Below are 60,245 nucleotides of genomic sequence, written 5' to 3' on the forward strand. Positions count from 1 at the left end.
CCTGTTTGAATGGGCCATCACCTTGGTAAATCTTTTTCAACCCAAGCCAATGGTTGTTTCGGTCATTGTGGGAGAGGGTGCTATTGTTAGTGATTGGAGAGGGGTAGGAAGAATGGGAGTAATGTGTAAAGTCTCTATGATAGAATACTCAGTGAGTGGTTAGTATGGAGGAGAAGGGACAAGAGGGAGAACATGAAGAGAGGATAGGAAAAGATGAAAAAAAAAAAAAAGGATGTCAGGGGTAAGGAAAAAAATGAAACAGGAGAGGAGGCTAAGGAAATTAAAATTTCAAAAGAATGGAAAAAGGAGGTTTAAGTATTAGATTTTTTTTAATAATTAAATATTACATATACATCTATATTCATATAGAAATCTTAATTGTCCAAGTTTCTTTTTTTATGGGGGGGAAGTGGGTTGTTTCTCTGAGTTTAATGATTACACTGGGTGCTTCAGTCTGATTTCTAATGAGAGTTCTCCCATTTTAAGATTGATAGGTTGGGCTGTGTGGCATTTGATGGTGCCCTTCTCTATTAGACAGCATTCTTTTTTGGGAGGGGGGGGTTCACTCAGGGTTTTTAATCTCAGGCTCTTCTTGGAGTTCAGCAGTCATGGTCAGCTTGTTTGATTAGCCACGTTCTCTAAAGAAGTTCCTAGAGGAGCTGATGTGTTAGCAATGGCTGGTCCCTTCTAACCCGCAGGCCAACCACAGGAGCTGGAATTGAGCTGTTTGATGGGTCACTTTTCTTTAGGAAGCTTGTTAGTTTCAGCTTACTATCAGAGTTTTCAAGGTGGTAGAATGTGGTTTTTTTTTACTGAGGATGTGACTGGGCCACACCTCACTCCCACAGGGAATGGCAGTGGAGTTGTGGATGATGTAATGTGACCTACACATCATTTTACCTGAGTTTGGGACTCTTGGTATCTAATAAGTCATGCTTGGCCTGTACATTGGTAGGAGAAACCCAGGGACCTCACCTTGATTAATAAGTGTCAGCAGGCTTTTCATTTATTTGGCTTGCTCTTTAATCTGCTCATGTTTATACAGTTGCCTGCTACAATGTGCCAGTTTATTTGGTTGAGGTGAGGTCTAGCAATATTTTGCTCAGGGTGTCCTTGAACTGTGATCTTCCCAACATCTGCGTTTTGGTTAGGTGAAAGGTGTGAGCCCATGGACTGGACTTGTTTTTGAGGAGACTTTTGCCCTGTAGGCTGGCCTGGAACTTGGGATCCTCATGCCTCAGAGCCTCTGAAGAACTGGGATTATAGGTGTGCTCCATCACACCTGGCTGTAAGTGTACTTCTTATTCTGAGTTGTGTGGAGATTACTAGAAGACATGGTTAAACCTGTTTTAGAAGCAGTTAACTCATGTAATAAATATTTCTTGAGTGCCATACAGCAGTCATTATTTTACTTTTCTGTTAATAGATAGTCATTGTGGCCCTAGAGTTCTATGGTAGTAAATCCTTTCTCTAGAATGCAACACTTTTGTGACTCATATATTTTACATGCTAGGTGTTTTTGCATTATGTAAATGACCAGGTAATAGTCCCCGCTCTTTAACTTTATTTACAATGAATTTTATGATGATACATCTTTTTTATCTCCTTCAATAAATCTAGGATCTGCTTTACCTTACTGTGGCAAGCGAGGGTTCTTACAGAATTTAGCATATAGTTTTTCATACTAAAGATAGGGACAGGATTTTAAAATTTAATGGAGGTTAGAAACATTACTTCTTTAATTTTCAAAAATTATATAGAGTATATTAGGTGTAAGATATATGTAAGGCACAGACTTCTTCTAAGTCATAAGTTGAAATAGTATATATCTTGCTTTTTAACTTGTTTTTTTCTGTTAACATTACATACTTCCCAGCTGTGTTGTGTTACCAGCCATTTGAGGCACCCAGTCTTGAAAAGACTGCATATTATTTTATAATGAGAGTGTTCTATAAATTAACTGCGTTCTTACAGTTTCTTGGTGTTTGATACAGATACCTATTGCAATTAATGGTCCTTGAGAAGACATCTTTGTGCCGGAAGAAATACTGTCAAGGATTGGAATTCTAGAATTAAAAGGTAAAAGATAAACATGTTTACCTGTTTATAGTTTTTATAGTATCTGATAAATTGTTCTTCTCAAAGCCTACTGACTGCTTTATTACTATCAATTCTGTATGAGTGCCTGTTTTCCTAAGTCTTGCCAGTGTAGTTGCTTGCAGTCTGTTTAATTTTCATTTATTTCATTGATGAGTAAAACAGATGGCATTTGTCTTTAATTGGTACCGATACTATTCATTATCTTTGTAAATTACTTGTGTATGTGTTTTACTCATTTTCTGTCAGATTATTTGTATCCTGTCAATACACAGGGTGGCCTTTCTTTGTGAAGGACAAAAAGAAGATGTAGAATTTTGTCCCTAATAGTTTGTTGAGGCAGCTATGTAGCTAAGGCTGGCCTTGAACTCACTCTGTAACCCAGACCACCCTGGATGTTTTGATCCTCTTGCCTCAGCTTCCCCAGTGATGAGCTTGCAGGGATAAGAGGGATTGCTAGTGCAGACCAGCACAGCTAGCTCTAATTTTAAATATTTTCATTTCCTTTATTGAGTGTTAGAGAAACAGAATATCTGGAGCGTAGTATAATAACCCATCAGGAGAGAGAGGCTAGATGGATCAGCTTCAAGTTATATGCACGTTTGGCAAGAGCAGCATAGATGACGGAGGCTGTATTCTTAGACTCAGAGGTGTAAAATGTTGAATTATCCTGTTACTCATCATGTTTACTTTGAACACTTAATTTCTATACTTTTCACAGCCTCTCCTTGTCATTAATAAGTATTTGGGGGAGGTTAATCTGAGGTGATAGGACTAGCCTGCTGCTCAACAAAATTTAGTTGATTATTTATATTGGTATGGACTCAAAATTTCCTGTCTTACTTAATGGATTTTAATAAATAACTATCATTCCTGATTATGGGAGGCTCTTGAAGTTGGCTCTGAATCCTTTTCACACATCCCCATGCTTCTCTGAGAAGTTCTTTCTTTTTTTGAAAATTCATTTTTACTTTCTCTGCCTTAGTTGTGGAATCAGCCACTTCTTCAAAGAGCCCCAATTCCTCTTGGTGAAAAGTAGTTTTTAGGAGCAATGTTCTCTGCTCATTTTTACTGGAGTTTTGCTGTTTTCTAGTGAGTGTATATGTAAGTACTCACATACCCGCACATATTTGTAGTTCTGTTTCTATATTCATTTATGTTGAAAATTATACTACCAGTTCTTGTCTGTCATCCAGGGTTCATTCTACTTTTCCTCCTCTGTATATCCTACAGCAGCGAGTAACTTGGTTCTCATTATCCTTAATTTACTTCTTTAATTGATTAACTCTCCTCCCCTACACACTGTATGGGCCACCTCCATTGTATATGCTCTTCTTATCCTGCTTCCACTTCTGCTCCCAAACAAACACTCCTCAGAATGCCTGGAAGCTCTTGCTTACCCGTGTCAGGTGTAATGTCTTCCTTCTTGGTTCTGACTGATATTCTGCACTTGCCACCTTCCCATAGAAGCGCTTTTCACTTAGGGTCTCAGTCTTCTCAGGCTCCAAGAAATTGAGATTGATTTCTTCTCATCACTTTCAGCCCTGCTGTAAATTCCCTTCTTCCTCTCAATCTCCAGTAACCTTGCACCTTGTCTCTTTCCTAAAACTATACCCTGTTCATCTCACTCTGGCTTTGAGACCCTGAGGTGCTGTCTGTCCTCCATAAACCTTCACACAAGCGGATACTTAATTTACTCTTATCAGGCTCTGACATCCAACTCCAGGCTACTAAGATGTTTGTTCCTCTCTACCTCACATACAAATGCCTGCTCCTTCCAGCTTCACCTTTTAGCTTTTTGGTTGAACTGCTCAGGAAGGGTAGAAGAAAAGGAAACAACCGATTTCCTTTTTTTTTTTTTTTTTTAATGCTCCATCATTTTCCCTGTGAAGATTTTGCAGTAGATTCTATTTTGTTGTTCTTGAGACAGGATCTCACTGTGTAGTCCAAGCTGACCTTTGAACTAGGGATTCTCCTGCCTCAGCATTCTGGGTAATGGGATGATAGGCATGACCCACCAAGCCTGAGTAAGATAGTTATTTCTTATTAGATTTAAGAGTAAAGTAATCACATTGTAAGAATGTTTGTAAATGCCACAATATACCCCCAGCCAGCACAACAATAAAGGAAAGAAACAGAGAGGAAAAACAAGTACTCAGAAAAGAAAGGCAGCTTTCGGTATTTCCAAGTCTAAGAAAGCTAAGTATGAGCTTATAAGATTATTAAAAAGAGTAGAGTAATCATGTAAACCTAAGTAACTTAACCTTAGTCACTACTCACATTAAAATGATGAAACCAGGACATTACAAATACCCATTCTGTTACATTTTATTTTGAAATTGAGTTTATTTAGTTGCATTTTTACCTTTTTTCTTTCAAGGAAACAACTTGATGTAATAAAGCTCATTTATTCAATAAATTCCCCCCCCATGGTTCCTCTTGTAATTTTATGAATTGCTCATTCTATACTTAACCATTGGCATATTTTAGCTCTTCAGATGCTGAACTAGAAAAACATCCAGTAATGGATCAAAGGAAGCCTGACAACATTGTCCCCAAATCACTCAATTCCAGTGTTGGGTGGCTCCTTGTTGGTAAGTAGAATATGTTCTCTTGTACTTTGTTGTATATTTCATATGGATTAACAACTGTGAGATTTTAAGCAGTGATTTACCAAACTTGGAATGCTTTTAATGGCATTTATTTATTTTTAGGAAAGACTTTAATGTATCTGTTTCTTGAATATTGACTCTGGAGACTGCTCCGGAATGCTCTTTACATTTTCTTAATCACCTCCTTATTTGACTTCGGAAAGATGGGAAGAGAAAAAAACATGGCAGTTCGGTTACTTTTCTTGTTTCAGATCACCTTCCCACTCCAACCCCAGCATACACACGAACAGTTTTGTTTTCTTAAAAATGTAATGAATTGTCATGATAAGTTTATTTTTACATTAAATAGAATGAAATAGTTCAAAATACAGTATTGTAGAGAGGGGAGAGGGAGGGAGGTGCAAAGAGTGAATGATTGAATATGAAAGGGAAGAAGAAATACAATAGTAATACTGGGGAAAGAAGATAGTACTTCGCTAGTATTTTTGTACACTATTATTTTTTGTAACAAAAATAATAGTAAAGTTTATTAGGAAAGAAATTTAGTATAACAGGATAAATGTGAGGTGAAATGGGTAAAAAAGAAGAGAAACATTTCCTGTCCCCATGCAGGAAGTGGGAGTAGAGACTCATCATAGGCTCTCATTGTATAGAAAGTGTTAATGAATGAATGGTGTTTGATCTGAATTTTGGCAGAGGAACTTGAAATGTGCAGAGGAAAATGGGACAGGTAAGAAAGGAAAAAGAGTAGCAGTACTTCCTGAACATCTCTGTGTAGTAGATACCATATAAAGACATTTTGTGTATATGTTGTCACAAGGCTCAGCGAGAGGCTAGGCTTTATTTTTTTCCTCTTAGCATGTTGCACAGTTGAGGCCCACAGTAAAATAAGCTGCAAATGTGATTTTCTTCTGAGTTCAGGACACAGTAGTATACAGGGGAGAAGTAATATGGGTACAGGTGAAGTGTACACACCAGGAATATGATGCTTTATGATTTGCAGAAGAAAAACTTTGAAGAAGTTTTATTTCACTACACTGGGATGACTTCCTTCATCAGGCATGGATCTGCTCTAAGGTGAGGTGGGGACGGTGGGGATCTCCTGGAGTGTAGCATGGAGGTGCTGGGAGCAAAGAGGAGGAGAGGATTGGACAATGTCCAGGGAGTGTAGGGGACCTTGGAAAGAATGAGTGGTGCAATTTTGAAAACTTAGGGGAGACCTACGCATTGGGGGAGGAGGGCAGGGCTGAGCAGGTTCCTTGGCTGGTGGGTTCCAGTGAGCTGAGGCAGGTGCCCTGGCCCTGCTCTGTGAAGTGCTGTGTTTGTGCACAGCAGACAGAGGCAGTTTTGGGCAAAGGATCCCACCAAGCCTCCCTCCCTGCCTCCTGGGCTGGCCCTGGCTGCTGAGGGAGGGCGGGTGGGGGTGGGGCAGGGGAGTGGATGGCAGGTGGAGGGAGGTGGGCCCTGCAGAGCTGGGGTGGGGGGGGGTGTGTGTGTGGAGGGGGGTCGGAGCTGGGCTCCAGGTCCCTGCAGGCCACCCAAGCCTGGGGGACTCCTGGAGAAATGCAGAGAAGAGGAGGGCTCCTGGTGCTCTTGCTCTGGGAGAGAGGCAGAGGGTCCTTCTGGGCAGGCCAAGTCTGGTGTTTGGGACGTTTACCGACCCCCGCCCACCCCCCCCCCCCCCGCCGTGCGCCGTGCAGCTGGGCTCTGGGCAGCGCTTGAAGCTGTCTTCTGACAGGCTTGTCTTTTTTAGGCTGCGTGCCGGCCTCCTGCGGGAGTCCCCCCTGGGGCCTTTGCCGCCCTGAGTGGCCAGGCATCGCGGGCGCGCAAGCGCGCGCACACGGAGGACCCGAGAACCGACCAGCCTCGCGCGGGTGAGTGAGCAAGGGGACCCGGCCGGATGGGCTGCAGCAGCCAGGGCTTGGGGCCTCGGCGCTGTGGAGTGGGCCACTGGTGGGGGGAGGACGTTCGGGCAGCAGCTCGGTGCGGCAGCGCCACCGCCGCTGGGAGACCCGTGCTGGCGGGAAGGCGCCTGCACCCGCCTGGGCGGTGGCGCAGCTCCCTAGCGGCCGGCCCCGGACGGGGGGGGCGGCGGCGGCGGCTAGGCAGGCGCTTCAAGGCGGCGGCTTGCCTCAGGCCAGGGGTTTGTGTCAAGTCCCCCCGTATTCGGTATTCGGAAGCCTGTCAACCTCCAGGTGAGTTTCCTCTCCTAGCTTGCTTGTTTGTCTGCTTGCTGGCTTTCCTGGCTTGCCTTGGCTTGGCTTGTGATGGGTGCCTGGGCTCCCTGGGCTCTTGTTCCAAAGGGCAGGAGGCTTTGGTCTTGTTCGCCTTGCTCTGTAGTCTGTCCATGTTTCTAAGGGGCTTGGCAAGCTGGGGGAATGGTGAAACTGGCTTGACTTTGCTTCCTGGCACACTTGTGCCTTTGGATGAGATGTGTTGGTTTGTGTGAGGGGCAGAGAAATGGGTTTGCGATCAGGGCCAGGCATTTTGTAGCTTGGCTGTGTATTCTTGCAGGGGAAGCCCTTAGACCTTTTAGGGTCGTGTTAATTTCTCCCGGACAACCTTCTTTCTTTCTTTATGCGTTTGGGTCTTTGTGTATTTCTGTAACTCGGTACGTAGTTGTAAACATGTCTGTTTTTGTTTTGATTGCTATGTCTCTGAAGTATAGTTTGAAGTTGGGTATTGTGATCTCTAGTGTTGGCTCTTAATGGTCTTTTGGGCTTTCAAATGAACTTTTTGTGATTTTTCATTCTCTCTGATGAATGTCTTTTGAATTTTGATGCGGATTGCGTTGAACATGTAGATTGCTTTTGGTAATGTAGCCGTTTCACACTATTGACTCTGCCAGTCATGAGCATAGGAGACCTTTCTATCAGTTTTAGCTGACTTTGATTTTTTTCAGTGGTTTATAGTTTTCACTTCACTTCCTTTGTTAAGTTTATTTTGGAAGCTATCATAAATGGAATTGTTTTCCTGTATTCTTTCTCCGTCTGCTCTTGGTTGGTATATACAAAGGCCAGTGATTTTTGTGAATTGATTTTGTGTCCTTCTACATTTCTGAAGGTGGAGTTTTTTTTGGCCGAGTTTTCTGGTCTAAGATCATGTGATCTGCAAATAGGATAGTTTCATCCTTCTTTTCGTACTCGAATTTCTTTCACTTCTTCTTCCTATCTTACTGCTGTAGCTAGAAATTACAAGGCTATGTTGGACATTAATGGAGAAAGTGGAACCCTTGTCTTGTTCCTGACTTTAGAAGAAATTGTTTGAATTTTTCCTCCACTTAGTATGACGTTGACTGTAGGCTTGTTATATATAGCCTTTATTGTATGACTCACTTTCCTTCTGTTCCTAGTTTCATCAACAGTTTTGTCATGAAAGAATGTTGAATTTGTTGAAGGGTTTTTTCTGCATTTATTGAGATCATGTTTTTTTCTTTGTTTTTATTAAAATGCTAGATTACGTTTAGTGATTTGCATATATTGAAGCATCCCTGTATCCCTGGGATGAAACTGACTTGGTCATGATAATATGACCTTTTGATACGTTATCGAATTCAGTTCACCAGTATTTTATAGAGGATTTCTGCATCTAATTTCATAAAGTGATTGGCCTATAATTCATTTCTTTTTGTGCCTTTGTCCAGTTTGGGGATGAGGGTAATATTGGCTTCATAGAATGCCATTGGCACCATTCCTGCCCTTTCTGTTTCTTGGCAAAGATTGAGGAGTGTTGGTATTATTTCTTTAAACGTCTGGTAGAATTCAGCAGTGAATCCTGGATATTTCTTTTTGGGAGCCTCTATTGCTCCTTCAATTTCATTGCTTGTTACAGATACATTTAGGTGATTTGTGTCCTCTTGGTTCAATTTTGGCTGATTATACACATCTAGAAATTTGACCAGTCTTTTATTTTCCAATTTATTTGAATATAGGTTTTCAAAATACTCCAAAACGAGTCACTGGATTTTCTTGGTGCTTGTTGTGCTTTCCCCTTTTTCACTTCTAATTTTATTAATTTGGGTCTTTTCCCTCATTTTAGTCAGATTTGCTAGGGGTTTATCAATGTTGTTTATCATAGGAAACAACTAGATTTTTCTTTCAGCCGTTTTTTTGTTCTCTATTTCGTCAATTTTGGCCCTTATTTTTATTGATCCTCTCTTTCTAGTTGTGGGTTTAGTTTGTTGTTTTTCTAGAAGTTTGAGATACAGCGTTAGGTCATTTATTTGAGATTTGCGTTTTTAATATATGCATTCATGACTGTGAACCTTCTCCCTTAGCACACTGAGTTTGCTGTGTCCTATAGGCTCTGGTAGATTGTGCTTTCATTTTCTTTTCTTTTGTTGTGCTTTCACTTTCATTAAATTCCAGGAGCATTTGATTTGCTGGCTCATTTCTTCAATGATCCACTGATCATGGAGCAGTGTGTTGTTCAGTGTCCGGGTGGTTGAATATATTCTGTTTTTTTGTTTTTTCTTGTGAGTTCAGATTATTTTGTTACGGTCAGACATTTAAATTTTTTATTCCTTAGGACTTGCTTTGTGAGCTAAAATACTTATTTTGGAGAACGTTCCATGGGTTGTTGAGAAGAATGTACCTTGTTGCTGTTGCAGAATTGAATACTTTGTACACCTCTGTCAGGTCCATTTGCTCTGTGGTGTCAATGACTTCTAAAGTTTTTATATTGCCTTTTGTCTGAATGACCTATGTATTGGTGTGAGAAGAGTATTGAAGTCTTCCACTATCACTGTGCAGAGTGCCCGTGATATCAGGTATAGTTGTGTATGTTAAATGAAGTTGGGTACACTGACTTTGGGTGCATTCAAGTAAACAATTGTTACTTCATGTTGATGTATTGCTCTTTATTAGCATGAAGTTTCTACTTTGTGTTGTTTTCTGACTAACTTAAGCTTGAAGTCTACTTTATTTGTTATAAGTATAGCTATTCCTGCCTGTTTGAATGGGCCATCACCTTGGTAAATCTTTTTCAACCCAAGCCAATGGTTGTTTCGGTCATTGTGGGAGAGGGTGCTATTGTTAGTGATTGGAGAGGGGTAGGAAGAATGGGAGTAATGTGTAAAGTCTCTATGATAGAATACTCAGTGAGTGGTTAGTATGGAGGAGAAGGGACAAGAGGGAGAACATGAAGAGAGGATAGGAAAAGATGAAAAAAAAAAAAAAGGATGTCAGGGGTAAGGAAAAAAATGAAACAGGAGAGGAGGCTAAGGAAATTAAAATTTCAAAAGAATGGAAAAAGGAGGTTTAAGTATTAGATTTTTTTTAATAATTAAATATTACATATACATCTATATTCATATAGAAATCTTAATTGTCCAAGTTTCTTTTTTTATGGGGGGGAAGTGGGTTGTTTCTCTGAGTTTAATGATTACACTGGGTGCTTCAGTCTGATTTCTAATGAGAGTTCTCCCATTTTAAGATTGATAGGTTGGGCTGTGTGGCATTTGATGGTGCCCTTCTCTATTAGACAGCATTCTTTTTTGGGAGGGGGGGTTCACTCAGGGTTTTTAATCTCAGGCTCTTCTTGGAGTTCAGCAGTCATGGTCAGCTTGTTTGATTAGCCACGTTCTCTAAAGAAGTTCCTAGAGGAGCTGATGTGTTAGCAATGGCTGGTCCCTTCTAACCCGCAGGCCAACCACAGGAGCTGGAATTGAGCTGTTTGATGGGTCACTTTTCTTTAGGAAGCTTGTTAGTTTCAGCTTACTATCAGAGTTTTCAAGGTGGTAGAATGTGGTTTTTTTTTACTGAGGATGTGACTGGGCCACACCTCACTCCCACAGGGAATGGCAGTGGAGTTGTGGATGATGTAATGTGACCTACACATCATTTTACCTGAGTTTGGGACTCTTGGTATCTAATAAGTCATGCTTGGCCTGTACATTGGTAGGAGAAACCCAGGGACCTCACCTTGATTAATAAGTGTCAGCAGGCTTTTCATTTATTTGGCTTGCTCTTTAATCTGCTCATGTTTATACAGTTGCCTGCTACAATGTGCCAGTTTATTTGGTTGAGGTGAGGTCTAGCAATATTTTGCTCAGGGTGTCCTTGAACTGTGATCTTCCCAACATCTGCGTTTTGGTTAGGTGAAAGGTGTGAGCCCATGGACTGGACTTGTTTTTGAGGAGACTTTTGCCCTGTAGGCTGGCCTGGAACTTGGGATCCTCATGCCTCAGAGCCTCTGAAGAACTGGGATTATAGGTGTGCTCCATCACACCTGGCTGTAAGTGTACTTTTTATTCTGAGTTGTGTGGAGATTACTAGAAGACATGGTTAAACCTGTTTTAGAAGCAGTTAACTCATGTAATAAATATTTCTTGAGTGCCATACAGCAGTCATTATTTTACTTTTCTGTTAATAGATAGTCATTGTGGCCCTAGAGTTCTATGGTAGTAAATCCTTTCTCTAGAATGCAACACTTTTGTGACTCATATATTTTACATGCTAGGTGTTTTTGCATTATGTAAATGACCAGGTAATAGTCCCCGCTCTTTAACTTTATTTACAATGAATTTTATGATGATACATCTTTTTTATCTCCTTCAATAAATCTAGGATCTGCTTTACCTTACTGTGGCAAGCGAGGGTTCTTACAGAATTTAGCATATAGTTTTTCATACTAAAGATAGGGACAGGATTTTAAAATTTAATGGAGGTTAGAAACATTACTTCTTTAATTTTCAAAAATTATATAGAGTATATTAGGTGTAAGATATATGTAAGGCACAGACTTCTTCTAAGTCATAAGTTGAAATAGTATATATCTTGCTTTTTAACTTGTTTTTTTCTGTTAACATTACATACTTCCCAGCTGTGTTGTGTTACCAGCCATTTGAGGCACCCAGTCTTGAAAAGACTGCATATTATTTTATAATGAGAGTGTTCTATAAATTAACTGCGTTCTTACAGTTTCTTGGTGTTTGATACAGATACCTATTGCAATTAATGGTCCTTGAGAAGACATCTTTGTGCCGGAAGAAATACTGTCAAGGATTGGAATTCTAGAATTAAAAGGTAAAAGATAAACATGTTTACCTGTTTATAGTTTTTATAGTATCTGATAAATTGTTCTTCTCAAAGCCTACTGACTGCTTTATTACTATCAATTCTGTATGAGTGCCTGTTTTCCTAAGTCTTGCCAGTGTAGTTGCTTGCAGTCTGTTTAATTTTCATTTATTTCATTGATGAGTAAAACAGATGGCATTTGTCTTTAATTGGTACCGATACTATTCATTATCTTTGTAAATTACTTGTGTATGTGTTTTACTCATTTTCTGTCAGATTATTTGTATCCTGTCAATACACAGGGTGGCCTTTCTTTGTGAAGGACAAAAAGAAGATGTAGAATTTTGTCCCTAATAGTTTGTTGAGGCAGCTATGTAGCTAAGGCTGGCCTTGAACTCACTCTGTAACCCAGACCACCCTGGATGTTTTGATCCTCTTGCCTCAGCTTCCCCAGTGATGAGCTTGCAGGGATAAGAGGGATTGCTAGTGCAGACCAGCACAGCTAGCTCTAATTTTAAATATTTTCATTTCCTTTATTGAGTGTTAGAGAAACAGAATATCTGGAGCGTAGTATAATAACCCATCAGGAGAGAGAGGCTAGATGGATCAGCTTCAAGTTATATGCACGTTTGGCAAGAGCAGCATAGATGACGGAGGCTGTATTCTTAGACTCAGAGGTGTAAAATGTTGAATTATCCTGTTACTCATCATGTTTACTTTGAACACTTAATTTCTATACTTTTCACAGCCTCTCCTTGTCATTAATAAGTATTTGGGGGAGGTTAATCTGAGGTGATAGGACTAGCCTGCTGCTCAACAAAATTTAGTTGATTATTTATATTGGTATGGACTCAAAATTTCCTGTCTTACTTAATGGATTTTAATAAATAACTATCATTCCTGATTATGGGAGGCTCTTGAAGTTGGCTCTGAATCCTTTTCACACATCCCCATGCTTCTCTGAGAAGTTCTTTCTTTTTTTGAAAATTCATTTTTACTTTCTCTGCCTTAGTTGTGGAATCAGCCACTTCTTCAAAGAGCCCCAATTCCTCTTGGTGAAAAGTAGTTTTTAGGAGCAATGTTCTCTGCTCATTTTTACTGGAGTTTTGCTGTTTTCTAGTGAGTGTATATGTAAGTACTCACATACCCGCACATATTTGTAGTTCTGTTTCTATATTCATTTATGTTGAAAATTATACTACCAGTTCTTGTCTGTCATCCAGGGTTCATTCTACTTTTCCTCCTCTGTATATCCTACAGCAGCGAGTAACTTGGTTCTCATTATCCTTAATTTACTTCTTTAATTGATTAACTCTCCTCCCCTACACACTGTATGGGCCACCTCCATTGTATATGCTCTTCTTATCCTGCTTCCACTTCTGCTCCCAAACAAACACTCCTCAGAATGCCTGGAAGCTCTTGCTTACCCGTGTCAGGTGTAATGTCTTCCTTCTTGGTTCTGACTGATATTCTGCACTTGCCACCTTCCCATAGAAGCGCTTTTCACTTAGGGTCTCAGTCTTCTCAGGCTCCAAGAAATTGAGATTGATTTCTTCTCATCACTTTCAGCCCTGCTGTAAATTCCCTTCTTCCTCTCAATCTCCAGTACCTTGCACCTTGTCTCTTTCCTAAAACTATACCCTGTTCATCTCACTCTGGCTTTGAGACCCTGAGGTGCTGTCTGTCCTCCATAAACCTTCACACAAGCGGATACTTAATTTACTCTTATCAGGCTCTGACATCCAACTCCAGGCTACTAAGATGTTTGTTCCTCTCTACCTCACATACAAATGCCTGCTCCTTCCAGCTTCACCTTTTAGCTTTTTGGTTGAACTGCTCAGGAAGGGTAGAAGAAAAGGAAACAACCGATTTCCTTTTTTTTTTTTTTTTTTTTAATGCTCCATCATTTTCCCTGTGAAGATTTTGCAGTAGATTCTATTTTGTTGTTCTTGAGACAGGATCTCACTGTGTAGTCCAAGCTGACCTTTGAACTAGGGATTCTCCTGCCTCAGCATTCTGGGTAATGGGATGATAGGCATGACCCACCAAGCCTGAGTAAGATAGTTATTTCTTATTAGATTTAAGAGTAAAGTAATCACATTGTAAGAATGTTTGTAAATGCCACAATATACCCCCAGCCAGCACAACAATAAAGGAAAGAAACAGAGAGGAAAAACAAGTACTCAGAAAAGAAAGGCAGCTTTCGGTATTTCCAAGTCTAAGAAAGCTAAGTATGAGCTTATAAGATTATTAAAAAGAGTAGAGTAATCATGTAAACCTAAGTAACTTAACCTTAGTCACTACTCACATTAAAATGATGAAACCAGGACATTACAAATACCCATTCTGTTACATTTTATTTTGAAATTGAGTTTATTTAGTTGCATTTTTACCTTTTTTCTTTCAAGGAAACAACTTGATGTAATAAAGCTCATTTATTCAATAAATTCCCCCCCCATGGTTCCTCTTGTAATTTTATGAATTGCTCATTCTATACTTAACCATTGGCATATTTTAGCTCTTCAGATGCTGAACTAGAAAAACATCCAGTAATGGATCAAAGGAAGCCTGACAACATTGTCCCCAAATCACTCAATTCCAGTGTTGGGTGGCTCCTTGTTGGTAAGTAGAATATGTTCTCTTGTACTTTGTTGTATATTTCATATGGATTAACAACTGTGAGATTTTAAGCAGTGATTTACCAAACTTGGAATGCTTTTAATGGCATTTATTTATTTTTAGGAAAGACTTTAATGTATCTGTTTCTTGAATATTGACTCTGGAGACTGCTCCGGAATGCTCTTTACATTTTCTTAATCACCTCCTTATTTGACTTCGGAAAGATGGGAAGAGAAAAAAACATGGCAGTTCGGTTACTTTTCTTGTTTCAGATCACCTTCCCACTCCAACCCCAGCATACACACGAACAGTTTTGTTTTCTTAAAAATGTAATGAATTGTCATGATAAGTTTATTTTTACATTAAATAGAATGAAATAGTTCAAAATACAGTATTGTAGAGAGGGGAGAGGGAGGGAGGTGCAAAGAGTGAATGATTGAATATGAAAGGGAAGAAGAAATACAATAGTAATACTGGGGAAAGAAGATAGTACTTCGCTAGTATTTTTGTACACTATTATTTTTTGTAACAAAAATAATAGTAAAGTTTATTAGGAAAGAAATTTAGTATAACAGGATAAATGTGAGGTGAAATGGGTAAAAAAGAAGAGAAACATTTCCTGTCCCCATGCAGGAAGTGGGAGTAGAGACTCATCATAGGCTCTCATTGTATAGAAAGTGTTAATGAATGAATGGTGTTTGATCTGAATTTTGGCAGAGGAACTTGAAATGTGCAGAGGAAAATGGGACAGGTAAGAAAGGAAAAAGAGTAGCAGTACTTCCTGAACATCTCTGTGTAGTAGATACCATATAAAGACATTTTGTGTATATGTTGTCACAAGGCTCAGCGAGAGGCTAGGCTTTATTTTTTTCCTCTTAGCATGTTGCACAGTTGAGGCCCACAGTAAAATAAGCTGCAAATGTGATTTTCTTCTGAGTTCAGGACACAGTAGTATACAGGGGAGAAGTAATATGGGTACAGGTGAAGTGTACACACCAGGAATATGATGCTTTATGATTTGCAGAAGAAAAACTTTGAAGAAGTTTTATTTCACTACACTGGGATGACTTCCTTCATCAGGCATGGATCTGCTCTAAGGTGAGGTGGGGACGGTGGGGATCTCCTGGAGTGTAGCATGGAGGTGCTGGGAGCAAAGAGGAGGAGAGGATTGGACAATGTCCAGGGAGTGTAGGGGACCTTGGAAAGAATGAGTGGTGCAATTTTGAAAACTTAGGGGAGACCTACGCATTGGGGGAGGAGGGCAGGGCTGAGCAGGTTCCTTGGCTGGTGGGTTCCAGTGAGCTGAGGCAGGTGCCCTGGCCCTGCTCTGTGAAGTGCTGTGTTTGTGCACAGCAGACAGAGGCAGTTTTGGGCAAAGGATCCCACCAAGCCTCCCTCCCTGCCTCCTGGGCTGGCCCTGGCTGCTGAGGGAGGGCGGGTGGGGGTGGGGCAGGGGAGTGGATGGCAGGTGGAGGGAGGTGGGCCCTGCAGAGCTGGGGTGGGGGGGGGTGTGTGTGTGGAGGGGGGTCGGAGCTGGGCTCCAGGTCCCTGCAGGCCACCCAAGCCTGGGGGACTCCTGGAGAAATGCAGAGAAGAGGAGGGCTCCTGGTGCTCTTGCTCTGGGAGAGAGGCAGAGGGTCCTTCTGGGCAGGCCAAGTCTGGTGTTTGGGACGTTTACCGACCCCCGCCCACCCCCCCCTCGCCGTGCGCCGTGCAGCTGGGCTCTGGGCAGCGCTTGAAGCTGTCTTCTGACAGGCTTGTCTTTTTTAGGCTGCGTGCCGGCCTCCTGCGGGAGTCCCCCCTGGGGCCTTTGCCACCCTGAGCGGCCAGGCATCGCGGGCGCGCAGGCGCGCGCACACGGAGGACCCGAGAACCGACCAGCCTCGCGCGGGTGAGTGAGCAAGGGGACCCGGCCGGATGGGCTGCAGCAGCCAGGGCTTGGGGCCTCGGCGCTGTGGAGTGGGCCACTGGTGGGGGGAGGACGTTCGGGCAGCAGCTCGGTGCGGCAGCGCCACCGCCGCTGGGAGACCCGTGCTGGCGGGAAGGCGCCTGCACCCGCCTGGGCGGTGGCGCAGCTCCCTAGCGGCCGGCCCCGGACGGGGGGGGCGGCGGCGGCGGCTAGGCAGGCGCTTCAAGGCGGCGGCTTGCCTCAGGCCAGGGGTTTGTGTCAAGTCCCCCCGTATTCGGTATTCGGAAGCCTGTCAACCTCCAGGTGAGTTTCCTCTCCTAGCTTGCTTGTTTGTCTGCTTGCTGGCTTTCCTGGCTTGCCTTGGCTTGGCTTGTGATGGGTGCCTGGGCTCCCTGGGCTCTTGTTCCAAAGGGCAGGAGGCTTTGGTCTTGTTCGCCTTGCTCTGTAGTCTGTCCATGTTTCTAAGGGGCTTGGCAAGCTGGGGGAATGGTGAAACTGGCTTGACTTTGCTTCCTGGCACACTTGTGCCTTTGGATGAGATGTGTTGGTTTGTGTGAGGGGCAGAGAAATGGGTTTGCGATCAGGGCCAGGCATTTTGTAGCTTGGCTGTGTATTCTTGCAGGGGAAGCCCTTAGACCTTTTAGGGTCGTGTTAATTTCTCCCGGACAACCTTCTTTCTTTCTTTATGCGTTTGGGTCTTTGTGTATTTCTGTAACTCGGTACGTAGTTGTAAACATGTCTGTTTTTGTTTTGATTGCTATGTCTCTGAAGTATAGTTTGAAGTTGGGTATTGTGATCTCTAGTGTTGGCTCTTAATGGTCTTTTGGGCTTTCAAATGAACTTTTTGTGATTTTTCATTCTCTCTGATGAATGTCTTTTGAATTTTGATGCGGATTGCGTTGAACATGTAGATTGCTTTTGGTAATGTAGCCGTTTCACACTATTGACTCTGCCAGTCATGAGCATAGGAGACCTTTCTATCAGTTTTAGCTGACTTTGATTTTTTTCAGTGGTTTATAGTTTTCACTTCACTTCCTTTGTTAAGTTTATTTTGGAAGCTATCATAAATGGAATTGTTTTCCTGTATTCTTTCTCCGTCTGCTCTTGGTTGGTATATACAAAGGCCAGTGATTTTTGTGAATTGATTTTGTGTCCTTCTACATTTCTGAAGGTGGAGTTTTTTTTGGCCGAGTTTTCTGGTCTAAGATCATGTGATCTGCAAATAGGATAGTTTCATCCTTCTTTTCGTACTCGAATTTCTTTCACTTCTTCTTCCTATCTTACTGCTGTAGCTAGAAATTACAAGGCTATGTTGGACATTAATGGAGAAAGTGGAACCCTTGTCTTGTTCCTGACTTTAGAAGAAATTGTTTGAATTTTTCCTCCACTTAGTATGACGTTGACTGTAGGCTTGTTATATATAGCCTTTATTGTATGACTCACTTTCCTTCTGTTCCTAGTTTCATCAACAGTTTTGTCATGAAAGAATGTTGAATTTGTTGAAGGGTTTTTTCTGCATTTATTGAGATCATGTTTTTTTCTTTGTTTTTATTAAAATGCTAGATTACGTTTAGTGATTTGCATATATTGAAGCATCCCTGTATCCCTGGGATGAAACTGACTTGGTCATGATAATATGACCTTTTGATACGTTATCGAATTCAGTTCACCAGTATTTTATAGAGGATTTCTGCATCTAATTTCATAAAGTGATTGGCCTATAATTCATTTCTTTTTGTGCCTTTGTCCAGTTTGGGGATGAGGGTAATATTGGCTTCATAGAATGCCATTGGCACCATTCCTGCCCTTTCTGTTTCTTGGCAAAGATTGAGGAGTGTTGGTATTATTTCTTTAAACGTCTGGTAGAATTCAGCAGTGAATCCTGGATATTTCTTTTTGGGAGCCTCTATTGCTCCTTCAATTTCATTGCTTGTTACAGATACATTTAGGTGATTTGTGTCCTCTTGGTTCAATTTTGGCTGATTATACACATCTAGAAATTTGACCAGTCTTTTATTTTCCAATTTATTTGAATATAGGTTTTCAAAATACTCCAAAACAAGTCACTGGATTTTCTTGGTGCTTGTTGTGCTTTCCCCTTTTTCACTTCTAATTTTATTAATTTGGGTCTTTTCCCTCATTTTAGTCAGATTTGCTAGGGGTTTATCAATGTTGTTTATCATAGGAAACAACTAGATTTTTCTTTCAGCCGTTTTTTTGTTCTCTATTTCGTCAATTTTGGCCCTTATTTTTATTGATCCTCTCTTTCTAGTTGTGGGTTTAGTTTGTTGTTTTTCTAGAAGTTTGAGATACAGCGTTAGGTCATTTATTTGAGATTTGCGTTTTTAATATATGCATTCATGACTGTGAACCTTCTCCCTTAGCACACTGAGTTTGCTGTGTCCTATAGGCTCTGGTAGATTGTGCTTTCATTTTCTTTTCTTTTGTTGTGCTTTCACTTTCATTAAATTCCAGGAGCATTTGATTTGCTGGCTCATTTCTTCAATGATCCACTGATCATGGAGCAGTGTGTTGTTCAGTGTCCGGGTGGTTGAATATATTCTGTTTTTTTGTTTTTTCTTGTGAGTTCAGATTATTTTGTTACGGTCAGACATTTAAATTTTTTATTCCTTAGGACTTGCTTTGTGAGCTAAAATACTTATTTTGGAGAACGTTCCATGGGTTGTTGAGAAGAATGTACCTTGTTGCTGTTGCAGAATTGAATACTTTGTACACCTCTGTCAGGTCCATTTGCTCTGTGGTGTCAATGACTTCTAAAGTTTTTATATTGCCTTTTGTCTGAATGACCTATGTATTGGTGTGAGAAGAGTATTGAAGTCTTCCACTATCACTGTGCAGAGTGCCCGTGATATCAGGTATAGTTGTGTATGTTAAATGAAGTTGGGTACACTGACTTTGGGTGCATTCAAGTAAACAATTGTTACTTCATGTTGATGTATTGCTCTTTATTAGCATGAAGTTTCTACTTTGTGTTGTTTTCTGACTAACTTAAGCTTGAAGTCTACTTTATTTGTTATAAGTATAGCTATTCCTGCCTGTTTGAATGGGCCATCACCTTGGTAAATCTTTTTCAACCCAAGCCAATGGTTGTTTCGGTCATTGTGGGAGAGGGTGCTATTGTTAGTGATTGGAGAGGGGTAGGAAGAATGGGAGTAATGTGTAAAGTCTCTATGATAGAATACTCAGTGAGTGGTTAGTATGGAGGAGAAGGGACAAGAGGGAGAACATGAAGAGAGGATAGGAAAAGATGAAAAAAAAAAAAAAGGATGTCAGGGGTAAGGAAAAAAATGAAACAGGAGAGGAGGCTAAGGAAATTAAAATTTCAAAAGAATGGAAAAAGGAGGTTTAAGTATTAGATTTTTTTTAATAATTAAATATTACATATACATCTATATTCATATAGAAATCTTAATTGTCCAAGTTTCTTTTTTTATGGGGGGGAAGTGGGTTGTTTCTCTGAGTTTAATGATTACACTGGGTGCTTCAGTCTGATTTCTAATGAGAGTTCTCCCATTTTAAGATTGATAGGTTGGGCTGTGTGGCATTTGATGGTGCCCTTCTCTATTAGACAGCATTCTTTTTTGGGAGGGGGGGGTTCACTCAGGGTTTTTAATCTCAGGCTCTTCTTGGAGTTCAGCAGTCATGGTCAGCTTGTTTGATTAGCCACGTTCTCTAAAGAAGTTCCTAGAGGAGCTGATGTGTTAGCAATGGCTGGTCCCTTCTAACCCGCAGGCCAACCACAGGAGCTGGAATTGAGCTGTTTGATGGGTCACTTTTCTTTAGGAAGCTTGTTAGTTTCAGCTTACTATCAGAGTTTTCAAGGTGGTAGAATGTGGTTTTTTTTTACTGAGGATGTGACTGGGCCACACCTCACTCCCACAGGGAATGGCAGTGGAGTTGTGGATGATGTAATGTGACCTACACATCATTTTACCTGAGTTTGGGACTCTTGGTATCTAATAAGTCATGCTTGGCCTGTACATTGGTAGGAGAAACCCAGGGACCTCACCTTGATTAATAAGTGTCAGCAGGCTTTTCATTTATTTGGCTTGCTCTTTAATCTGCTCATGTTTATACAGTTGCCTGCTACAATGTGCCAGTTTATTTGGTTGAGGTGAGGTCTAGCAATATTTTGCTCAGGGTGTCCTTGAACTGTGATCTTCCCAACATCTGCGTTTTGGTTAGGTGAAAGGTGTGAGCCCATGGACTGGACTTGTTTTTGAGGAGACTTTTGCCCTGTAGGCTGGCCTGGAACTTGGGATCCTCATGCCTCAGAGCCTCTGAAGAACTGGGATTATAGGTGTGCTCCATCACACCTGGCTGTAAGTGTACTTCTTATTCTGAGTTGTGTGGAGATTACTAGAAGACATGGTTAAACCTGTTTTAGAAGCAGTTAACTCATGTAATAAATATTTCTTGAGTGCCATACAGCAGTCATTATTTTACTTTTCTGTTAATAGATAGTCATTGTGGCCCTAGAGTTCTATGGTAGTAAATCCTTTCTCTAGAATGCAACACTTTTGTGACTCATATATTTTACATGCTAGGTGTTTTTGCATTATGTAAATGACCAGGTAATAGTCCCCGCTCTTTAACTTTATTTACAATGAATTTTATGATGATACATCTTTTTTATCTCCTTCAATAAATCTAGGATCTGCTTTACCTTACTGTGGCAAGCGAGGGTTCTTACAGAATTTAGCATATAGTTTTTCATACTAAAGATAGGGACAGGATTTTAAAATTTAATGGAGGTTAGAAACATTACTTCTTTAATTTTCAAAAATTATATAGAGTATATTAGGTGTAAGATATATGTAAGGCACAGACTTCTTCTAAGTCATAAGTTGAAATAGTATATATCTTGCTTTTTAACTTGTTTTTTTCTGTTAACATTACATACTTCCCAGCTGTGTTGTGTTACCAGCCATTTGAGGCACCCAGTCTTGAAAAGACTGCATATTATTTTATAATGAGAGTGTTCTATAAATTAACTGCGTTCTTACAGTTTCTTGGTGTTTGATACAGATACCTATTGCAATTAATGGTCCTTGAGAAGACATCTTTGTGCCGGAAGAAATACTGTCAAGGATTGGAATTCTAGAATTAAAAGGTAAAAGATAAACATGTTTACCTGTTTATAGTTTTTATAGTATCTGATAAATTGTTCTTCTCAAAGCCTACTGACTGCTTTATTACTATCAATTCTGTATGAGTGCCTGTTTTCCTAAGTCTTGCCAGTGTAGTTGCTTGCAGTCTGTTTAATTTTCATTTATTTCATTGATGAGTAAAACAGATGGCATTTGTCTTTAATTGGTACCGATACTATTCATTATCTTTGTAAATTACTTGTGTATGTGTTTTACTCATTTTCTGTCAGATTATTTGTATCCTGTCAATACACAGGGTGGCCTTTCTTTGTGAAGGACAAAAAGAAGATGTAGAATTTTGTCCCTAATAGTTTGTTGAGGCAGCTATGTAGCTAAGGCTGGCCTTGAACTCACTCTGTAACCCAGACCACCCTGGATGTTTTGATCCTCTTGCCTCAGCTTCCCCAGTGATGAGCTTGCAGGGATAAGAGGGATTGCTAGTGCAGACCAGCACAGCTAGCTCTAATTTTAAATATTTTCATTTCCTTTATTGAGTGTTAGAGAAACAGAATATCTGGAGCGTAGTATAATAACCCATCAGGAGAGAGAGGCTAGATGGATCAGCTTCAAGTTATATGCACGTTTGGCAAGAGCAGCATAGATGACGGAGGCTGTATTCTTAGACTCAGAGGTGTAAAATGTTGAATTATCCTGTTACTCATCATGTTTACTTTGAACACTTAATTTCTATACTTTTCACAGCCTCTCCTTGTCATTAATAAGTATTTGGGGGAGGTTAATCTGAGGTGATAGGACTAGCCTGCTGCTCAACAAAATTTAGTTGATTATTTATATTGGTATGGACTCAAAATTTCCTGTCTTACTTAATGGATTTTAATAAATAACTATCATTCCTGATTATGGGAGGCTCTTGAAGTTGGCTCTGAATCCTTTTCACACATCCCCATGCTTCTCTGAGAAGTTCTTTCTTTTTTTGAAAATTCATTTTTACTTTCTCTGCCTTAGTTGTGGAATCAGCCACTTCTTCAAAGAGCCCCAATTCCTCTTGGTGAAAAGTAGTTTTTAGGAGCAATGTTCTCTGCTCATTTTTACTGGAGTTTTGCTGTTTTCTAGTGAGTGTATATGTAAGTACTCACATACCCGCACATATTTGTAGTTCTGTTTCTATATTCATTTATGTTGAAAATTATACTACCAGTTCTTGTCTGTCATCCAGGGTTCATTCTACTTTTCCTCCTCTGTATATCCTACAGCAGCGAGTAACTTGGTTCTCATTATCCTTAATTTACTTCTTTAATTGATTAACTCTCCTCCCCTACACACTGTATGGGCCACCTCCATTGTATATGCTCTTCTTATCCTGCTTCCACTTCTGCTCCCAAACAAACACTCCTCAGAATGCCTGGAAGCTCTTGCTTACCCGTGTCAGGTGTAATGTCTTCCTTCTTGGTTCTGACTGATATTCTGCACTTGCCACCTTCCCATAGAAGCGCTTTTCACTTAGGGTCTCAGTCTTCTCAGGCTCCAAGAAATTGAGATTGATTTCTTCTCATCACTTTCAGCCCTGCTGTAAATTCCCTTCTTCCTCTCAATCTCCAGTACCTTGCACCTTGTCTCTTTCCTAAAACTATACCCTGTTCATCTCACTCTGGCTTTGAGACCCTGAGGTGCTGTCTGTCCTCCATAAACCTTCACACAAGCGGATACTTAATTTACTCTTATCAGGCTCTGACATCCAACTCCAGGCTACTAAGATGTTTGTTCCTCTCTACCTCACATACAAATGCCTGCTCCTTCCAGCTTCACCTTTTAGCTTTTTGGTTGAACTGCTCAGGAAGGGTAGAAGAAAAGGAAACAACCGATTTCCTTTTTTTTTTTTTTTTTTTAATGCTCCATCATTTTCCCTGTGAAGATTTTGCAGTAGATTCTATTTTGTTGTTCTTGAGACAGGATCTCACTGTGTAGTCCAAGCTGACCTTTGAACTAGGGATTCTCCTGCCTCAGCATTCTGGGTAATGGGATGATAGGCATGACCCACCAAGCCTGAGTAAGATAGTTATTTCTTATTAGATTTAAGAGTAAAGTAATCACATTGTAAGAATGTTTGTAAATGCCACAATATACCCCCAGCCAGCACAACAATAAAGGAAAGAAACAGAGAGGAAAAACAAGTACTCAGAAAAGAAAGGCAGCTTTCGGTATTTCCAAGTCTAAGAAAGCTAAGTATGAGCTTATAAGATTATTAAAAAGAGTAGAGTAATCATGTAAACCTAAGTAACTTAACCTTAGTCACTACTCACATTAAAATGATGAAACCAGGACATTACAAATACCCATTCTGTTACATTTTATTTTGAAATTGAGTTTATTTAGTTGCATTTTTACCTTTTTTCTTTCAAGGAAACAACTTGATGTAATAAAGCTCATTTATTCAATAAATTCCCCCCCCATGGTTCCTCTTGTAATTTTATGAATTGCTCATTCTATACTTAACCATTGGCATATTTTAGCTCTTCAGATGCTGAACTAGAAAAACATCCAGTAATGGATCAAAGGAAGCCTGACAACATTGTCCCCAAATCACTCAATTCCAGTGTTGGGTGGCTCCTTGTTGGTAAGTAGAATATGTTCTCTTGTACTTTGTTGTATATTTCATATGGATTAACAACTGTGAGATTTTAAGCAGTGATTTACCAAACTTGGAATGCTTTTAATGGCATTTATTTATTTTTAGGAAAGACTTTAATGTATCTGTTTCTTGAATATTGACTCTGGAGACTGCTCCGGAATGCTCTTTACATTTTCTTAATCACCTCCTTATTTGACTTCGGAAAGATGGGAAGAGAAAAAAACATGGCAGTTCGGTTACTTTTCTTGTTTCAGATCACCTTCCCACTCCAACCCCAGCATACACACGAACAGTTTTGTTTTCTTAAAAATGTAATGAATTGTCATGATAAGTTTATTTTTACATTAAATAGAATGAAATAGTTCAAAATACAGTATTGTAGAGAGGGGAGAGGGAGGGAGGTGCAAAGAGTGAATGATTGAATATGAAAGGGAAGAAGAAATACAATAGTAATACTGGGGAAAGAAGATAGTACTTCGCTAGTATTTTTGTACACTATTATTTTTTGTAACAAAAATAATAGTAAAGTTTATTAGGAAAGAAATTTAGTATAACAGGATAAATGTGAGGTGAAATGGGTAAAAAAGAAGAGAAACATTTCCTGTCCCCATGCAGGAAGTGGGAGTAGAGACTCATCATAGGCTCTCATTGTATAGAAAGTGTTAATGAATGAATGGTGTTTGATCTGAATTTTGGCAGAGGAACTTGAAATGTGCAGAGGAAAATGGGACAGGTAAGAAAGGAAAAAGAGTAGCAGTACTTCCTGAACATCTCTGTGTAGTAGATACCATATAAAGACATTTTGTGTATATGTTGTCACAAGGCTCAGCGAGAGGCTAGGCTTTATTTTTTTCCTCTTAGCATGTTGCACAGTTGAGGCCCACAGTAAAATAAGCTGCAAATGTGATTTTCTTCTGAGTTCAGGACACAGTAGTATACAGGGGAGAAGTAATATGGGTACAGGTGAAGTGTACACACCAGGAATATGATGCTTTATGATTTGCAGAAGAAAAACTTTGAAGAAGTTTTATTTCACTACACTGGGATGACTTCCTTCATCAGGCATGGATCTGCTCTAAGGTGAGGTGGGGACGGTGGGGATCTCCTGGAGTGTAGCATGGAGGTGCTGGGAGCAAAGAGGAGGAGAGGATTGGACAATGTCCAGGGAGTGTAGGGGACCTTGGAAAGAATGAGTGGTGCAATTTTGAAAACTTAGGGGAGACCTACGCATTGGGGGAGGAGGGCAGGGCTGAGCAGGTTCCTTGGCTGGTGGGTTCCAGTGAGCTGAGGCAGGTGCCCTGGCCCTGCTCTGTGAAGTGCTGTGTTTGTGCACAGCAGACAGAGGCAGTTTTGGGCAAAGGATCCCACCAAGCCTCCCTCCCTGCCTCCTGGGCTGGCCCTGGCTGCTGAGGGAGGGCGGGTGGGGGTGGGGCAGGGGAGTGGATGGCAGGTGGAGGGAGGTGGGCCCTGCAGAGCTGGGGTGGGGGGGGGTGTGTGTGTGGAGGGGGGTCGGAGCTGGGCTCCAGGTCCCTGCAGGCCACCCAAGCCTGGGGGACTCCTGGAGAAATGCAGAGAAGAGGAGGGCTCCTGGTGCTCTTGCTCTGGGAGAGAGGCAGAGGGTCCTTCTGGGCAGGCCAAGTCTGGTGTTTGGGACGTTTACCGACCCCCGCCCACCCCCCCCCCCCCCGCCGTGCGCCGTGCAGCTGGGCTCTGGGCAGCGCTTGAAGCTGTCTTCTGACAGGCTTGTCTTTTTTAGGCTGCGTGCCGGCCTCCTGCGGGAGTCCCCCCTGGGGCCTTTGCCGCCCTGAGTGGCCAGGCATCGCGGGCGCGCAAGCGCGCGCACACGGAGGACCCGAGAACCGACCAGCCTCGCGCGGGTGAGTGAGCAAGGGGACCCGGCCGGATGGGCTGCAGCAGCCAGGGCTTGGGGCCTCGGCGCTGTGGAGTGGGCCACTGGTGGGGGGAGGACGTTCGGGCAGCAGCTCGGTGCGGCAGCGCCACCGCCGCTGGGAGACCCGTGCTGGCGGGAAGGCGCCTGCACCCGCCTGGGCGGTGGCGCAGCTCCCTAGCGGCCGGCCCCGGACGGGGGGGGCGGCGGCGGCGGCTAGGCAGGCGCTTCAAGGCGGCGGCTTGCCTCAGGCCAGGGGTTTGTGTCAAGTCCCCCCGTATTCGGTATTCGGAAGCCTGTCAACCTCCAGGTGAGTTTCCTCTCCTAGCTTGCTTGTTTGTCTGCTTGCTGGCTTTCCTGGCTTGCCTTGGCTTGGCTTGTGATGGGTGCCTGGGCTCCCTGGGCTCTTGTTCCAAAGGGCAGGAGGCTTTGGTCTTGTTCGCCTTGCTCTGTAGTCTGTCCATGTTTCTAAGGGGCTTGGCAAGCTGGGGGAATGGTGAAACTGGCTTGACTTTGCTTCCTGGCACACTTGTGCCTTTGGATGAGATGTGTTGGTTTGTGTGAGGGGCAGAGAAATGGGTTTGCGATCAGGGCCAGGCATTTTGTAGCTTGGCTGTGTATTCTTGCAGGGGAAGCCCTTAGACCTTTTAGGGTCGTGTTAATTTCTCCCGGACAACCTTCTTTCTTTCTTTATGCGTTTGGGTCTTTGTGTATTTCTGTAACTCGGTACGTAGTTGTAAACATGTCTGTTTTTGTTTTGATTGCTATGTCTCTGAAGTATAGTTTGAAGTTGGGTATTGTGATCTCTAGTGTTGGCTCTTAATGGTCTTTTGGGCTTTCAAATGAACTTTTTGTGATTTTTCATTCTCTCTGATGAATGTCTTTTGAATTTTGATGCGGATTGCGTTGAACATGTAGATTGCTTTTGGTAATGTAGCCGTTTCACACTATTGACTCTGCCAGTCATGAGCATAGGAGACCTTTCTATCAGTTTTAGCTGACTTTGATTTTTTTCAGTGGTTTATAGTTTTCACTTCACTTCCTTTGTTAAGTTTATTTTGGAAGCTATCATAAATGGAATTGTTTTCCTGTATTCTTTCTCCGTCTGCTCTTGGTTGGTATATACAAAGGCCAGTGATTTTTGTGAATTGATTTTGTGTCCTTCTACATTTCTGAAGGTGGAGTTTTTTTTGGCCGAGTTTTCTGGTCTAAGATCATGTGATCTGCAAATAGGATAGTTTCATCCTTCTTTTCGTACTCGAATTTCTTTCACTTCTTCTTCCTATCTTACTGCTGTAGCTAGAAATTACAAGGCTATGTTGGACATTAATGGAGAAAGTGGAACCCTTGTCTTGTTCCTGACTTTAGAAGAAATTGTTTGAATTTTTCCTCCACTTAGTATGACGTTGACTGTAGGCTTGTTATATATAGCCTTTATTGTATGACTCACTTTCCTTCTGTTCCTAGTTTCATCAACAGTTTTGTCATGAAAGAATGTTGAATTTGTTGAAGGGTTTTTTCTGCATTTATTGAGATCATGTTTTTTTCTTTGTTTTTATTAAAATGCTAGATTACGTTTAGTGATTTGCATATATTGAAGCATCCCTGTATCCCTGGGATGAAACTGACTTGGTCATGATAATATGACCTTTTGATACGTTATCGAATTCAGTTCACCAGTATTTTATAGAGGATTTCTGCATCTAATTTCATAAAGTGATTGGCCTATAATTCATTTCTTTTTGTGCCTTTGTCCAGTTTGGGGATGAGGGTAATATTGGCTTCATAGAATGCCATTGGCACCATTCCTGCCCTTTCTGTTTCTTGGCAAAGATTGAGGAGTGTTGGTATTATTTCTTTAAACGTCTGGTAGAATTCAGCAGTGAATCCTGGATATTTCTTTTTGGGAGCCTCTATTGCTCCTTCAATTTCATTGCTTGTTACAGATACATTTAGGTGATTTGTGTCCTCTTGGTTCAATTTTGGCTGATTATACACATCTAGAAATTTGACCAGTCTTTTATTTTCCAATTTATTTGAATATAGGTTTTCAAAATACTCCAAAACGAGTCACTGGATTTTCTTGGTGCTTGTTGTGCTTTCCCCTTTTTCACTTCTAATTTTATTAATTTGGGTCTTTTCCCTCATTTTAGTCAGATTTGCTAGGGGTTTATCAATGTTGTTTATCATAGGAAACAACTAGATTTTTCTTTCAGCCGTTTTTTTGTTCTCTATTTCGTCAATTTTGGCCCTTATTTTTATTGATCCTCTCTTTCTAGTTGTGGGTTTAGTTTGTTGTTTTTCTAGAAGTTTGAGATACAGCGTTAGGTCATTTATTTGAGATTTGCGTTTTTAATATATGCATTCATGACTGTGAACCTTCTCCCTTAGCACACTGAGTTTGCTGTGTCCTATAGGCTCTGGTAGATTGTGCTTTCATTTTCTTTTCTTTTGTTGTGCTTTCACTTTCATTAAATTCCAGGAGCATTTGATTTGCTGGCTCATTTCTTCAATGATCCACTGATCATGGAGCAGTGTGTTGTTCAGTGTCCGGGTGGTTGAATATATTCTGTTTTTTTGTTTTTTCTTGTGAGTTCAGATTATTTTGTTACGGTCAGACATTTAAATTTTTTATTCCTTAGGACTTGCTTTGTGAGCTAAAATACTTATTTTGGAGAACGTTCCATGGGTTGTTGAGAAGAATGTACCTTGTTGCTGTTGCAGAATTGAATACTTTGTACACCTCTGTCAGGTCCATTTGCTCTGTGGTGTCAATGACTTCTAAAGTTTTTATATTGCCTTTTGTCTGAATGACCTATGTATTGGTGTGAGAAGAGTATTGAAGTCTTCCACTATCACTGTGCAGAGTGCCCGTGATATCAGGTATAGTTGTGTATGTTAAATGAAGTTGGGTACACTGACTTTGGGTGCATTCAAGTAAACAATTGTTACTTCATGTTGATGTATTGCTCTTTATTAGCATGAAGTTTCTACTTTGTGTTGTTTTCTGACTAACTTAAGCTTGAAGTCTACTTTATTTGTTATAAGTATAGCTATTCCTGCCTGTTTGAATGGGCCATCACCTTGGTAAATCTTTTTCAACCCAAGCCAATGGTTGTTTCGGTCATTGTGGGAGAGGGTGCTATTGTTAGTGATTGGAGAGGGGTAGGAAGAATGGGAGTAATGTGTAAAGTCTCTATGATAGAATACTCAGTGAGTGGTTAGTATGGAGGAGAAGGGACAAGAGGGAGAACATGAAGAGAGGATAGGAAAAGATGAAAAAAAAAAAAAGGATGTCAGGGGTAAGGAAAAAAATGAAACAGGAGAGGAGGCTAAGGAAATTAAAATTTCAAAAGAATGGAAAAAGGAGGTTTAAGTATTAGATTTTTTTTAATAATTAAATATTACATATACATCTATATTCATATAGAAATCTTAATTGTCCAAGTTTCTTTTTTTATGGGGGGGAAGTGGGTTGTTTCTCTGAGTTTAATGATTACACTGGGTGCTTCAGTCTGATTTCTAATGAGAGTTCTCCCATTTTAAGATTGATAGGTTGGGCTGTGTGGCATTTGATGGTGCCCTTCTCTATTAGACAGCATTCTTTTTTGGGAGGGGGGGTTCACTCAGGGTTTTTAATCTCAGGCTCTTCTTGGAGTTCAGCAGTCATGGTCAGCTTGTTTGATTAGCCACGTTCTCTAAAGAAGTTCCTAGAGGAGCTGATGTGTTAGCAATGGCTGGTCCCTTCTAACCCGCAGGCCAACCACAGGAGCTGGAATTGAGCTGTTTGATGGGTCACTTTTCTTTAGGAAGCTTGTTAGTTTCAGCTTACTATCAGAGTTTTCAAGGTGGTAGAATGTGGTTTTTTTTTACTGAGGATGTGACTGGGCCACACCTCACTCCCACAGGGAATGGCAGTGGAGTTGTGGATGATGTAATGTGACCTACACATCATTTTACCTGAGTTTGGGACTCTTGGTATCTAATAAGTCATGCTTGGCCTGTACATTGGTAGGAGAAACCCAGGGACCTCACCTTGATTAATAAGTGTCAGCAGGCTTTTCATTTATTTGGCTTGCTCTTTAATCTGCTCATGTTTATACAGTTGCCTGCTACAATGTGCCAGTTTATTTGGTTGAGGTGAGGTCTAGCAATATTTTGCTCAGGGTGTCCTTGAACTGTGATCTTCCCAACATCTGCGTTTTGGTTAGGTGAAAGGTGTGAGCCCATGGACTGGACTTGTTTTTGAGGAGACTTTTGCCCTGTAGGCTGGCCTGGAACTTGGGATCCTCATGCCTCAGAGCCTCTGAAGAACTGGGATTATAGGTGTGCTCCATCACACCTGGCTGTAAGTGTACTTTTTATTCTGAGTTGTGTGGAGATTACTAGAAGACATGGTTAAACCTGTTTTAGAAGCAGTTAACTCATGTAATAAATATTTCTTGAGTGCCATACAGCAGTCATTATTTTACTTTTCTGTTAATAGATAGTCATTGTGGCCCTAGAGTTCTATGGTAGTAAATCCTTTCTCTAGAATGCAACACTTTTGTGACTCATATATTTTACATGCTAGGTGTTTTTGCATTATGTAAATGACCAGGTAATAGTCCCCGCTCTTTAACTTTATTTACAATGAATTTTATGATGATACATCTTTTTTATCTCCTTCAATAAATCTAGGATCTGCTTTACCTTACTGTGGCAAGCGAGGGTTCTTACAGAATTTAGCATATAGTTTTTCATACTAAAGATAGGGACAGGATTTTAAAATTTAATGGAGGTTAGAAACATTACTTCTTTAATTTTCAAAAATTATATAGAGTATATTAGGTGTAAGATATATGTAAGGCACAGACTTCTTCTAAGTCATAAGTTGAAATAGTATATATCTTGCTTTTTAACTTGTTTTTTTCTGTTAACATTACATACTTCCCAGCTGTGTTGTGTTACCAGCCATTTGAGGCACCCAGTCTTGAAAAGACTGCATATTATTTTATAATGAGAGTGTTCTATAAATTAACTGCGTTCTTACAGTTTCTTGGTGTTTGATACAGATACCTATTGCAATTAATGGTCCTTGAGAAGACATCTTTGTGCCGGAAGAAATACTGTCAAGGATTGGAATTCTAGAATTAAAAGGTAAAAGATAAACATGTTTACCTGTTTATAGTTTTTATAGTATCTGATAAATTGTTCTTCTCAAAGCCTACTGACTGCTTTATTACTATCAATTCTGTATGAGTGCCTGTTTTCCTAAGTCTTGCCAGTGTAGTTGCTTGCAGTCTGTTTAATTTTCATTTATTTCATTGATGAGTAAAACAGATGGCATTTGTCTTTAATTGGTACCGATACTATTCATTATCTTTGTTAAATTACTTGTGTATGTGTTTTACTCATTTTCTGTCAGATTATTTGTATCCTGTCAATACACAGGGTGGCCTTTCTTTGTGAAGGACAAAAAGAAGATGTAGAATTTTGTCCCTAATAGTTTGTTGAGGCAGCTATGTAGCTAAGGCTGGCCTTGAACTCACTCTGTAACCCAGACCACCCTGGATGTTTTGATCCTCTTGCCTCAGCTTCCCCAGTGATGAGCTTGCAGGGATAAGAGGGATTGCTAGTGCAGACCAGCACAGCTAGCTCTAATTTTAAATATTTTCATTTCCTTTATTGAGTGTTAAAGAAACAGAATATCTGGAGCGTAGTATAATAACCCATCAGGAGAGAGAGGCTAGATGGATCAGCTTCAAGTTATATGCACGTTTGGCAAGAGCAGCATAGACGACGGAGGCTGTATTCTTAGACTCAGAGGTGTAAAATGTTGAATTATCCTGTTACTCATCATGTTTACTTTGAACACTTAATTTCTATACTTTTCACAGCCTCTCCTTGTCATTAATAAGTATTTGGGGGAGGTTAATCTGAGGTGATAGGACTAGCCTGCTGCTCAACAAAATTTAGTTGATTATTTATATTGGTATGGACTCAAAATTTCCTGTCTTACTTAATGGATTTTAATAAATAACTATCATTCCTGATTATGGGAGGCTCTTGAAGTTGGCTCTGAATCCTTTTCACACATCCCCATGCTTCTCTGAGAAGTTCTTTCTTTTTTTGAAAATTCATTTTTACTTTCTCTGCCTTAGTTGTGGAATCAGCCACTTCTTCAAAGAGCCCCAATTCCTCTTGGTGAAAAGTAGTTTTTAGGAGCAATGTTCTCTGCTCATTTTTACTGGAGTTTTGCTGTTTTCTAGTGAGTGTATATGTAAGTACACACATACCCGCACATATTTGTAGTTCTATTTCTATATTCATTTATGTTGAAAATTATACTACCAGTTCTTGTCTGTCATCCAGGGTTCATTCTACTTTTCCTCCTCTGTATATCCTACAGCAGCGAGTAACTTGGTTCTCATTATCCTTAATTTACTTCTTTAATTGATTAACTCTCCTCCCCTACACACTGTATGGGCCACCTCCATTGTATATGCTCTTCTTATCCTGCTTCCACTTCTGCTCCCAAACAAACACTCCTCAGAATGCCTGGAAGCTCTTGCTTACCCGTGTCAGGTGTAATGTCTTCCTTCTTGGTTCTGACTGATATTCTGCACTTGCCACCTTCCCATAGAAGCGCTTTTCACTTAGGGTCTCAGTCTTCTCAGGCTCCAAGAAATTGAGATTGATTTCTTCTCATCACTTTCAGCCCTGCTGTAAATTCCCTTCTTCCTCTCAATCTCCAGTACCTTGCACCTTGTCTCTTTCCTAAAACTATACCCTGTTCATCTCACTCTGGCTTTGAGACCCTGAGGTGCTGTCTGTCCTCCATAAACCTTCACACAAGCGGATACTTAATTTACTCTTATCAGGCTCTGACATCCAACTCCAGGCTACTAAGATGTTTGTTCCTCTCTACCTCACATACAAATGCCTGCTCCTTCCAGCTTCACCTTTTAGCTTTTTGGTTGAACTGCTCAGGAAGGGTAGAAGAAAAGGAAACAACCGATTTCCTTTTTTTTTTTTTTTTTTTTAATGCTCCATCATTTTCCCTGTGAAGATTTTGCAGTAGATTCTATTTTGTTGTTCTTGAGACAGGATCTCACTGTGTAGTCCAAGCTGACCTTTGAACTAGGGATTCTCCTGCCTCAGCATTCTGGGTAATGGGATGATAGGCATGACCCACCAAGCCTGAGTAAGATAGTTATTTCTTATTAGATTTAAGAGTAAAGTAATCACATTGTAAGAATGTTTGTAAATGCCACAATATACCCCCAGCCAGCACAACAATAAAGGAAAGAAACAGAGAGGAAAAACAAGTACTCAGAAAAGAAAGGCAGCTTTCGGTATTTCCAAGTCTAAGAAAGCTAAGTATGAGCTTATAAGATTATTAAAAAGAGTAGAGTAATCATGTAAACCTAAGTAACTTAACCTTAGTCACTACTCACATTAAAATGATGAAACCAGGACATTACAAATACCCATTCTGTTACATTTTATTTTGAAATTGAGTTTATTTAGTTGCATTTTTACCTTTTTTCTTTCAAGGAAACAACTTGATGTAATAAAGCTCATTTATTCAATAAATTCCCCCCCCATGGTTCCTCTTGTAATTTTATGAATTGCTCATTCTATACTTAACCATTGGCATATTTTAGCTCTTCAGATGCTGAACTAGAAAAACATCCAGTAATGGATCAAAGGAAGCCTGACAACATTGTCCCCAAATCACTCAATTCCAGTGTTGGGTGGCTCCTTGTTGGTAAGTAGAATATGTTCTCTTGTACTTTGTTGTATATTTCATATGGATTAACAACTGTGAGATTTTAAGCAGTGATTTACCAAACTTGGAATGCTTTTAATGGCATTTATTTATTTTTAGGAAAGACTTTAATGTATCTGTTTCTTGAATATTGACTCTGGAGACTGCTCCGGAATGCTCTTTACATTTTCTTAATCACCTCCTTATTTGACTTCGGAAAGATGGGAAGAGAAAAAAACATGGCAGTTCGGTTACTTTTCTTGTTTCAGATCACCTTCCCACTCCAACCCCAGCATACACACGAACAGTTTTGTTTTCTTAAAAATGTAATGAATTGTCATGATAAGTTTATTTTTACATTAAATAGAATGAAATAGTTCAAAATACAGTATTGTAGAGAGGGGAGAGGGAGGGAGGTGCAAAGAGTGAATGATTGAATATGAAAGGGAAGAAGAAATACAATAGTAATACTGGGGAAAGAAGATAGTACTTCGCTAGTATTTTTGTACACTATTATTTTTTGTAACAAAAATAATAGTAAAGTTTATTAGGAAAGAAATTTAGTATAACAGGATAAATGTGAGGTGAAATGGGTAAAAAAGAAGAGAAACATTTCCTGTCCCCATGCAGGAAGTGGGAGTAGAGACTCATCATAGGCTCTCATTGTATAGAAAGTGTTAATGAATGAATGGTGTTTGATCTGAATTTTGGCAGAGGAACTTGAAATGTGCAGAGGAAAATGGGACAGGTAAGAAAGGAAAAAGAGTAGCAGTACTTCCTGAACATCTCTGTGTAGTAGATACCATATAAAGACATTTTGTGTATATGTTGTCACAAGGCTCAGCGAGAGGCTAGGCTTTATTTTTTTCCTCTTAGCATGTTGCACAGTTGAGGCCCACAGTAAAATAAGCTGCAAATGTGATTTTCTTCTGAGTTCAGGACACAGTAGTATACAGGGGAGAAGTAATATGGGTACAGGTGAAGTGTACACACCAGGAATATGATGCTTTATGATTTGCAGAAGAAAAACTTTGAAGAAGTTTTATTTCACTACACTGGGATGACTTCCTTCATCAGGCATGGATCTGCTCTAAGGTGAGGTGGGGACGGTGGGGATCTCCTGGAGTGTAGCATGGAGGTGCTGGGAGCAAAGAGGAGGAGAGGATTGGACAATGTCCAGGGAGTGTAGGGGACCTTGGAAAGAATGAGTGGTGCAATTTTGAAAACTTAGGGGAGACCTACGCATTGGGGGAGGAGGGCAGGGCTGAGCAGGTTCCTTGGCTGGTGGGTTCCAGTGAGCTGAGGCAGGTGCCCTGGCCCTGCTCTGTGAAGTGCTGTGTTTGTGCACAGCAGACAGAGGCAGTTTTGGGCAAAGGATCCCACCAAGCCTCCCTCCCTGCCTCCTGGGCTGGCCCTGGCTGCTGAGGGAGGGCGGGTGGGGGTGGGGCAGGGGAGTGGATGGCAGGTGGAGGGAGGTGGGCCCTGCAGAGCTGGGGTCGGGGGGTGTGTGTGTGTGTGGAGGGGGGTCGGAGCTGGGCTCCAGGTCCCTGCAGGCCACCCAAGCCTGGGGGACTCCTGGAGAAATGCAGAGAAGAGGAGGGCTCCTGGTGCTCTTGCTCTGGGAGAGAGGCAGAGGGTCCTTCTGGGCAGGCCAAGTCTGGTGTTTGGGACGTTTACCGACCCCCGCCCACCCCCCCCCGCCGTGCGCCGTGCAGCTGGGCTCTGGGCAGCGCTTGAAGCTGTCTTCTGACAGGCTTGTCTTTTTTAGGCTGCGTGCCGGCCTCCTGCGGGAGTCCCCCCTGGGGCCTTTGCCACCCTGAGCGGCCAGGCATCGCGGGCGCGCAGGCGCGCGCACACGGAGGACCCGAGAACCGACCAGCCTCGCGCGGGTGAGTGAGCAAGGGGACCCGGCCGGATGGGCTGCAGCAGCCAGGGCTTGGGGCCTCGGCGCTGTGGAGTGGGCCACTGGTGGGGGGAGGACGTTCGGGCAGCAGCTCGGTGCGGCAGCGCCACCGCCGCTGGGAGACCCGTGCTGGCGGGAAGGCGCCTGCACCCGCCTGGGCGGTGGCGCAGCTCCCTAGCGGCCGGCCCCGGACGGGGGGGGGCGGCGGCGGCGGCTAGGCAGGCGCTTCAAGGCGGCGGCTTGCCTCAGGCCAGGGGTTTGTGTCAAGTCCCCCCGTATTCGGTATTCGGAAGCCTGTCAACCTCCAGGTGAGTTTCCTCTCCTAGCTTGCTTGTTTGTCTGCTTGCTGGCTTTCCTGGCTTGCCTTGGCTTGGCTTGTGATGGGTGCCTGGGCTCCCTGGGCTCTTGTTCCAAAGGGCAGGAGGCTTTGGTCTTGTTCGCCTTGCTCTGTAGTCTGTCCATGTTTCTAAGGGGCTTGGCAAGCTGGGGGAATGGTGAAACTGGCTTGACTTTGCTTCCTGGCACACTTGTGCCTTTGGATGAGATGTGTTGGTTTGTGTGAGGGGCAGAGAAATGGGTTTGCGATCAGGGCCAGGCATTTTGTAGCTTGGCTGTGTATTCTTGCAGGGGAAGCCCTTAGACCTTTTAGGGTCGTGTTAATTTCTCCCGGACAACCTTCTTTCTTTCTTTATGCGTTTGGGTCTTTGTGTATTTCTGTAACTCGGTACGTAGTTGTAAACATGTCTGTTTTTGTTTTGATTGCTATGTCTCTGAAGTATAGTTTGAAGTTGGGTATTGTGATCTCTAGTGTTGGCTCTTAATGGTCTTTTGGGCTTTCAAATGAACTTTTTGTGATTTTTCATTCTCTCTGATGAATGTCTTTTGAATTTTGATGCGGATTGCGTTGAACATGTAGATTGCTTTTGGTAATGTAGCCGTTTCACACTATTGACTCTGCCAGTCATGAGCATAGGAGACCTTTCTATCAGTTTTAGCTGACTTTGATTTTTTTCAGTGGTTTATAGTTTTCACTTCACTTCCTTTGTTAAGTTTATTTTGGAAGCTATCATAAATGGAATTGTTTTCCTGTATTCTTTCTCCGTCTGCTCTTGGTTGGTATATACAAAGGCCAGTGATTTTTGTGAATTGATTTTGTGTCCTTCTACATTTCTGAAGGTGGAGTTTTTTTTGGCCGAGTTTTCTGGTCTAAGATCATGTGATCTGCAAATAGGATAGTTTCATCCTTCTTTTCGTACTCGAATTTCTTTCACTTCTTCTTCCTATCTTACTGCTGTAGCTAGAAATTACAAGGCTATGTTGGACATTAATGGAGAAAGTGGAACCCTTGTCTTGTTCCTGACTTTAGAAGAAATTGTTTGAATTTTTCCTCCACTTAGTATGACGTTGACTGTAGGCTTGTTATATATAGCCTTTATTGTATGACTCACTTTCCTTCTGTTCCTAGTTTCATCAACAGTTTTGTCATGAAAGAATGTTGAATTTGTTGAAGGGTTTTTTCTGCATTTATTGAGATCATGTTTTTTTCTTTGTTTTTATTAAAATGCTAGATTACGTTTAGTGATTTGCATATATTGAAGCATCCCTGTATCCCTGGGATGAAACTGACTTGGTCATGATAATATGACCTTTTGATACGTTATCGAATTCAGTTCACCAGTATTTTATAGAGGATTTCTGCATCTAATTTCATAAAGTGATTGGCCTATAATTCATTTCTTTTTGTGCCTTTGTCCAGTTTGGGGATGAGGGTAATATTGGCTTCATAGAATGCCATTGGCACCATTCCTGCCCTTTCTGTTTCTTGGCAAAGATTGAGGAGTGTTGGTATTATTTCTTTAAACGTCTGGTAGAATTCAGCAGTGAATCCTGGATATTTCTTTTTGGGAGCCTCTATTGCTCCTTCAATTTCATTGCTTGTTACAGATACATTTAGGTGATTTGTGTCCTCTTGGTTCAATTTTGGCTGATTATACACATCTAGAAATTTGACCAGTCTTTTATTTTCCAATTTATTTGAATATAGGTTTTCAAAATACTCCAAAACGAGTCACTGGATTTTCTTGGTGCTTGTTGTGCTTTCCCCTTTTTCACTTCTAATTTTATTAATTTGGGTCTTTTCCCTCATTTTAGTCAGATTTGCTAGGGGTTTATCAATGTTGTTTATCATAGGAAACAACTAGATTTTTCTTTCAGCCGTTTTTTTGTTCTCTATTTCGTCAATTTTGGCCCTTATTTTTATTGATCCTCTCTTTCTAGTTGTGGGTTTAGTTTGTTGTTTTTCTAGAAGTTTGAGATACAGCGTTAGGTCATTTATTTGAGATTTGCGTTTTTAATATATGCATTCATGACTGTGAACCTTCTCCCTTAGCACACTGAGTTTGCTGTGTCCTATAGGCTCTGGTAGATTGTGCTTTCATTTTCTTTTCTTTTGTTGTGCTTTCACTTTCATTAAATTCCAGGAGCATTTGATTTGCTGGCTCATTTCTTCAATGATCCACTGATCATGGAGCAGTGTGTTGTTCAGTGTCCGGGTGGTTGAATATATTCTGTTTTTTTGTTTTTTCTTGTGAGTTCAGATTATTTTGTTACGGTCAGACATTTAAATTTTTTATTCCTTAGGACTTGCTTTGTGAGCTAAAATACTTATTTTGGAGAACGTTCCATGGGTTGTTGAGAAGAATGTACCTTGTTGCTGTTGCAGAATTGAATACTTTGTACACCTCTGTCAGGTCCATTTGCTCTGTGGTGTCAATGACTTCTAAAGTTTTTATATTGCCTTTTGTCTGAATGACCTATGTATTGGTGTGAGAAGAGTATTGAAGTCTTCCACTATCACTGTGCAGAGTGCCCGTGATATCAGGTATAGTTGTGTATGTTAAATGAAGTTGGGTACACTGACTTTGGGTGCATTCAAGTAAACAATTGTTACTTCATGTTGATGTATTGCTCTTTATTAGCATGAAGTTTCTACTTTGTGTTGTTTTCTGACTAACTTAAGCTTGAAGTCTACTTTATTTGTTATAAGTATAGCTATTCCTGCCTGTTTGAATGGGCCATCACCTTGGTAAATCTTTTTCAACCCAAGCCAATGGTTGTTTCGGTCATTGTGGGAGAGGGTGCTATTGTTAGTGATTGGAGAGGGGTAGGAAGAATGGGAGTAATGTGTAAAGTCTCTATGATAGAATACTCAGTGAGTGGTTAGTATGGAGGAGAAGGGACAAGAGGGAGAACATGAAGAGAGGATAGGAAAAGATGAAAAAAAAAAAAAAGGATGTCAGGGGTAAGGAAAAAAATGAAACAGGAGAGGAGGCTAAGGAAATTAAAATTTCAAAAGAATGGAAAAAGGAGGTTTAAGTATTAGATTTTTTTTAATAATTAAATATTACATATACATCTATATTCATATAGAAATCTTAATTGTCCAAGTTTCTTTTTTTATGGGGGGGAAGTGGGTTGTTTCTCTGAGTTTAATGATTACACTGGGTGCTTCAGTCTGATTTCTAATGAGAGTTCTCCCATTTTAAGATTGATAGGTTGGGCTGTGTGGCATTTGATGGTGCCCTTCTCTATTAGACAGCATTCTTTTTTGGGAGGGGGGGTTCACTCAGGGTTTTTAATCTCAGGCTCTTCTTGGAGTTCAGCAGTCATGGTCAGCTTGTTTGATTAGCCACGTTCTCTAAAGAAGTTCCTAGAGGAGCTGATGTGTTAGCAATGGCTGGTCCCTTCTAACCCGCAGGCCAACCACAGGAGCTGGAATTGAGCTGTTTGATGGGTCACTTTTCTTTAGGAAGCTTGTTAGTTTCAGCTTACTATCAGAGTTTTCAAGGTGGTAGAATGTGGTTTTTTTTTACTGAGGATGTGACTGGGCCACACCTCACTCCCACAGGGAATGGCAGTGGAGTTGTGGATGATGTAATGTGACCTACACATCATTTTACCTGAGTTTGGGACTCTTGGTATCTAATAAGTCATGCTTGGCCTGTACATTGGTAGGAGAAACCCAGGGACCTCACCTTGATTAATAAGTGTCAGCAGGCTTTTCATTTATTTGGCTTGCTCTTTAATCTGCTCATGTTTATACAGTTGCCTGCTACAATGTGCCAGTTTATTTGGTTGAGGTGAGGTCTAGCAATATTTTGCTCAGGGTGTCCTTGAACTGTGATCTTCCCAACATCTGCGTTTTGGTTAGGTGAAAGGTGTGAGCCCATGGACTGGACTTGTTTTTGAGGAGACTTTTGCCCTGTAGGCTGGCCTGGAACTTGGGATCCTCATGCCTCAGAGCCTCTGAAGAACTGGGATTATAGGTGTGCTCCATCACACCTGGCTGTAAGTGTACTTTTTATTCTGAGTTGTGTGGAGATTACTAGAAGACATGGTTAAACCTGTTTTAGAAGCAGTTAACTCATGTAATAAATATTTCTTGAGTGCCATACAGCAGTCATTATTTTACTTTTCTGTTAATAGATAGTCATTGTGGCCCTAGAGTTCTATGGTAGTAAATCCTTTCTCTAGAATGCAACACTTTTGTGACTCATATATTTTACATGCTAGGTGTTTTTGCATTATGTAAATGACCAGGTAATAGTCCCCGCTCTTTAACTTTATTTACAATGAATTTTATGATGATACATCTTTTTTATCTCCTTCAATAAATCTAGGATCTGCTTTACCTTACTGTGGCAAGCGAGGGTTCTTACAGAATTTAGCATATAGTTTTTCATACTAAAGATAGGGACAGGATTTTAAAATTTAATGGAGGTTAGAAACATTACTTCTTTAATTTTCAAAAATTATATAGAGTATATTAGGTGTAAGATATATGTAAGGCACAGACTTCTTCTAAGTCATAAGTTGAAATAGTATATATCTTGCTTTTTAACTTGTTTTTTTCTGTTAACATTACATACTTCCCAGCTGTGTTGTGTTACCAGCCATTTGAGGCACCCAGTCTTGAAAAGACTGCATATTATTTTATAATGAGAGTGTTCTATAAATTAACTGCGTTCTTACAGTTTCTTGGTGTTTGATACAGATACCTATTGCAATTAATGGTCCTTGAGAAGACATCTTTGTGCCGGAAGAAATACTGTCAAGGATTGGAATTCTAGAATTAAAAGGTAAAAGATAAACATGTTTACCTGTTTATAGTTTTTATAGTATCTGATAAATTGTTCTTCTCAAAGCCTACTGACTGCTTTATTACTATCAATTCTGTATGAGTGCCTGTTTTCCTAAGTCTTGCCAGTGTAGTTGCTTGCAGTCTGTTTAATTTTCATTTATTTCATTGATGAGTAAAACAGATGGCATTTGTCTTTAATTGGTACCGATACTATTCATTATCTTTGTTAAATTACTTGTGTATGTGTTTTACTCATTTTCTGTCAGATTATTTGTATCCTGTCAATACACAGGGTGGCCTTTCTTTGTGAAGGACAAAAAGAAGATGTAGAATTTTGTCCCTAATAGTTTGTTGAGGCAGCTATGTAGCTAAGGCTGGCCTTGAACTCACTCTGTAACCCAGACCACCCTGGATGTTTTGATCCTCTTGCCTCAGCTTCCCCAGTGATGAGCTTGCAGGGATAAGAGGGATTGCTAGTGCAGACCAGCACAGCTAGCTCTAATTTTAAATATTTTCATTTCCTTTATTGAGTGTTAAAGAAACAGAATATCTGGAGCGTAGTATAATAACCCATCAGGAGAGAGAGGCTAGATGGATCAGCTTCAAGTTATATGCACGTTTGGCAAGAGCAGCATAGACGACGGAGGCTGTATTCTTAGACTCAGAGGTGTAAAATGTTGAATTATCCTGTTACTCATCATGTTTACTTTGAACACTTAATTTCTATACTTTTCACAGCCTCTCCTTGTCATTAATAAGTATTTGGGGGAGGTTAATCTGAGGTGATAGGACTAGCCTGCTGCTCAACAAAATTTAGTTGATTATTTATATTGGTATGGACTCAAAATTTCCTGTCTTACTTAATGGATTTTAATAAATAACTATCATTCCTGATTATGGGAGGCTCTTGAAGTTGGCTCTGAATCCTTTTCACACATCCCCATGCTTCTCTGAGAAGTTCTTTCTTTTTTTGAAAATTCATTTTTACTTTCTCTGCCTTAGTTGTGGAATCAGCCACTTCTTCAAAGAGCCCCAATTCCTCTTGGTGAAAAGTAGTTTTTAGGAGCAATGTTCTCTGCTCATTTTTACTGGAGTTTTGCTGTTTTCTAGTGAGTGTATATGTAAGTACACACATACCCGCACATATTTGTAGTTCTATTTCTATATTCATTTATGTTGAAAATTATACTACCAGTTCTTGTCTGTCATCCAGGGTTCATTCTACTTTTCCTCCTCTGTATATCCTACAGCAGCGAGTAACTTGGTTCTCATTATCCTTAATTTACTTCTTTAATTGATTAACTCTCCTCCCCTACACACTGTATGGGCCACCTCCATTGTATATGCTCTTCTTATCCTGCTTCCACTTCTGCTCCCAAACAAACACTCCTCAGAATGCCTGGAAGCTCTTGCTTACCCGTGTCAGGTGTAATGTCTTCCTTCTTGGTTCTGACTGATATTCTGCACTTGCCACCTTCCCATAGAAGCGCTTTTCACTTAGGGTCTCAGTCTTCTCAGGCTCCAAGAAATTGAGATTGATTTCTTCTCATCACTTTCAGCCCTGCTGTAAATTCCCTTCTTCCTCTCAATCTCCAGTACCTTGCACCTTGTCTCTTTCCTAAAACTATACCCTGTTCATCTCACTCTGGCTTTGAGACCCTGAGGTGCTGTCTGTCCTCCATAAACCTTCACACAAGCGGATACTTAATTTACTCTTATCAGGCTCTGACATCCAACTCCAGGCTACTAAGATGTTTGTTCCTCTCTACCTCACATACAAATGCCTGCTCCTTCCAGCTTCACCTTTTAGCTTTTTGGTTGAACTGCTCAGGAAGGGTAGAAGAAAAGGAAACAACCGATTTCCTTTTTTTTTTTTTTTTTTTTAATGCTCCATCATTTTCCCTGTGAAGATTTTGCAGTAGATTCTATTTTGTTGTTCTTGAGACAGGATCTCACTGTGTAGTCCAAGCTGACCTTTGAACTAGGGATTCTCCTGCCTCAGCATTCTGGGTAATGGGATGATAGGCATGACCCACCAAGCCTGAGTAAGATAGTTATTTCTTATTAGATTTAAGAGTAAAGTAATCACATTGTAAGAATGTTTGTAAATGCCACAATATACCCCCAGCCAGCACAACAATAAAGGAAAGAAACAGAGAGGAAAAACAAGTACTCAGAAAAGAAAGGCAGCTTTCGGTATTTCCAAGTCTAAGAAAGCTAAGTATGAGCTTATAAGATTATTAAAAAGAGTAGAGTAATCATGTAAACCTAAGTAACTTAACCTTAGTCACTACTCACATTAAAATGATGAAACCAGGACATTACAAATACCCATTCTGTTACATTTTATTTTGAAATTGAGTTTATTTAGTTGCATTTTTACCTTTTTTCTTTCAAGGAAACAACTTGATGTAATAAAGCTCATTTATTCAATAAATTCCCCCCCCATGGTTCCTCTTGTAATTTTATGAATTGCTCATTCTATACTTAACCATTGGCATATTTTAGCTCTTCAGATGCTGAACTAGAAAAACATCCAGTAATGGATCAAAGGAAGCCTGACAACATTGTCCCCAAATCACTCAATTCCAGTGTTGGGTGGCTCCTTGTTGGTAAGTAGAATATGTTCTCTTGTACTTTGTTGTATATTTCATATGGATTAACAACTGTGAGATTTTAAGCAGTGATTTACCAAACTTGGAATGCTTTTAATGGCATTTATTTATTTTTAGGAAAGACTTTAATGTATCTGTTTCTTGAATATTGACTCTGGAGACTGCTCCGGAATGCTCTTTACATTTTCTTAATCACCTCCTTATTTGACTTCGGAAAGATGGGAAGAGAAAAAAACATGGCAGTTCGGTTACTTTTCTTGTTTCAGATCACCTTCCCACTCCAACCCCAGCATACACACGAACAGTTTTGTTTTCTTAAAAATGTAATGAATTGTCATGATAAGTTTATTTTTACATTAAATAGAATGAAATAGTTCAAAATACAGTATTGTAGAGAGGGGAGAGGGAGGGAGGTGCAAAGAGTGAATGATTGAATATGAAAGGGAAGAAGAAATACAATAGTAATACTGGGGAAAGAAGATAGTACTTCGCTAGTATTTTTGTACACTATTATTTTTTGTAACAAAAATAATAGTAAAGTTTATTAGGAAAGAAATTTAGTATAACAGGATAAATGTGAGGTGAAATGGGTAAAAAAGAAGAGAAACATTTCCTGTCCCCATGCAGGAAGTGGGAGTAGAGACTCATCATAGGCTCTCATTGTATAGAAAGTGTTAATGAATGAATGGTGTTTGATCTGAATTTTGGCAGAGGAACTTGAAATGTGCAGAGGAAAATGGGACAGGTAAGAAAGGAAAAAGAGTAGCAGTACTTCCTGAACATCTCTGTGTAGTAGATACCATATAAAGACATTTTGTGTATATGTTGTCACAAGGCTCAGCGAGAGGCTAGGCTTTATTTTTTTCCTCTTAGCATGTTGCACAGTTGAGGCCCACAGTAAAATAAGCTGCAAATGTGATTTTCTTCTGAGTTCAGGACACAGTAGTATACAGGGGAGAAGTAATATGGGTACAGGTGAAGTGTACACACCAGGAATATGATGCTTTATGATTTGCAGAAGAAAAACTTTGAAGAAGTTTTATTTCACTACACTGGGATGACTTCCTTCATCAGGCATGGATCTGCTCTAAGGTGAGGTGGGGACGGTGGGGATCTCCTGGAGTGTAGCATGGAGGTGCTGGGAGCAAAAAGGAGGAGAGGATTGGACAATGTCCAGGGAGTGTAGGGGACCTTGGAAAGAATGAGTGGTGCAATTTTGAAAACTTAGGGGAGACCTACGCATTGGGGGAGGAGGGCAGGGCTGAGCAGGTTCCTTGGCTGGTGGGTTCCAGTGAGCTGAGGCAGGTGCCCTGGCCCTGCTCTGTGAAGTGCTGTGTTTGTGCACAGCAGACAGAGGCAGTTTTGGGCAAAGGATCCCACCAAGCCTCCCTCCCTGCCTCCTGGGCTGGCCCTGGCTGCTGAGGGAGGGCGGGTGGGGGTGGGGCAGGGGAGTGGATGGCAGGTGGAGGGAGGTGGGCCCTGCAGAGCTGGGGTGGGGGGGGGGGTGTGTGTGTGGAGGGGGGTCGGAGCTGGGCTCCAGGTCCCTGCAGGCCACCCAAGCCTGGGGGACTCCTGGAGAAATGCAGAGAAGAGGAGGGCTCCTGGTGCTCTTGCTCTGGGAGAGAGGCAGAGGGTCCTTCTGGGCAGGCCAAGTCTGGTGTTTGGGACGTTTACCGACCCCCGCCCACCCCCCCCCCGCCGTGCGCCGTGCAGCTGGGCTCTGGGCAGCGCTTGAAGCTGTCTTCTGACAGGCTTGTCTTTTTTAGGCTGCGTGCCGGCCTCCTGCGGGAGTCCCCCCTGGGGCCTTTGCCGCCCTGAGTGGCCAGGCATCGCGGGCGCGCAGGCGCGCGCACACGGAGGACCCGAGAACCGACCAGCCTCGCGCGGGTGAGTGAGCAAGGGGACCCGGCCGGATGGGCTGCAGCAGCCAGGGCTTGGGGCCTCGGCGCTGTGGAGTGGGCCACTGGTGGGGGGAGGACGTTCGGGCAGCAGCTCGGTGCGGCAGCGCCACCGCCGCTGGGAGACCCGTGCTGGCGGGAAGGCGCCTGCACCCGCCTGGGCGGTGGCGCAGCTCCCTAGCGGCCGGCCCCGGACGGGGGGGGCGGCGGCGGCGGCTAGGCAGGCGCTTCAAGGCGGCGGCTTGCCTCAGGCCAGGGGTTTGTGTCAAGTCCCCCCGTATTCGGTATTCGGAAGCCTGTCAACCTCCAGGTGAGTTTCCTCTCCTAGCTTGCTTGTTTGTCTGCTTGCTGGCTTTCCTGGCTTGCCTTGGCTTGGCTTGTGATGGGTGCCTGGGCTCCCTGGGCTCTTGTTCCAAAGGGCAGGAGGCTTTGGTCTTGTTCGCCTTGCTCTGTAGTCTGTCCATGTTTCTAAGGGGCTTGGCAAGCTGGGGGAATGGTGAAACTGGCTTGACTTTGCTTCCTGGCACACTTGTGCCTTTGGATGAGATGTGTTGGTTTGTGTGAGGGGCAGAGAAATGGGTTTGCGATCAGGGCCAGGCATTTTGTAGCTTGGCTGTGTATTCTTGCAGGGGAAGCCCTTAGACCTTTTAGGGTCGTGTTAATTTCTCCCGGACAACCTTCTTTCTTTCTTTATGCGTTTGGGTCTTTGTGTATTTCTGTAACTCGGTACGTAGTTGTAAACATGTCTGTTTTTGTTTTGATTGCTATGTCTCTGAAGTATAGTTTGAAGTTGGGTATTGTGATCTCTAGTGTTGGCTCTTAATGGTCTTTTGGGCTTTCAAATGAACTTTTTGTGATTTTTCATTCTCTCTGATGAATGTCTTTTGAATTTTGATGCGGATTGCGTTGAACATGTAGATTGCTTTTGGTAATGTAGCCGTTTCACACTATTGACTCTGCCAGTCATGAGCATAGGAGACCTTTCTATCAGTTTTAGCTGACTTTGATTTTTTTCAGTGGTTTATAGTTTTCACTTCACTTCCTTTGTTAAGTTTATTTTGGAAGCTATCATAAATGGAATTGTTTTCCTGTATTCTTTCTCCGTCTGCTCTTGGTTGGTATATACAAAGGCCAGTGATTTTTGTGAATTGATTTTGTGTCCTTCTACATTTCTGAAGGTGGAGTTTTTTTTGGCCGAGTTTTCTGGTCTAAGATCATGTGATCTGCAAATAGGATAGTTTCATCCTTCTTTTCGTACTCGAATTTCTTTCACTTCTTCTTCCTATCTTACTGCTGTAGCTAGAAATTACAAGGCTATGTTGGACATTAATGGAGAAAGTGGAACCCTTGTCTTGTTCCTGACTTTAGAAGAAATTGTTTGAATTTTTCCTCCACTTAGTATGACGTTGACTGTAGGCTTGTTATATATAGCCTTTATTGTATGACTCACTTTCCTTCTGTTCCTAGTTTCATCAACAGTTTTGTCATGAAAGAATGTTGAATTTGTTGAAGGGTTTTTTCTGCATTTATTGAGATCATGTTTTTTTCTTTGTTTTTATTAAAATGCTAGATTACGTTTAGTGATTTGCATATATTGAAGCATCCCTGTATCCCTGGGATGAAACTGACTTGGTCATGATAATATGACCTTTTGATACGTTATCGAATTCAGTTCACCAGTATTTTATAGAGGATTTCTGCATCTAATTTCATAAAGTGATTGGCCTATAATTCATTTCTTTTTGTGCCTTTGTCCAGTTTGGGGATGAGGGTAATATTGGCTTCATAGAATGCCATTGGCACCATTCCTGCCCTTTCTGTTTCTTGGCAAAGATTGAGGAGTGTTGGTATTATTTCTTTAAACGTCTGGTAGAATTCAGCAGTGAATCCTGGATATTTCTTTTTGGGAGCCTCTATTGCTCCTTCAATTTCATTGCTTGTTACAGATACATTTAGGTGATTTGTGTCCTCTTGGTTCAATTTTGGCTGATTATACACATCTAGAAATTTGACCAGTCTTTTATTTTCCAATTTATTTGAATATAGGTTTTCAAAATACTCCAAAACAAGTCACTGGATTTTCTTGGTGCTTGTTGTGCTTTCCCCTTTTTCACTTCTAATTTTATTAATTTGGGTCTTTTCCCTCATTTTAGTCAGATTTGCTAGGGGTTTATCAATGTTGTTTATCATAGGAAACAACTAGATTTTTCTTTCAGCCGTTTTTTTGTTCTCTATTTCGTCAATTTTGGCCCTTATTTTTATTGATCCTCTCTTTCTAGTTGTGGGTTTAGTTTGTTGTTTTTCTAGAAGTTTGAGATACAGCGTTAGGTCATTTATTTGAGATTTGCGTTTTTAATATATGCATTCATGACTGTGAACCTTCTCCCTTAGCACACTGAGTTTGCTGTGTCCTATAGGCTCTGGTAGATTGTGCTTTCATTTTCTTTTCTTTTGTTGTGCTTTCACTTTCATTAAATTCCAGGAGCATTTGATTTGCTGGCTCATTTCTTCAATGATCCACTGATCATGGAGCAGTGTGTTGTTCAGTGTCCGGGTGGTTGAATATATTCTGTTTTTTTGTTTTTTCTTGTGAGTTCAGATTATTTTGTTACGGTCAGACATTTAAATTTTTTATTCCTTAGGACTTGCTTTGTGAGCTAAAATACTTATTTTGGAGAACGTTCCATGGGTTGTTGAGAAGAATGTACCTTGTTGCTGTTGCAGAATTGAATACTTTGTACACCTCTGTCAGGTCCATTTGCTCTGTGGTGTCAATGACTTCTAAAGTTTTTATATTGCCTTTTGTCTGAATGACCTATGTATTGGTGTGAGAAGAGTATTGAAGTCTTCCACTATCACTGTGCAGAGTGCCCGTGATATCAGGTATAGTTGTGTATGTTAAATGAAGTTGGGTACACTGACTTTGGGTGCATTCAAGTAAACAATTGTTACTTCATGTTGATGTATTGCTCTTTATTAGCATGAAGTTTCTACTTTGTGTTGTTTTCTGACTAACTTAAGCTTGAAGTCTACTTTATTTGTTATAAGTATAGCTATTCCTGCCTGTTTGAATGGGCCATCACCTTGGTAAATCTTTTTCAACCCAAGCCAATGGTTGTTTCGGTCATTGTGGGAGAGGGTGCTATTGTTAGTGATTGGAGAGGGGTAGGAAGAATGGGAGTAATGTGTAAAGTCTCTATGATAGAATACTCAGTGAATGGTTAGTATGGAGGAGAAGGGACAAGAGGGAGAACATGAAGAGAGGATAGGAAAAGATGAAAAAAAAAAAAAAGGATGTCAGGGGTAAGGAAAAAAATGAAACAGGAGAGGAGGCTAAGGAAATTAAAATTTCAAAAGAATGGAAAAAGGAGGTTTAAGTATTAGATTTTTTTTAATAATTAAATATTACATATACATCTATATTCATATAGAAATCTTAATTGTCCAAGTTTCTTTTTTTATGGGGGGGAAGTGGGTTGTTTCTCTGAGTTTAATGATTACACTGGGTGCTTCAGTCTGATTTCTAATGAGAGTTCTCCCATTTTAAGATTGATAGGTTGGGCTGTGTGGCATTTGATGGTGCCCTTCTCTATTAGACAGCATTCTTTTTTGGGAGGGGGGGGTTCACTCAGGGTTTTTAATCTCAGGCTCTTCTTGGAGTTCAGCAGTCATGGTCAGCTTGTTTGATTAGCCACGTTCTCTAAAGAAGTTCCTAGAGGAGCTGATGTGTTAGCAATGGCTGGTCCCTTCTAACCCGCAGGCCAACCACAGGAGCTGGAATTGAGCTGTTTGATGGGTCACTTTTCTTTAGGAAGCTTGTTAGTTTCAGCTTACTATCAGAGTTTTCAAGGTGGTAGAATGTGGTTTTTTTTTACTGAGGATGTGACTGGGCCACACCTCACTCCCACAGGGAATGGCAGTGGAGTTGTGGATGATGTAATGTGACCTACACATCATTTTACCTGAGTTTGGGACTCTTGGTATCTAATAAGTCATGCTTGGCCTGTACATTGGTAGGAGAAACCCAGGGACCTCACCTTGATTAATAAGTGTCAGCAGGCTTTTCATTTATTTGGCTTGCTCTTTAATCTGCTCATGTTTATACAGTTGCCTGCTACAATGTGCCAGTTTATTTGGTTGAGGTGAGGTCTAGCAATATTTTGCTCAGGGTGTCCTTGAACTGTGATCTTCCCAACATCTGCGTTTTGGTTAGGTGAAAGGTGTGAGCCCATGGACTGGACTTGTTTTTGAGGAGACTTTTGCCCTGTAGGCTGGCCTGGAACTTGGGATCCTCATGCCTCAGAGCCTCTGAAGAACTGGGATTATAGGTGTGCTCCATCACACCTGGCTGTAAGTGTACTTCTTATTCTGAGTTGTGTGGAGATTACTAGAAGACATGGTTAAACCTGTTTTAGAAGCAGTTAACTCATGTAATAAATATTTCTTGAGTGCCATACAGCAGTCATTATTTTACTTTTCTGTTAATAGATAGTCATTGTGGCCCTAGAGTTCTATGGTAGTAAATCCTTTCTCTAGAATGCAACACTTTTGTGACTCATATATTTTACATGCTAGGTGTTTTTGCATTATGTAAATGACCAGGTAATAGTCCCCGCTCTTTAACTTTATTTACAATGAATTTTATGATGATACATCTTTTTTATCTCCTTCAATAAATCTAGGATCTGCTTTACCTTACTGTGGCAAGCGAGGGTTCTTACAGAATTTAGCATATAGTTTTTCATACTAAAGATAGGGACAGGATTTTAAAATTTAATGGAGGTTAGAAACATTACTTCTTTAATTTTCAAAAATTATATAGAGTATATTAGGTGTAAGATATATGTAAGGCACAGACTTCTTCTAAGTCATAAGTTGAAATAGTATATATCTTGCTTTTTAACTTGTTTTTTTCTGTTAACATTACATACTTCCCAGCTGTGTTGTGTTACCAGCCATTTGAGGCACCCAGTCTTGAAAAGACTGCATATTATTTTATAATGAGAGTGTTCTATAAATTAACTGCGTTCTTACAGTTTCTTGGTGTTTGATACAGATACCTATTGCAATTAATGGTCCTTGAGAAGACATCTTTGTGCCGGAAGAAATACTGTCAAGGATTGGAATTCTAGAATTAAAAGGTAAAAGATAAACATGTTTACCTGTTTATAGTTTTTATAGTATCTGATAAATTGTTCTTCTCAAAGCCTACTGACTGCTTTATTACTATCAATTCTGTATGAGTGCCTGTTTTCCTAAGTCTTGCCAGTGTAGTTGCTTGCAGTCTGTTTAATTTTCATTTATTTCATTGATGAGTAAAACAGATGGCATTTGTCTTTAATTGGTACCGATACTATTCATTATCTTTGTAAATTACTTGTGTATGTGTTTTACTCATTTTCTGTCAGATTATTTGTATCCTGTCAATACACAGGGTGGCCTTTCTTTGTGAAGGACAAAAAGAAGATGTAGAATTTTGTCCCTAATAGTTTGTTGAGGCAGCTATGTAGCTAAGGCTGGCCTTGAACTCACTCTGTAACCCAGACCACCCTGGATGTTTTGATCCTCTTGCCTCAGCTTCCCCAGTGATGAGCTTGCAGGGATAAGAGGGATTGCTAGTGCAGACCAGCACAGCTAGCTCTAATTTTAAATATTTTCATTTCCTTTATTGAGTGTTAGAGAAACAGAATATCTGGAGCGTAGTATAATAACCCATCAGGAGAGAGAGGCTAGATGGATCAGCTTCAAGTTATATGCACGTTTGGCAAGAGCAGCATAGACGACGGAGGCTGTATTCTTAGACTCAGAGGTGTAAAATGTTGAATTATCCTGTTACTCATCATGTTTACTTTGAACACTTAATTTCTATACTTTTCACAGCCTCTCCTTGTCATTAATAAGTATTTGGGGGAGGTTAATCTGAGGTGATAGGACTAGCCTGCTGCTCAACAAAATTTAGTTGATTATTTATATTGGTATGGACTCAAAATTTCCTGTCTTACTTAATGGATTTTAATAAATAACTATCATTCCTGATTATGGGAGGCTCTTGAAGTTGGCTCTGAATCCTTTTCACACATCCCCATGCTTCTCTGAGAAGTTCTTTCTTTTTTTGAAAATTCATTTTTACTTTCTCTGCCTTAGTTGTGGAATCAGCCACTTCTTCAAAGAGCCCCAATTCCTCTTGGTGAAAAGTAGTTTTTAGGAGCAATGTTCTCTGCTCATTTTTACTGGAGTTTTGCTGTTTTCTAGTGAGTGTATATGTAAGTACACACATACCCGCACATATTTGTAGTTCTGTTTCTATATTCATTTATGTTGAAAATTATACTACCAGTTCTTGTCTGTCATCCAGGGTTCATTCTACTTTTCCTCCTCTGTATATCCTACAGCAGCGAGTAACTTGGTTCTCATTATCCTTAATTTACTTCTTTAATTGATTAACTCTCCTCCCCTACACACTGTATGGGCCACCTCCATTGTATATGCTCTTCTTATCCTGCTTCCACTTCTGCTCCCAAACAAACACTCCTCAGAATGCCTGGAAGCTCTTGCTTACCCGTGTCAGGTGTAATGTCTTCCTTCTTGGTTCTGACTGATATTCTGCACTTGCCACCTTCCCATAGAAGCGCTTTTCACTTAGGGTCTCAGTCTTCTCAGGCTCCAAGAAATTGAGATTGATTTCTTCTCATCACTTTCAGCCCTGCTGTAAATTCCCTTCTTCCTCTCAATCTCCAGTACCTTGCACCTTGTCTCTTTCCTAAAACTATACCCTGTTCATCTCACTCTGGCTTTGAGACCCTGAGGTGCTGTCTGTCCTCCATAAACCTTCACACAAGCGGATACTTAATTTACTCTTATCAGGCTCTGACATCCAACTCCAGGCTACTAAGATGTTTGTTCCTCTCTACCTCACATACAAATGCCTGCTCCTTCCAGCTTCACCTTTTAGCTTTTTGGTTGAACTGCTCAGGAAGGGTAGAAGAAAAGGAAACAACCGATTTCCTTTTTTTTTTTTTTTTTTAATGCTCCATCATTTTCCCTGTGAAGATTTTGCAGTAGATTCTATTTTGTTGTTCTTGAGACAGGATCTCACTGTGTAGTCCAAGCTGACCTTTGAACTAGGGATTCTCCTGCCTCAGCATTCTGGGTAATGGGATGATAGGCATGACCCACCAAGCCTGAGTAAGATAGTTATTTCTTATTAGATTTAAGAGTAAAGTAATCACATTGTAAGAATGTTTGTAAATGCCACAATATACCCCCAGCCAGCACAACAATAAAGGAAAGAAACAGAGAGGAAAAACAAGTACTCAGAAAAGAAAGGCAGCTTTCGGTATTTCCAAGTCTAAGAAAGCTAAGTATGAGCTTATAAGATTATTAAAAAGAGTAGAGTAATCATGTAAACCTAAGTAACTTAACCTTAGTCACTACTCACATTAAAATGATGAAACCAGGACATTACAAATACCCATTCTGTTACATTTTATTTTGAAATTGAGTTTATTTAGTTGCATTTTTACCTTTTTTCTTTCAAGGAAACAACTTGATGTAATAAAGCTCATTTATTCAATAAATTCCCCCCCCATGGTTCCTCTTGTAATTTTATGAATTGCTCATTCTATACTTAACCATTGGCATATTTTAGCTCTTCAGATGCTGAACTAGAAAAACATCCAGTAATGGATCAAAGGAAGCCTGACAACATTGTCCCCAAATCACTCAATTCCAGTGTTGGGTGGCTCCTTGTTGGTAAGTAGAATATGTTCTCTTGTACTTTGTTGTATATTTCATATGGATTAACAACTGTGAGATTTTAAGCAGTGATTTACCAAACTTGGAATGCTTTTAATGGCATTTATTTATTTTTAGGAAAGACTTTAATGTATCTGTTTCTTGAATATTGACTCTGGAGACTGCTCCGGAATGCTCTTTACATTTTCTTAATCACCTCCTTATTTGACTTCGGAAAGATGGGAAGAGAAAAAAACATGGCAGTTCGGTTACTTTTCTTGTTTCAGATCACCTTCCCACTCCAACCCCAGCATACACACGAACAGTTTTGTTTTCTTAAAAATGTAATGAATTGTCATGATAAGTTTATTTTTACATTAAATAGAATGAAATAGTTCAAAATACAGTATTGTAGAGAGGGGAGAGGGAGGGAGGTGCAAAGAGTGAATGATTGAATATGAAAGGGAAGAAGAAATACAATAGTAATACTGGGGAAAGAAGATAGTACTTCGCTAGTATTTTTGTACACTATTATTTTTTGTAACAAAAATAATAGTAAAGTTTATTAGGAAAGAAATTTAGTATAACAGGATAAATGTGAGGTGAAATGGGTAAAAAAGAAGAGAAACATTTCCTGTCCCCATGCAGGAAGTGGGAGTAGAGACTCATCATAGGCTCTCATTGTATAGAAAGTGTTAATGAATGAATGGTGTTTGATCTGAATTTTGGCAGAGGAACTTGAAATGTGCAGAGGAAAATGGGACAGGTAAGAAAGGAAAAAGAGTAGCAGTACTTCCTGAACATCTCTGTGTAGTAGATACCATATAAAGACATTTTGTGTATATGTTGTCACAAGGCTCAGCGAGAGGCTAGGCTTTATTTTTTTCCTCTTAGCATGTTGCACAGTTGAGGCCCACAGTAAAATAAGCTGCAAATGTGATTTTCTTCTGAGTTCAGGACACAGTAGTATACAGGGGAGAAGTAATATGGGTACAGGTGAAGTGTACACACCAGGAATATGATGCTTTATGATTTGCAGAAGAAAAACTTTGAAGAAGTTTTATTTCACTACACTGGGATGACTTCCTTCATCAGGCATGGATCTGCTCTAAGGTGAGGTGGGGACGGTGGGGATCTCCTGGAGTGTAGCATGGAGGTGCTGGGAGCAAAGAGGAGGAGAGGATTGGACAATGTCCAGGGAGTGTAGGGGACCTTGGAAAGAATGAGTGGTGCAATTTTGAAAACTTAGGGGAGACCTACGCATTGGGGGAGGAGGGCAGGGCTGAGCAGGTTCCTTGGCTGGTGGGTTCCAGTGAGCTGAGGCAGGTGCCCTGGCCCTGCTCTGTGAAGTGCTGTGTTTGTGCACAGCAGACAGAGGCAGTTTTGGGCAAAGGATCCCACCAAGCCTCCCTCCCTGCCTCCTGGGCTGGCCCTGGCTGCTGAGGGAGGGCGGGTGGGGGTGGGGCAGGGGAGTGGATGGCAGGTGGAGGGAGGTGGGCCCTGCAGAGCTGGGGTCGGGGGGTGTGTGTGTGTGTGGAGGGGGGTCGGAGCTGGGCTCCAGGTCCCTGCAGGCCACCCAAGCCTGGGGGACTCCTGGAGAAATGCAGAGAAGAGGAGGGCTCCTGGTGCTCTTGCTCTGGGAGAGAGGCAGAGGGTCCTTCTGGGCAGGCCAAGTCTGGTGTTTGGGACGTTTACCGACCCCCGCCCACCCCCCCCCGCCGTGCGCCGTGCAGCTGGGCTCTGGGCAGCGCTTGAAGCTGTCTTCTGACAGGCTTGTCTTTTTTAGGCTGCGTGCCGGCCTCCTGCGGGAGTCCCCCCTGGGGCCTTTGCCACCCTGAGCGGCCAGGCATCGCGGGCGCGCAGGCGCGCGCACACGGAGGACCCGAGAACCGACCAGCCTCGCGCGGGTGAGTGAGCAAGGGGACCCGGCCGGATGGGCTGCAGCAGCCAGGGCTTGGGGCCTCGGCGCTGTGGAGTGGGCCACTGGTGGGGGGAGGACGTTCGGGCAGCAGCTCGGTGCGGCAGCGCCACCGCCGCTGGGAGACCCGTGCTGGCGGGAAGGCGCCTGCACCCGCCTGGGCGGTGGCGCAGCTCCCTAGCGGCCGGCCCCGGACGGGGGGGGCGGCGGCGGCGGCTAGGCAGGCGCTTCAAGGCGGCGGCTTGCCTCAGGCCAGGGGTTTGTGTCAAGTCCCCCCGTATTCGGTATTCGGAAGCCTGTCAACCTCCAGGTGAGTTTCCTCTCCTAGCTTGCTTGTTTGTCTGCTTGCTGGCTTTCCTGGCTTGCCTTGGCTTGGCTTGTGATGGGTGCCTGGGCTCCCTGGGCTCTTGTTCCAAAGGGCAGGAGGCTTTGGTCTTGTTCGCCTTGCTCTGTAGTCTGTCCATGTTTCTAAGGGGCTTGGCAAGCTGGGGGAATGGTGAAACTGGCTTGACTTTGCTTCCTGGCACACTTGTGCCTTTGGATGAGATGTGTTGGTTTGTGTGAGGGGCAGAGAAATGGGTTTGCGATCAGGGCCAGGCATTTTGTAGCTTGGCTGTGTATTCTTGCAGGGGAAGCCCTTAGACCTTTTAGGGTCGTGTTAATTTCTCCCGGACAACCTTCTTTCTTTCTTTATGCGTTTGGGTCTTTGTGTATTTCTGTAACTCGGTACGTAGTTGTAAACATGTCTGTTTTTGTTTTGATTGCTATGTCTCTGAAGTATAGTTTGAAGTTGGGTATTGTGATCTCTAGTGTTGGCTCTTAATGGTCTTTTGGGCTTTCAAATGAACTTTTTGTGATTTTTCATTCTCTCTGATGAATGTCTTTTGAATTTTGATGCGGATTGCGTTGAACATGTAGATTGCTTTTGGTAATGTAGCCGTTTCACACTATTGACTCTGCCAGTCATGAGCATAGGAGACCTTTCTATCAGTTTTAGCTGACTTTGATTTTTTTCAGTGGTTTATAGTTTTCACTTCACTTCCTTTGTTAAGTTTATTTTGGAAGCTATCATAAATGGAATTGTTTTCCTGTATTCTTTCTCCGTCTGCTCTTGGTTGGTATATACAAAGGCCAGTGATTTTTGTGAATTGATTTTGTGTCCTTCTACATTTCTGAAGGTGGAGTTTTTTTTGGCCGAGTTTTCTGGTCTAAGATCATGTGATCTGCAAATAGGATAGTTTCATCCTTCTTTTCGTACTCGAATTTCTTTCACTTCTTCTTCCTATCTTACTGCTGTAGCTAGAAATTACAAGGCTATGTTGGACATTAATGGAGAAAGTGGAACCCTTGTCTTGTTCCTGACTTTAGAAGAAATTGTTTGAATTTTTCCTCCACTTAGTATGACGTTGACTGTAGGCTTGTTATATATAGCCTTTATTGTATGACTCACTTTCCTTCTGTTCCTAGTTTCATCAACAGTTTTGTCATGAAAGAATGTTGAATTTGTTGAAGGGTTTTTTCTGCATTTATTGAGATCATGTTTTTTTCTTTGTTTTTATTAAAATGCTAGATTACGTTTAGTGATTTGCATATATTGAAGCATCCCTGTATCCCTGGGATGAAACTGACTTGGTCATGATAATATGACCTTTTGATACGTTATCGAATTCAGTTCACCAGTATTTTATAGAGGATTTCTGCATCTAATTTCATAAAGTGATTGGCCTATAATTCATTTCTTTTTGTGCCTTTGTCCAGTTTGGGGATGAGGGTAATATTGGCTTCATAGAATGCCATTGGCACCATTCCTGCCCTTTCTGTTTCTTGGCAAAGATTGAGGAGTGTTGGTATTATTTCTTTAAACGTCTGGTAGAATTCAGCAGTGAATCCTGGATATTTCTTTTTGGGAGCCTCTATTGCTCCTTCAATTTCATTGCTTGTTACAGATACATTTAGGTGATTTGTGTCCTCTTGGTTCAATTTTGGCTGATTATACACATCTAGAAATTTGACCAGTCTTTTATTTTCCAATTTATTTGAATATAGGTTTTCAAAATACTCCAAAACGAGTCACTGGATTTTCTTGGTGCTTGTTGTGCTTTCCCCTTTTTCACTTCTAATTTTATTAATTTGGGTCTTTTCCCTCATTTTAGTCAGATTTGCTAGGGGTTTATCAATGTTGTTTATCATAGGAAACAACTAGATTTTTCTTTCAGCCGTTTTTTTGTTCTCTATTTCGTCAATTTTGGCCCTTATTTTTATTGATCCTCTCTTTCTAGTTGTGGGTTTAGTTTGTTGTTTTTCTAGAAGTTTGAGATACAGCGTTAGGTCATTTATTTGAGATTTGCGTTTTTAATATATGCATTCATGACTGTGAACCTTCTCCCTTAGCACACTGAGTTTGCTGTGTCCTATAGGCTCTGGTAGATTGTGCTTTCATTTTCTTTTCTTTTGTTGTGCTTTCACTTTCATTAAATTCCAGGAGCATTTGATTTGCTGGCTCATTTCTTCAATGATCCACTGATCATGGAGCAGTGTGTTGTTCAGTGTCCGGGTGGTTGAATATATTCTGTTTTTTTGTTTTTTCTTGTGAGTTCAGATTATTTTGTTACGGTCAGACATTTAAATTTTTTATTCCTTAGGACTTGCTTTGTGAGCTAAAATACTTATTTTGGAGAACGTTCCATGGGTTGTTGAGAAGAATGTACCTTGTTGCTGTTGCAGAATTGAATACTTTGTACACCTCTGTCAGGTCCATTTGCTCTGTGGTGTCAATGACTTCTAAAGTTTTTATATTGCCTTTTGTCTGAATGACCTATGTATTGGTGTGAGAAGAGTATTGAAGTCTTCCACTATCACTGTGCAGAGTGCCCGTGATATCAGGTATAGTTGTGTATGTTAAATGAAGTTGGGTACACTGACTTTGGGTGCATTCAAGTAAACAATTGTTACTTCATGTTGATGTATTGCTCTTTATTAGCATGAAGTTTCTACTTTGTGTTGTTTTCTGACTAACTTAAGCTTGAAGTCTACTTTATTTGTTATAAGTATAGCTATTCCTGCCTGTTTGAATGGGCCATCACCTTGGTAAATCTTTTTCAACCCAAGCCAATGGTTGTTTCGGTCATTGTGGGAGAGGGTGCTATTGTTAGTGATTGGAGAGGGGTAGGAAGAATGGGAGTAATGTGTAAAGTCTCTATGATAGAATACTCAGTGAGTGGTTAGTATGGAGGAGAAGGGACAAGAGGGAGAACATGAAGAGAGGATAGGAAAAGATGAAAAAAAAAAAAAAGGATGTCAGGGGTAAGGAAAAAAATGAAACAGGAGAGGAGGCTAAGGAAATTAAAATTTCAAAAGAATGGAAAAAGGAGGTTTAAGTATTAGATTTTTTTTAATAATTAAATATTACATATACATCTATATTCATATAGAAATCTTAATTGTCCAAGTTTCTTTTTTTATGGGGGGGAAGTGGGTTGTTTCTCTGAGTTTAATGATTACACTGGGTGCTTCAGTCTGATTTCTAATGAGAGTTCTCCCATTTTAAGATTGATAGGTTGGGCTGTGTGGCATTTGATGGTGCCCTTCTCTATTAGACAGCATTCTTTTTTGGGAGGGGGGGTTCACTCAGGGTTTTTAATCTCAGGCTCTTCTTGGAGTTCAGCAGTCATGGTCAGCTTGTTTGATTAGCCACGTTCTCTAAAGAAGTTCCTAGAGGAGCTGATGTGTTAGCAATGGCTGGTCCCTTCTAACCCGCAGGCCAACCACAGGAGCTGGAATTGAGCTGTTTGATGGGTCACTTTTCTTTAGGAAGCTTGTTAGTTTCAGCTTACTATCAGAGTTTTCAAGGTGGTAGAATGTGGTTTTTTTTTACTGAGGATGTGACTGGGCCACACCTCACTCCCACAGGGAATGGCAGTGGAGTTGTGGATGATGTAATGTGACCTACACATCATTTTACCTGAGTTTGGGACTCTTGGTATCTAATAAGTCATGCTTGGCCTGTACATTGGTAGGAGAAACCCAGGGACCTCACCTTGATTAATAAGTGTCAGCAGGCTTTTCATTTATTTGGCTTGCTCTTTAATCTGCTCATGTTTATACAGTTGCCTGCTACAATGTGCCAGTTTATTTGGTTGAGGTGAGGTCTAGCAATATTTTGCTCAGGGTGTCCTTGAACTGTGATCTTCCCAACATCTGCGTTTTGGTTAGGTGAAAGGTGTGAGCCCATGGACTGGACTTGTTTTTGAGGAGACTTTTGCCCTGTAGGCTGGCCTGGAACTTGGGATCCTCATGCCTCAGAGCCTCTGAAGAACTGGGATTATAGGTGTGCTCCATCACACCTGGCTGTAAGTGTACTTTTTATTCTGAGTTGTGTGGAGATTACTAGAAGACATGGTTAAACCTGTTTTAGAAGCAGTTAACTCATGTAATAAATATTTCTTGAGTGCCATACAGCAGTCATTATTTTACTTTTCTGTTAATAGATAGTCATTGTGGCCCTAGAGTTCTATGGTAGTAAATCCTTTCTCTAGAATGCAACACTTTTGTGACTCATATATTTTACATGCTAGGTGTTTTTGCATTATGTAAATGACCAGGTAATAGTCCCCGCTCTTTAACTTTATTTACAATGAATTTTATGATGATACATCTTTTTTATCTCCTTCAATAAATCTAGGATCTGCTTTACCTTACTGTGGCAAGCGAGGGTTCTTACAGAATTTAGCATATAGTTTTTCATACTAAAGATAGGGACAGGATTTTAAAATTTAATGGAGGTTAGAAACATTACTTCTTTAATTTTCAAAAATTATATAGAGTATATTAGGTGTAAGATATATGTAAGGCACAGACTTCTTCTAAGTCATAAGTTGAAATAGTATATATCTTGCTTTTTAACTTGTTTTTTTCTGTTAACATTACATACTTCCCAGCTGTGTTGTGTTACCAGCCATTTGAGGCACCCAGTCTTGAAAAGACTGCATATTATTTTATAATGAGAGTGTTCTATAAATTAACTGCGTTCTTACAGTTTCTTGGTGTTTGATACAGATACCTATTGCAATTAATGGTCCTTGAGAAGACATCTTTGTGCCGGAAGAAATACTGTCAAGGATTGGAATTCTAGAATTAAAAGGTAAAAGATAAACATGTTTACCTGTTTATAGTTTTTATAGTATCTGATAAATTGTTCTTCTCAAAGCCTACTGACTGCTTTATTACTATCAATTCTGTATGAGTGCCTGTTTTCCTAAGTCTTGCCAGTGTAGTTGCTTGCAGTCTGTTTAATTTTCATTTATTTCATTGATGAGTAAAACAGATGGCATTTGTCTTTAATTGGTACCGATACTATTCATTATCTTTGTTAAATTACTTGTG

General features: G+C 40.9%; 3 long non-coding RNA genes across 7 annotated transcripts; all 3 read left to right on the forward strand.

The window, feature by feature from the left end:
* The first annotated feature begins 9 nt into the window (after positions 1 to 9).
* Positions 10 to 6,111, forward strand: LOC141420515 (uncharacterized). Its single transcript, XR_012445063.1, has 3 exons — positions 10 to 1,288; positions 1,995 to 2,079; positions 4,588 to 6,111. It is a non-coding gene; the product is annotated as an uncharacterized lncRNA (long non-coding RNA).
* A 703-nt stretch (positions 6,112 to 6,814) lies between these two features.
* Positions 6,815 to 25,841, forward strand: LOC141420514 (uncharacterized). Of its 3 annotated transcripts, XR_012445062.1 has the most exons (10): positions 6,815 to 10,943; positions 11,650 to 11,734; positions 14,244 to 14,347; positions 15,369 to 15,442; positions 16,115 to 16,235; positions 20,517 to 20,596; positions 21,303 to 21,387; positions 23,896 to 23,999; positions 25,021 to 25,094; positions 25,771 to 25,841. It is a non-coding gene; the product is annotated as an uncharacterized lncRNA (long non-coding RNA). The 3 variants fall into 3 exon arrangements; XR_012445061.1 differs by lacking the exon at positions 25,771 to 25,841 and having other exon boundaries at positions 25,021 to 25,419; XR_012445060.1 differs by lacking the exon at positions 25,771 to 25,841 and having other exon boundaries at positions 23,896 to 25,419.
* Positions 25,842 to 26,122: 281 nt separating this feature from the next.
* LOC141420516 (uncharacterized) lies at positions 26,123 to 54,383 on the forward strand. 3 transcript variants are annotated; one of them, XR_012445066.1, is made up of 13 exons: positions 26,123 to 31,041; positions 33,552 to 33,655; positions 34,677 to 34,750; positions 35,424 to 35,544; positions 39,826 to 39,905; positions 40,612 to 40,696; positions 43,207 to 43,310; positions 44,332 to 44,405; positions 45,080 to 45,200; positions 49,482 to 49,561; positions 50,268 to 50,352; positions 52,860 to 52,963; positions 53,985 to 54,383. It is a non-coding gene; the product is annotated as an uncharacterized lncRNA (long non-coding RNA). The 3 variants fall into 3 exon arrangements; XR_012445065.1 differs by having other exon boundaries at positions 26,123 to 30,250; positions 30,957 to 31,041; positions 52,860 to 54,383; XR_012445064.1 differs by having other exon boundaries at positions 52,860 to 54,383.
* The last annotated feature ends 5,862 nt before the right edge of the window (positions 54,384 to 60,245 follow it).

Source organism: Castor canadensis, unplaced genomic scaffold (assembly GCF_047511655.1).
Source record: "Castor canadensis unplaced genomic scaffold, mCasCan1.hap1v2 HAP1_SCAFFOLD_313, whole genome shotgun sequence".
Classification (NCBI taxonomy): Eukaryota; Metazoa; Chordata; class Mammalia; order Rodentia; family Castoridae; genus Castor; species Castor canadensis.